The sequence below is a fragment of the Diadema antillarum genome, unplaced genomic scaffold, assembly GCF_040938485.1.
Source record: "Diadema antillarum isolate AM-2024a unplaced genomic scaffold, OU_Dant_1.0 scf00000182, whole genome shotgun sequence".
NCBI classification, from domain to species: Eukaryota; Metazoa; Echinodermata; class Echinoidea; order Diadematoida; family Diadematidae; genus Diadema; species Diadema antillarum.
The window spans coordinates 552,245-617,427 of NW_027271071.1; the positions used below are offsets into that span (position 1 = coordinate 552,245).

The 65,183-nt window shown below is 38.1% G+C and overlaps 1 protein-coding gene across 1 annotated transcript; it reads left to right on the plus strand.

The window, feature by feature from the left end:
- Window positions 1–10,370: 10,370 nt before the first annotated feature.
- Window positions 10,371–58,293, plus strand: LOC139723177 (potassium channel subfamily K member 2-like). Its single transcript, XM_071634435.1, has 3 exons — window positions 10,371–10,572; window positions 40,776–41,120; window positions 57,605–58,293. The coding sequence occupies exons 1-3, from the start codon at window positions 10,371–10,373 to the stop codon at window positions 57,871–57,873; spliced, it is 816 nt and encodes a 271-aa protein (XP_071490536.1). The 3' UTR covers window positions 57,874–58,293.
- The last annotated feature ends 6,890 nt before the right edge of the window (window positions 58,294–65,183 follow it).

Genomic DNA, 65,183 nt, shown 5'->3' on the forward strand with positions numbered 1-65,183 from the left:
ATACTAGTACAGTAGGCCCCTGTACCGCCCGAGCCAGCGAGTGGCCGGGGGGTGTTTCATCAACGATGTTCGTCGGAGGTTTTCACCGACAAATTTGCTATCAGCCAATCAGATGCAAGGATTTCAGTAGCTTTTAACAGTTGTCAGTGTAAATCACTGACAAAAAGTTTCATGAAATGGTCCCCAGGCCTGTCATCATACTCGTACACTGTAGTCCCCTCCGGCGGCCGTCCTTGCATCGCATTAGCATGCACCACACTGCACGCAGCGCATAAGCTAACACATACCGGTACAGCGTAGAATTTCTACTGCTTGATCATGCGATCGATGTGCACGCATCACAGATCAGTCATCTCTGCATACGCTGAAAATATGCTGGAAAATATTCACCCACCTGGATATACAGTATATCGTCATGGAATGCCCATCTTTTCTTTAATTTGTTCTCTGTCGAAATGTCGCGAACACAATCGGGAACGAACAGTGATCTCGAACTTATCCTGTCTCCGAAGCAACTTCTTCCAAGTAAGTACGTACAATGTACGTAGGCCTACTGCCTAGTGCTACTACCACTAGTAAGTCGCGCGTACACGTACTGCGCTGTGGAGTCACCCGCAAACTTCACCCACGCGGCCACGTCACGTCTCGCATGCCAGTAAGGGTCCTATTTCTGCAGATTTTTTTCATTTATTGTCGTGCGAACAACACATGGCAGCTTCGCAGCAACAACCAATAGTCGTATTAACTGCAATTTCTTAAGAATGGAGAAATTTCAAATCACATTAAAGCTGTAATTCAAGTCGAGAAAACCGGAAGTACACGTAGAATACAGTCGGTTGTGTGTGTAAATAGCATTAGCCACGTATCACGCGCGTACGAACGGAAGTGACTTTGCTACCGGACTATCCCATAATGCACCGTAAATGACACTTAAATCAACATCCGGGTACTTTTTACGTCATTGGCGATAGCGAGAATTGGGTTTGCGTTTTTAAACCTTTTACAAGCTTTTATTGAAGAGCCACACATCAGAGATGAAGGTTCTATTTCCAGGCAGCTGCCCTGGCTGTAAAATAGATTATAAATAAAAAACTAATTGATGATGATTTTCTTTTGTCTGACAAGTATTTTGACTTCTTCTTGTTCTTTGTTGTTGTTGTTGTTGTTGGAATGGCGTATCATATGTAACTTTCCTGGAGTGCCGACAAGTTTCCATGCTAGCTGTGTCACTTGCAGCTACAAATGACCAATAATGCATTGATAAATGGTAGCGGGACGATCACAGCGGGGATTTTTCCACCAGATTGATCTGCATGCGGCTAAAGATTTATTTATTCATGAAAAAAGATCCACATGTGGCTAAGAGAGAAGCATTTAAGCTTTTAACCTTTTCCCCTCTCCACCACCCCCCCCCCCCCCCCCCCCCCAGCTAACCGATGATAGGATTTAAAATGTCTGGTTCACATTTGTTGTTGTCTGTGAGTAGACCCCTATGTGGTGTTTTCAGTGTGTGTTTCGCAGAAGGTTTTTCCTCTTTAAATGGAAATGACCAAATTTCATATTCTCTTTCAAAATAGTAGCCACAAAATTATGCCCTCTACCAACCACACAACGGTATATATTTGATTGCAAATGTGTGGAAGTTTGAAAGGAAAGGCCCATATGTGTAAAAAGCCTTTGAATTTTCAGAAATTTAGAAGAAAAAAAAACTCTGTTATAATAGGATGCAAACTGTGTATGGCATTTCCAGCTTAGGATAATCTTTACAGAGAGACATCTCAAGTCATTTTCTGAAAGTTCTTTTCATTTTGTTATTTCATTTTTTTTGGGGGGGGGGTGGTGGTGGTGGATGGTAGTCATGATTGATGGAGAGCATTCCACTCTCCTGACAAAAGAGGATTATCAAGCAGAAATGGGTGATCAGCACCATGATTCCCCCATCAGAAATAAATCCACCATGTAGCTGGCCTTTCTGAGCTGTATAGAAAGTGTTTTTTCACTTTTTTTTTTTTTTAAAGAGGTTTTGCTAAACCTCTTAAATATTTGTAGGTAAGGTCCATACAATGGCGACATGGTTCCTCATCAAAAACATGGGCTGCAAACTGTCATGTGACCATTTTTTTTCCTCTGAGGACCCAAACTTTCTTTTCACCTGCAGTTAGTATACTGTTTTATAAAACAAATAATGCATGTTACTTAGTAGCAAATAATGCATATTGTTTGGTCAGACATTAATGAAATCATCCGCCTTTTGTAACTGAAGTTGCTTTATCACATGTTATATGTACAACCTGTAGGTGATCTTACTGTATCCAGTATATATATATATATACGTATGTGTGTGTATATATATATATATAATATATATATATAGTATATATATCCTACATCATCGTCATATCACAAGTTATGATGTTTACATTGAGTAAGAAACCCACTGCTACTATAATGGCTGTTTGTACATATTGTAGCCTACTTGGTTTCCGTGAGACTTTCATCACTTGGCAAATTTAAAGGTGTCGATGATCATTATCTTTTGCTCATATCTAGTGCATACAGTAGTTTCCAGTAGGTAGGCCCTATGAATGGAAATACAAAGTGCATCTGGATCTTTTTATGTCCATTATGATTATTTCTAAAGTTCATGCCACATCACACACCGTTTTCTTGCCTGTATATGCTGTAGATATACAGTCAAAATCTTTCATTCCAAGCTCTTAGCCTTAATTTTACAGGTGCCCCAGATTTTCCCTGATGTCAGAATCTCCAGAGAGCGATTATTATCATGGAATAGTATGTATAGTCTGTAATCTTACTTGACCTGGTTTTGCAATGAGAAATCTAGATGCATTTTGCCTACATTTCAATGCACGGGCTTCCTATCTTCATATTTCCATACATTGCAATTTCTACATCGTCTCCGGTAAAAATGAAAATTCCATTGAAAAAAAAAGTTTTTCTTTTTTTTTCTCCCCAAAGGAGCGCAACAAGAAGTGATAAATACAAGATGTCATGTAACTTGTGCTATCAATTTAATACAGTTAATGAAACGGTGTCTCAATAACAAGATGGCCAGGTTGTAGTATGAACATAACTTTGCACATCTTAGTTGATATCTTGTGTGTGCCTGCTTGGCTTAAAAAGAAGAAGAAGGGGAAAAAAAAGCAATGAACACTTTCCGCCTGCAGAAGGGTTCATTTGTGAGTATATAGTGCAATGCATTTTACGCTAATCATGTTTCTGCGAGCAAGCCCAAATCTTGTTTCCCCCGCACATGTTTCTCAATTTTGTGCAGCCGGTCATGATCAGAGCCATTTTTATGAAAGTTTGACTTGATTTTGAGTATGATTTGTAGAAGTAGTCTGAAAGTTTTGACCTTTAAAAAAAAAAAAAAAAAAAAACCTGCCTTTGAGGAGACTGCACTTAGCTTGACCTATGATGCTCTCATTTCTGCCTGGGAAGTATGTGATTGGTGCATAAATATGTCTGCATATTGCATGTTGTATTGACACATTTACAGTCAATGCATGTGTATGCAGACATACATACATAGATGAATATGTACATACATACTCCTTCATCCATGCATGGACCTACTACACATGGACTAGAAACGAAGGTCTTTCTTTGATCCCATCATCACTGCCGCCACCCGATTATGTGCATCTTAATGAGTACATTCAGGTGCTTGGATAATGACGATTGTGCAATCGTGCATCGTCACTGACAAAAGACCAATTTCCCTCATTGCGGTCTTATTTTGCTGATGCGTCTGTTCACACTCAACTGCCTTTGAATAAACACCGATGACAGGGAGCAGCAAACCCGAAAACATGAGTTTTCCTGTCACAAAATTTTAAATTACTGAAGTGGACACTTGTGGACAAGCATGTAACATGGCCTAATAATAGGACATACTTGCCATCTACGATTACTGCCCATGTTTACTCTGGAACAATGAGCGAAAAATGGGGAAAATTAGATTACAAATCACAACCAACCTGTCAAAATAATTGCTTTCTCTCGTAAAGTACTCGCATTTGCAAATGAAATTACCTGAGCGATAATTTCTCAATGTACACTACAACTGCACATGCATTTTTCTTGATTTAAGACAATTACTATCTTTAGTAGTTTTTAGATTTCTCAAAGCATCGTCTTGTTTTTATCCAGGCTGGTTGTCGGTGGTGATGATAAGATCAAAGCAGGAAAGCACGCTTAAAATGCTTTTGTGACGCTTTTGACAGAACCAGGTGCATGAACTAATTAATTAACAAGCGATGAATGTCCATTGTGTAGTACGTTGTAGGTCCATGTATGCTAGGACCTGTCCACATGAAACCGCAGTTAAAAGGAATGTGGTTTGCATTTAACAAGGAGACACAACTTCAGATTTTCCAAACATCTGTAGGGGAATTCCCCCCCCCCAAAAAAAAAATAAATAAATAAATAAAAAAATGATCATGCACAAACATGCAGTTATTGCCCACCTGTAGGTGTGGACAAAGTTTTGCAATATCCTTTTTGTTATTCAAGAGGTTTCTCCAAACGCAAAGTTTGGATTTGAACTCCATACGGATCTGAGACTCCCCACATGTGATTAACTACCTTTAAGAGATGGCCTATCCTCAGTTAAGCAACCAGTCATCAAGCCTGGGCCTCAGGGGAGATGTCTTCTAGCCGCAGATATCATTCATCTCCATTTCTTATTACGTTCCTACGAGCAGATAGGAGGCGCTGATCGCTCACAAGTCATCCATCCATTTAAACATGCGGAGGAATGCACACTTCAGGCGGATCATTTAACAGCTCTGAGTGCTGTTACACTACACTTGACTACCAATGCCTGAGGCCATACATGATAGCTGTGTAATGCTCAGATATCAACGATCCACATTGACATGTTATCCATCATTGTGAAAATCATAGCAACTTTACTCCTGGTATAAGAAATATTTGTCCGTGTACTCACAGACTGTGAGATATTTTGTTTTAATCAGGTGGATAAAGATATGATTTTTTTGGGAAAAAATCTGCATGTATGAAAACGATACAAGTTGATATGGTAGGCTACATCAAGGGCATCATGTAAAAAGCTTCATTTGCGTATGTTTGTTGTTGTTTGTTTCTTTTCTGGATCGAATCTCATGTAATCAGCAAAATGCAGAAAGAAAAGATAGAGATAAAGATGTATAGATGAAATGAAGTAGGATCCAATTACATTTACTTTTAATAAACAAAATACAGAGTTGTTCTTCCCTGGTATGGTACATTTTTTATGTTAACAGGTGTACAAACATAAACACAACAATACATTGTCAAACTGGCATCAGGGTAAAATTTAAAAAAAGACACTCAGCAGAACAGAACAATTTACACAATACACAACAGTGTCCTCCTTTAAGATGCCCATTCATGTGCCAGAATTATCATTTTTTGAATCACATGCTAAGAGTGATTTTATTTGCCACCATTCACACACGGTTCCCCCAAAAAGCTCACTTAGCTGCCAGGAAAGTACTGTAAATATCTGAACTGTGAATTGTTAAAACAATGACTTGAGCATGACCATGGGTGTCCTTACCCTGGACAAGTGCAGCAAAATGGATCTTGGGATTTTGAAAAAACATACATATTTCTTTTTTATTCATATGCTGTTTACACCCATTTATGTGAGGGGCATTATCATGGAAGCTTAAAGAAATTTCAAGATGGCCTAATACAAAATTGCATGGAATGTTTCCATTAGATATTTGTGTGTGTGTGTGTGTGTTTGCGCACAAAAAATAATTGATTTTTAGTGTCTTTTTTTTTCTCAAAAATCTGTATTTGAAAACCATTTTTTTTTTTTGGGGGGGGGTGGTGTGAAGAGTACCATAATGTCCACTTACTAGTTTAAAGAACATGATACGATGGAAATGGTCATCTAGGTATTTACTGGAAAATCATAGAGTTGATAGAGAACCAAATTTCATAAATTGGGTGCAGTTAACAAATTTCAAAGCACACAAAAATATTCACTCTGATCCCAACATGAATGCAATATACGTAGATATGCATATTCTCTGTCCATTGCTGTACTCCACGATCGTGGTGAATTTAACTGCTCTCGATATTGTCAGGAAGTCTCGATTCACAAGAATTTACACTTGCTAAATACACAGCATACACAGTATATTATGAAATTCCCGAGTAGCAACATGTTTGCTGGGAGTAGTTTGACTAGGCTTATTAAGACTTGAAATGAAATGCATCTATTGTTACAGTTTCAGGTGTGTGTACATAGCTTATTATGCAGCGTCATATTCATTGCTGTGCATATTTGCTTCTGAAACTGAGAGTGTTCAGAAAGTCTCATTCAGTGAAACTTGGCTGTGCTGAGTGGGAACGTGTACAGGAGTGTAGGTTGATTTGTGTGAGATCTATTATAACCCACTCTCTTGTGAAATGTTTGCAGGTCCAAGCAGAGAGCAGATTCAAAACTCTGGTATCAAGTGTTCTGATGTGACAAGCATGTTCTAATTGTAGTACCCTGTAGTCACGTTTTGTATCATACCCAATCCAGCTTCTTTTGATTGTGTTACTTCATACCACTATGGTGATTGACATGCTGGTACATCAAATCTTACAACCATTGTAAGGTAAACTTGCAAAATAGCAGGTGTACCTAAAGTGGCTCTCTTGCATCCTGTGGGTACTAATGTAATTAAAACATTCTGCATTCTCCCAAAATTAGATTGTCATTATCCATTTTTCAGCTCAAACATAAAAACATAATTTGCTGATTGGATGAAATATGCAATGAAAAAAATCAAATTGCCAAAGTTGCACCTCCAAGGTACAGGGCACTTACCTGGCACGTTGCTACATCAGTGATGATAAAGGTGGAGGTAACCATCACCTCTGTAATGAGGCTGACACCTAGTCGTCTCAGGTATCGCGTAACTCAATAAATTGAGTGCCTCCCCGTGTCGATTGATCAGTGTCTATAGTGTTAGGGGATAGCAGGTGTAGACGTGTCCTGGATTAGCAAGCCATTGAATGATGATTCAAACAGTTTTATATGTCAAACACCCATATTTGGATTTTAGAATGATTGCAGCAATCATGTTTGGCTCTGACAAAACAGTACTCTCTCAAATTAGAAGTACATGACCTCCTCCTTAGAATTTCTTATTTTAGCAGACCAATTATGCGTTTTCAAGTCATATTGAAGTTATTTCTTCTCCAGTCGGGAAAATTTAGGGGAATTACAATATGCACAAAATATTTATTCATTTAAGATAAATTCAAATCACATTCTTCCTAAAAGGCCAAGAAAGTACAATTGCAATGTGTGTCAGTGTGTGTGTGTGTGTGTGTGTTTGTGTGTTACACGTACTTGTAAAAGAGGAATCATGCAATGTAAGTCATCAAAATTTGACCAAGACTTATCTGCTGGCATCATTTTTGATTGGTTGGTTGATTTATTCTTCATAAAACTTTTCTTTTATTTGATTTATTTGTTCAATTTGTAATAGTTTATCCCCTCCTTTCTTCAGAATAACTGTTCCTTCAGAAATTTTCTTTCAAGTTCTGTGTTACAGCTGTGACCATGAATCAGAATGATTTCTAGTATTCATAGCCAGTAAAATTGTGCTAAAATTTCACCCGTAACAAGGAGTGAACACAAAGTTCTATGTTTCCACAATATTTCAGGTGTGTGAAAGAAATTGCATCTTTCTGGCATGGTTCAACAGCTGCCTCCCTCTTCCATGTGTTGGAAAAAAAAATTGAATACATACAATATTCAAATCAAATTAATGGTGTATTCCACTTTACTATTATGTGTTGGTTTTAGTTTAGAATGATAAGATGCAAGGATAGAAGTATTGCAGGTAACGAGGATACAGTTGCTTTGTTACAACTCTACGTTTATATGGTTTAACTGTAACAGTCACTTGATAAATCAGACCCTTTTATCTTGGGGCAACAGGAATATGACGAAGCAGTCAATGGAATAGAAATTCAGAGAACACTTTTACCTTCTCTGCTAATCCTATCGCCAATTATTAGCCAAAATTTGGCCCATGCTATGGTGATGCACAATGCCATGCTTAGACAAGATTTGATGGAATATTTGGCAGGCTTGTTCAGTCACAGCGGACGGGTGCAATTAACTCACTGTTTTCATTTTGACCTGACCTCGCTTTCCTCTTGAATGAACACGTTTCGCACGAAAACCGCTAGGAAAGTGTCGCAGCAAAACTGCCGTAACTTTACTATTTATTCATATTTTTTGATAATTCAAACGGTTATGAAAAGTAAAAACCTCATCTTAACCTACCATTATGTTAAATTTTTTAAATAACGACGAGAAAATAATCCAAAATGGGGCATAACTTCACTTTCAAAACGGAATATAATTGTCAGAAATCGTTGCTAAAATTTCACTTTTTGACTTCGTGAACAACAAAAAACTTTCAAGTATGTTACTAAGTATGTATTTCTTTCCGGAATTCTAAAATATCACATTCGAGAAGTCATGCGTCCGGATATGTCTGGAAATAATCGAAAGTGGTGCACTTTCTACCTTCGTTCCGAGCACGAAATTTCATAGTCATTCGCATACGGGAAGACAGGGTACAGTCCCACGTACCCACATCTTTGTCGCTCTAACGTCACCTGTACTTCAGTGCCGTACGGCACTGCTGCACTCTGATTGTAACTCGTACCGGGAATTCGTAGTTGTAATGTTACTTACTATAGTGCAGTAAAATCTGCGTTAAGTCCGAATAATCCAATGTCAAGAATTTGCAACTGCATAAATGGTATCATAGCTGAATATATATTCAAATTTTTGCTATATTCTTTTTAATAGGACAGTTCTGATAACGTAAGTGCTTGTCTTTGAGGTATAGCGAGGTCCCCAGCACACTGCTGTACATTGTACTTATCGACACACCGCGTTCCACTCTCATAGCATGCATGTGCAGTTTACTAGGCATCCGCAGCAGCCACCTCGCATCGCACAGTAGCAGTACGATGCAATGCATCGACCAATCAGCTCGCTGGATCGAAGCAGCATGGGAAAGTTCATTCATTGCGCAAGCGCAAATCAGTTTTTCTTAGAATATGACGTCATTATTCTGGTTTGCTGCTCCAAGATTTCTGACAAGATACCTCATTTATTTTCACTTGTAACTTCAAAAATAGGTCTTCGGCAAAGCGAACAGGGCTACATTTACGTCCGCACATGTCTTATGAATATGTATGTCAAGTTTCATGAATATTAAGTGGTGCGTCCAGATGTGTCTGGAAATAATCGGACGGTAGTTTTCCGAGACAGAGAAACATGAAATATTGAATAACTTTAAAAATCCTTTATCGTTTCTCGTGATTTTTCGTATGTAGATAGAAATCATGATTTTGCATTGATACTGAAAGTTTGAGCGATTTTGGTCAATGTATAGCGGAGATATGAGAAGATGAAATTTTGGTGAAAATGAGAACGCCCGATTCGCACTGCCTCGGTGACGGTTGAAAATTCAAAACGTTTCGTGGGTTTCGGGGGAGTTAATTATAGTCGTCCGCTGCGACTGTGTTGGGGAGTTTGTAGGCTTTGCAAACCAGAGACATGAAAAGATATGTTCTCTTTATCGACTATTGTATGAAAGAAGAGGTAGGTCACCCTCTAGTGGATTAGGCTGTCAGAGACTCCATCCCCAAACATCTCTTAAAGGGACTGTACGGCACTGGTAAAGGTGAGGATTCAGCTTGTAACATTTGAGAGATATTTAGAAACCACTCTATGAAATGTTAAAGAGCATGCAATTCTAAAGGGAATGAAATCATTATTTTATGAAAATTGGTTTTGAAATGACTGAGATATCCAAAAACAAGGTAAAACAAAGAGATAATAATAAAAGTCGTGGCCTGTCAATTTTATTAGGATCACTTTTTTTGATATCTCGGCCATTTCAAGACAATTTCCATCAAATAAATGTTGAATCCTTCTTGGGATTACATGCTCTTTCATATTTTGTAAGTCATTTCTCATTATCTCACCAAAAAATGTTATAAACCTGGCGTTAGGTCTCGACCAAAACTATACGATCCCTTTAAACTGGAGATTCTCCTTCCTGGACCACCCTTGCAAACTGGAGGCTCTGATTATGTGTAGCGTCCTTTGCATGGTGAGTTCCAGCTTTAGGGTTATAGACACTCTCTAGCTCTATCTTTGTCTAATTTTGAATATACATGAGAAAACTAAAGTAGGATTGAAGAAAGCTGAATTTTCAGCGGGAGAAAATGCATCTTCAGAGGAGAGCTATAACAGCTATAGCAGGAGAAATCCAATCTCAAGCGGGAGAGTGCGAGATTTTGCGAAAATGACGTCGAAGCGAGAGAGTTGGAGTCTGTGGGTTCTAGACGCTGCAACAGGAAATCCTGGCTGTGAAATCTACCACATGCCTACATCTTCAGAAAGGCTGTTTTACTCTCGTAACGAGATCTGGGGTATACAGCTGAACAGACAGACAAGCCAAGAATATAATGCATCCAGCACTCTCGAGGGGCAGTGGTGTGCAGAGGGTAATTGCCACTATCAGACGTTGATATCAGTGGAGCCCTGTGGGAGAGCAGTGGTGTCGCAAAAGAGGCTTGTACAGAGGCTAGAGTATTGGATTGTTGCATTATCATTGCACCTGTTAAGTGCTTGCATTATTAGAAAAAAAAATGAAGTTGTACCCTGCCTATATCTCCACATCAATGCACATTATCAAATAAGAGCATTTTATTTTGCCCCAAAGAAAGAGTTTTTTAGGTTTCTTCAGTACAAGTCATTATAGAATAGAGTACAATAAAGACCCAACTCTGGAAGTTTTTCTAAAAATCAGACATAATGTTATAAATTTCCAATTTTTCCATGTTTTTATGAAAAGATAATATTGGTCACATGTACATTCAGTACATGTGGAATAGATTTGATAGGCGAAGGCATTATTTACCTCACAAAAGCTACTGTCCTTTATGACACTGGTTGCAAAGAAATCTTCATGATTAAGCACTATTTCCTTTCATGAAAGGAATCAAAACAGAAGGGAAACAAATTGTACTGTTTGCAGTAAACCATGTTTAATGGAATGATGATTAAACAGTTGTTACATTTTTCAAAAAGGAGCATTCGATTGCTATGTCCTTGACTAACAAAAATTATAACGCCATTCATGCAGGAGCAATTAACATCCAGATACTTAATTTACAAAGTGATTGTGATTGATATTACTGTTTCACAAGAATCTACAAAACTTTACAAGTCTGTCACTTTCATGGCTTTTGTCTGATTCTTTTTGTACATTGTAATTTAGGCTGTTCTTGTAGTTTGATGGTTCTTTTTATGAGACTTTTGTTTGTCGTTGACTATATCACACTCAGAGACAATAACTCTGATATTATGTTGGCTCAAATTTTTCAAAGTGCAAGCATTAATAAATTTGACTTTATGTAGAGTCGGCACTGCCTAGTTAGGAAATAGCTGTGTCACATGGCAAGTATTTTGCTCTCATAGAAATCTATTTGTGTTTATGTATGTTTATAAGAGCAAATGTGCTAAGGGATACCAAATTTAGTTGAATTTATGCAAGGAATCAATGTGACTTTTTATGGATTTGTAGTATCTTGATAACTGGGTTGTGTTGCATGAACGGTGACATCAAACAGAAGTTTAAAAAAAAATCAAATGTAAGTCTCTGAAAATTTTATTCTCATTGGCAGATATCAGACTTATAATGTTTAATAGCATCCTGTTATGCAAAAGGGCCTTGAAAACATTTTAAGAGGAGAATGAACACAATGTAATGTACCAGTAAATGTTACATTACTAATATTTTATGGACAAAATAAAGTAAAGATTGATGTGAGGGAAGTCATGGTCACAATTCATAGCTGATTTATTGAATCCCATCTGATGTTACATGACTTTTAAACATTTGAATGGATTAAACTCTCATTCTGTTCTTTGTTTTCCCCATGTGCAATAAAGTGCAGTGACGGTGACATATACTTTTGATAGCATTCTTTGTAGGTTTATGGCAGGAATTTATTTCCATGTTCTTTTAAAACAGGACAGGTGAATCATAATCATAATGTTTAATATCACTATGCTCAATTCATTCATTTTTGGAATATCATTCGTGCTTGAAGCTTTGCATCTTAACAGTAAAGAAACTTTTTTGCAATGTATGCTCCTTCATAGATATCCTTTTTATTTTCCTTATAGCTGTACTTCATATTTACATGAGTGATACTGCATAACCTGATGCATATTCTTTTTTTTAACAAATACAATGTGGATTATGCCTAATTATTCTTGAATAAATCTCTTGATTTAAACAAAAATCACTTGTGGTTGGTCATTTTATATGTGATGACAAATTTTTGTTTCTGTTATTTGATTAAGTATTCATAAGTATTCATGAGTTAAAGGTCCTGTCTACATTTGGGAACAATGATTTAAAAAAAATTTTTCAAGATATGATATTTAATGCATATGTGTAGGTCTGTTGTACCACAAATCATCCTATCATATGAAATTTTTGCGATAAAGCCTAAAGTATAAGGAGATATCTATATTTTTCTCAATAAACCATAACTGTAGACGGTTTAGTCTGGAAACATCTTTATTATAACTATTGTTCACATTTTGTATATTTAACAATACTCAACATCAATTTTACTGATTCAAATTTTTACAGTGGTTGTTTCTATCCCCAACTCACATTTTAGAACTATTTTAAAGCACTAATGCTGGGTTTTTGTTTCATCTGCAAATGGTAAAGTATGCCTTTGATATTTCTTTTCAGGCTGTTTTTCATGCTTTTTTATTGTTGAATAAATTTCTTTAATTTCATGTTAATAGTAAAAGATATCATTTATTTTTTAATTACCATTAGGTGGGCCACTGCCATGATTTCAATTCAGATTAATACATTAAACTGATATTAGTTCTGTTTTTCCTTCCATGTTGTTGTTGCTGTGTCAAAGGTACAAATGTACATGCTTTTGTCAACTCATCGACTACAAGTAAGGAAGGAAGTAATTGTGCGTGCCTCACTTGTCATGCAATCTGCGGCTGTTCATTAATTTACAAAATCAAGATCAATTGTCATACATGGCCTGAAAAAAAAACTCCATTGTTGATAAAATAAATGTAAGAGAGTTGAAATGAATGTGCAAGGGCCAAGGTAGCAGAGATCAAGAGGGAAAGAGAATTGCTGTTGATAAATCAAATTTCATCTTCCGCTACTTCAAATCAGGCAGCACGGTCGACTTATTTATCACTCACACAATTCAGTGCCCTGAAATTTGTTTCTGGTCAAGATCAGAATGAAATTTCTCTTCTATCTCTGGCCAAGTGTTGCATTGTATGCAGACTTTCATTGGCAAACCGTATAACATCATTTTCCAGGGCCATGTAAATTAAATTCTAGCCATTTGGCATACAGTTTGCACAACACTGAAAGGCCACCTACTTGTATGGCATAGCAACCCTAGAAAAGATGAGTGACACCAAGCTCAGTGCCAGTGTAGCTGTGTCAAGGAGAAGGGATGGATACTAATGAAGGAAAAAGAACAAACTTTAATTATGATATTCCTTTATAAACTTTGAAATCAATTACAGTGATGCCACCATTTTCGTTTTTTTTTTTTTTGGTTGTTGTTTTTTGTGTTTTTTTCTTGGTATTGCAAGATGCTCCAGCTCAAGGACTGAAGTGCCACAGGTCTAATGTCATGCAAAAACGGCATAAAAAACTGTAATAATTACAACAATAGCCATGATGTCATATTATATATATAGTGCATGAGGCTGAATGCACTATAACAATATAAGCACCGACAAATTCTGAATTTGCCCCGAAGGTCAGTTATATTCAATGAGGCCGCAGGCCGAATTGAATATAACTGCCTGAGGGCAAATTCAGAATTTGGAGGTGCTTGGTACTTGTTATAGTACAATAAGATGTCATGCACTATGTGTTATATAAAATAGCATACATACCCAGGCGAACCATACCAAAGCCTAGATCACTTAAGATTCTACACATGCGTGCATGACCTGTCTAGACAATGCCAGTTTCTTTAAACCTGTGACCTGGGTTGACCAAAATCCTGAAAATCCTAATTCAACTATCGAGTCTAGGGTCTATATCTAGATCTAACATAGATCTAACAGTGCAAGTAACAGTACGATAGGTTAGGACCAACGTTAGATCGAACGTTACGAGTGACAGAGCTAGTTAACACTAAGTGACTAACGTTAGACCGAATAGGTCTAACGTTATGGATGTAACACGTTAGAGTGACGCCCTACTTACTGCACTGGGTCCAGGACCAGGACTACATGATGTATTGTAGGATTAGGGATCAACTGGATTTAAAACAAGGCTCGTTCCAGGCATTGTAGTCACCATTGCTGAAAATGTGGATGCCGAGAGTGTGTTGTAGAAGTTCAGAGCGTAGCGTGATCAAAGAGCGCTTAGCGTACATACTGTACGCTGCCCATCTACGGGGCACTTCCGCATAGAATGTACGGAGAAAGCAGCACAAATCTTGGGTTGACTTGCTTACTATCCGTCGGATTGAGTCCCTTTTCACAACAGTAGGAGTCTAAAATTCATAGGGCGTATTTGATGACATCCTTTGTTTTCTTTGTGTCCTTATCTATAGATCAGTCTCTGTAAAAGTAGTGAACCTGCAGTTGTTTTCAGCTTCCATCTTTAAATCTACCGCTGAAAATTTAGTCCCACACAGATAAGTTGCTGGCATAGCTAGCGAGAATCGAGAATAACGATAATATCGAGCAAAGCATATCGCGGTTGTGGCGCAATCGCATCAATAAAATGTGGGATTCAAGTACTCGATGATTAAAATGAGGGGGCAAAAAACCGATAGTGTATCGTTTGCAATCGTTATATTTTGCGTGCACTATAACTTTTGTCATGCACTGCCGGCCTGTATCATAAGTATGTATGCTATTTTATATGAAGGGTTACAAGACGCTAATTTTCAATTCTTCCAAGGCTTCTAACATTCATAGCAGTACACATTTTGGCTTTATATTTGTGAATTTGCAAGTTGAATGATATTTACTTCATTAATAAAAAAATAAAAAGATATTGCCCCACCCCCCCCCCCCCCATCTTCCCATAAGACAATGCAATTGATTATTTCTCAAGTACGTCATTGGAAATTGCCATCTGTGCCTCTTGAAAAAGGGATTATACAAATTCTACTATATCTGGTCTGTCACCGTGTGGTACTGTATCAAGAAATTAACCACTCACTAAATTGTCTTTCATATCTGTTATGCCAAATACTTGGCATCATATGCAAAATACAAGTTGACATATCATATACAATATAAAAGTCTTCGGCTTGTAAGTGTTCACTCAGTTCATTAGATTTCAGGTCATAGCAGTGGAAGAAGGGCTTTAGTGTCCTTGGAGCCTTAGAATCAGGGAATGGTGAAGGCAGGCTAATGCAAATATTACAGTCCTGTGGCTCTCCAGACCAAAGTTTGCCTATCCAATCTTTCCTGGCTTTTTCCCGTCCATATCGAGATGATTGTTATTTGTATGTCACTGTCTGAATCATGTTCGGCTACAAAAACATTTCGCAAACATCCTTCCCATGTTTGCCTTATCCCAGCCCCTTTACTGAAATATGACATCCATAAAAGATGCAGCCCTCTCCTGCGAGCCATCAATATTTCAACAAAATCTCTTCAGCATCAAGATGAACTGCTTTAAATCTAAATCATGCACTCTCAGACTTTAGTAACTGAAACGAAAACATGCCATGAATGTTTGTTTTTTTTTTGCTCTTTATTCTTGCAGGACATCTACAAGTCTAAACTGCAATGAGTACAATATGAATAATGTTCTCTGCCTATTTGCTTTAATAGTGAAACCACAATGTACGTGGTTAGGTTGACAATAAGAGTGCAGGATTAGGACCAAACTTTGAATTTTATTTTCAAAAAGTACAATGACAATCCATGTATGAGTGTATAGTTTAACAAAAAATTTAAGTCAAACAGACAGAATGGTAGTGATTTCATTAAAATTCAATAGAAGACCAAAAAACAACAACATGGGATTGAGATATTTTACACGTTACCACAAAACAGTGATTTTGGTTTCAACCACATCTATGTAAATAACAAAAGGCAATAATGCCATTGCTTCACAAGTTTCCCTTGAACCTAAAACAAATTTTGTTACATGTCTACTTAAAAAAGAAAAAAAAAAAGAAAAAATGTAATCATCAAGAGTACTCGTATTCTTTTAAAATCATTGCAGTATATTATTGAGAATCAGTAGGGATAACTATAATGGGCTGGGAGACTCGGATGTACCAGCTGACTTTAGGGCTTTTTACTCTTGTAAATTTTTGCTTAGCCCCGTACCAACCGTGGGGCTAAGGGGGGGCCTTAGCCCCACCGTTGGTACGGGACTATCCTTAGCCCACTTTCTGTTTACACTCGTTTTTGCCAAAGTGGGCTAGCCCCACCGATAGTCCGGTACTATCTGGCCCTTCAAAATAGCAGGGTTAGCACCGCAATTGCGGTGCCAAGCAAGTGAGTGTAAACAGAACGAAAAAATAATCCTGGGCTAAGCGACGGAGATGAAGTCCGACCCTCACTGACCAATCAGAAACGAGGTAATCAAGTGCTGCCGGTGCGTGCGTGTACGTGTACAGTACACAGCGTAATCATGAATATTCATGTGGTTTGGAAAGTCCGGGGCTAAGAAATACGAGTGTAAAAAGGTCAGTTTTCTCCTTAGCCCCGGACAAGAGATAGTACGGGACTAATTGGCCAGTGTAAAAAGCTGAAAAAATTGGTACGGGACTAACGATAGTCCTGGGTCAGAGAAAGTCCGGGGTTAAGAAACACAAGTGTAAAAAGGGCTTTTCTATGCTAAAACATGACTTCTCGGACACCTTTATTGGGATGTTGTAAGATAATAACATCAAATTTGGGCAGTTGTTTTGCAGCCATGCCACTGATTTGCAAAAAGAAACAGACAAACAAAAACAAAATAAATCAATGAAAAACCTCCACCATTCTTTTGGTTTGATTGAAATTTAATCATCAATCAAATCATTTAAGCATGTGCTGGAATTGCATATTCAAGTGCAGTGATTTGGAAGTGAATGCCTCTGACCTGGTATTTCATCTGAATTAGGGATGAACCCTAGGAAGCTTTGAGACCAAGAACCAAGAACTATACCAGTACCTTGCTTGAAGAACCTCAATCTGGATGCCATTGGCACTCTGCAACGTGACCTTTAATTTGAGTTTACTCGTTAACTTTGATGCTTGTGTGTCCCCCTGAGTCATACATGAATATGGTACCAGCAAGTAACATTAAAGTAATCATGACATGCAGAAATGAAGCCTGCAGATGCCTTGCAGCATCTAGAGGGAAAAGATACATCACTACAAGGTTTATACCCTGACTGATATTCAGCTTGGTGGAGGCACATCACAGTTTGCCCGTGGCCTTCTGCACTGGCGCTAGCTCTCCCAGTTTTCACAAGAGTTCACCGCCAGACTTGAGTCTAATATCAGTGTGTGTATTAGCAAGCAGTCTCCAGTTGTAGCAAGGAATGTTCCACAGATTGCCTTTCTCTTTATGTAGCAGCTTCTGTTTGTTTGTGTTTGTTTGTTTGTCTGTTTGTTTATTTGTCCGTTTGTATGTATGTATGTTTGTTTGTTTGTTTGTTTGTTTGTTTGTTTTTAATTGAAGGGAAAGGGAGAGAGCTGAGGGCTTGAATATTGACAGGTTGGCAATGTTATATTGGAATACTACACGTCAACCTTAATCACAAACTACCGGCAGGATGTAATAAAGTGAAAACACAGACAATTCTATGTAATATAAATATATATGTTATTAAATACTGCTCTTGAGTGCTCCCAAGTTTCAAAATGTTGAACTTTTGCCCTTCCTGAATCTGCTCAAAATTGTCACTGATTCAAGATTGCAAATATGTCTCAAAGTTCCAACTTAAGAGTAATTTAGCATGAAGATTTTTCTTTTAAGGATTTGGCAGGGTGTCAGGGTGTAAAATTGCCACGGTGACAAGCTATCAGCAGTCCTGTGTATCTCTTCTCATAGACATGCTTAAAAAGATTGTTAACTTTGACGACTTTCACTTTAAAAAATGAGAAGTCATTCAATATACATGTAGATGGAGAGATCTTCACAAAGTGTGTGCCACTGAGAGTTTGAAGGATGCAGATGTTGGGAGAAAGCAAGTCATTTATTTCTGAGTTCTGATTAACCAAATTGAGTTCATGTTTCAGTCATGTCAAAGACTTATGTGCTACTTCAGGAATGAAGTCCATGTTTGTAAGTAAGGTCACAAAAAGTTCATGTCTGCATGCTATATGTCCTGATTTCAAATGAGGAAGACTATTACCTCATTTAAAAGAAAAGTGGACCAGCAAGAAGTTTTAGGAACAAAACAACTTCTTGTCTGTAACTTGTCATAACTTTGTCTACTGTCCTCTGGTGAACCCCAGGTTTCAAAAAATTTGAACTTGTCTGCGACCCCATTTTTCTTCAATTTTTCACTAATTCTTATAAATTTGTAGAAGTTTATATTAAAAGAAGTGTAGCAAGAAGATTTTTTCCTTTAAGGGTACTGGTGAAGTATCAGGGTGTAAAACTGTCATGGTGAAAAGCTATTAGCAGTCTTGCGTTCCCCTTCTCACAAACATGCTAAAAAGATGATGAACAAAACTTTTAAGATTTTCACTTTCAGAGCTGAGAAGTCATTTAATATAGATGGAAAGATCTCCACTATTTAAAGTCTCTGCCGCTGAGAGCATGAAGGATGTTGTGAAAGGGAGAAGTCATTATTTCTGAGTTGTTATCAACATGCTTCCGTTCATGTTTCAGTCGCGTCGAAGACTCCTTTGCCACTCCAGAAATGAAAACCATGTTCGCAAGTAAGGAGCTCTGCAGTTTATGGGGTGAGGCTCTGGGGTATTTAAAGTATCAGGAGACTGTAGGTTGAAAAAAAAAAAATCTGTCCAGTGTGATTAAAGGTGCCTGGATGATGTGTTTTATTCACAATGTCTATCTTGACTCAGATGTGTTCAAAAAGTACCTGGATATGCTTATATAATGGTGACAGTGAGGTCATCTGGGTCTCATTTCATAGTAGAGTGTTAGGGTATCGATTCTTGCTGAAGAGGAGCTTGCTGTAGCAGCATCCAATCAGGACACTGGATTCTTGTCATTGTTACGACATTTGCCATTGCAATTGTGTATGAAATGGATCCCTCAAAGAGCAGTGTTTACATTGAAGAGGCTACCTTTGTTGTAAATGAGGTAGAAGGGTGTTGTTGTTGTTGTTTTGTTGTTGTTGTTGTCGTTAGCATTAGTAGTACTATCAATGTCATCACCACAAGTGAACTCATTTCATCTCATAATGATGCCGTACAAGAGGGAAAAAAAATGACAGAATTCAATATATTCATCTTTGTGGCAGAGTGCCTTATATCCTCACATTGATCCTCTTTTGTGAATGACATGGATAGCTGTCTTCCTCTTACATATATTTCCACCTATGAATGAACAAACATTTTTCCTCTCATTGTGTTCTTTATGCTATGTTCTAGATTTTAGAGAACAGTGTAAGGCAAATTCAGTGACTACAGTGACTGAAAGATTCATATAGCCTTCAAAGGATGTAAAACGAAATCTATGGAAATGATTCATCTTGTGCTGTGCAGTCTTCGTGTTCCTTGTTTAAGATACACAGAGAGTTCTTTCTGAACATAATTTGGCAAACGTGAGGGATTTCTAAAGGCAGCCGATACCACAAAGTCACATTTTAAAAAGACCAAAAAAAAAGGATGATGGAAATCAAATCCATGATAAGCAGTATCAATGCTCCTAAATATATGAATCCAGACCAATCAATCTCAAATGCAGACACAGAACTGACTGTCGCAGGCCTGTCTGATGTGACGTGCACAGAATATCCTTATTACTATCAAAGTTTTTGCAAAAATATGCTCATGAGCAGCAGCCACTGCAGTAAACTGAAAATGCGTCAGCAGTCTTGTTTTTCTGCACAGGATGTTTCCCCACTAATGGAGTTTGCACCCAGTCCTACATTTTATGAACTACAAATCTATCATCCTAAAACAGTGGGAAACTCGGCAGGTTCATAAAATGACTGACAAATTGCATAAAAAGTGCATCATAAAATGGAGACAGTGAAAATAGGCTAGGAGGGTATTTGCATTAGCTGCTAATGCAGTGTGACATCAGTTTAGGGTGTCTAGTCTTTATTATGGCTGCCGTCAGCGTATGACAAATATCATAAATCCAGCAGACCTCACCTTTATTTCACCTTTGTCTTTATTTTCAAGCACTCACCATTTTTATCGATTTCATGGATATACAGTGCATGGCCCTCATTTAAACGGGGAGGGACATAGACAAGTTCCCTTCCCGTTCACGTGAGCATCCCACGTAAATGGTGGCCTGTATTGTACCCCCACAAATATTAAAGTCGTCTGTCGCAGTTACAGATACACATAGCAACAGAAAGAAATTCCTGTCATGCTTGCTGGAAGGGTGACTAACCTCGGCCCCCCAGTAATGAAGCGTAATATTACTGCCAGCAGTATGGCGCCCTGTCGCATAGTCCCACAAACTGCTTCCTGGTGCTAGTGGACAGCAAATGTTAAAGATTGCACTTTCAGCAGTCTTATTCGTGGAAAATTATAGGAAATGACTGCAGTATGGTCTAAAACTGACAGTTCCACAATTATTTTTCAGGATTTAGTCATCATTTTAAGCAGCAATGAGGATCAGTTGCAATGTGTAAGCCTACATCATCGTACATAATCAGAGCTACCAAGTCTCACTCATTCTGCATGAGACTCAAGCATTTAGGGGCCGTCTCACGATCTCACGCATGGCACCCATTTTTCTCACGCATCGGGGGAAGTCTGCAACTTCGGCCTATAATACGGAGCATAGCTCAAAATACTAAAGGACAAGTTCACCTTCATAGACATGTGGGTTGAGTGAATGCAGCAATATTAGTAGAACACATCAGTGAGAGTTTGAGAAAAATCGGACAATCCGTTCAAAAGTTATGAATTTTTGAAGTTTCTGATCAGTCACGGCTGGATGAAAAGACTAAGTAAGCTTGTGATGTCACATGAGTACAACGTTATAAAGAAAGAACAAAGAAAATTCAACATATTTCCATTTTTCTCGCATAACAAAAGAACACTCGACTTCTCTCTTTCAGAAGGCAGGGGGAATAATATTACCCTTAACAAACTTCAGTAGCAAGTCGAAGAAATGTGCACTTTATTCAAAAAGTAAAGTTTTGTGAAATTATGTTTTTATTTTCCTTATATCGTTGTATGCATGTGACATCATACACTGTAGTAGTCTTGTCATCCAGCAGTGACTGCACAGATGCTTAAAATATTCATAACTTTTGAACGGATAGTCCGACTTTCCTCAAACTTTCACTGATGTGTTCTACTAATATTGCTGCATTCTCTCAATCCTAATGTATATGAAGGTGGACTTGTCCTTAAAGTGATAGTTGCAATTGAAGGTATATTTTCCTTTTGTCTTTCAAAATAAGTAAATATAGTCACTTAAGTATGCACCTGATTGCACCATTAAGAGCTAAAAATTGAAAAAGCTCCCTACCGTGGGAGGCCACAGGGGAGAAAACTCCTCCCACACCCTCGCTCGCGCACACATTCGCGCGCCGAGATGCTGAGTCATGAAAATCTCACTTATAAAATATTTTTGAACTTGGCATCCCTGCATAATTTGGGTTGCTGGCACAACCAATCCACAACATGCCACTCTGACAAAAGAAATTCTCACTTAAACCGTTCCATACTGAATTTTGAAATGCCCATAGACTTAACACACAGGCCACCGGTTCCCGTACAGAACGGGTTTAGCTGTTCCATATTAATGGGTGAACACTGTACCTTGTCAAATGCAAGGCCCATATGGTGATAGCAAGTACCCATGGTAACTATATCTACCTGCAGATGTGGTTGAAGGTTGTATAACTCCAGCTTGTGGAAAATCACATAGAGAGAGTACAGCGAGAGGCTAGTGTCTGTAATTCCATATCTGGGCAGGGAAGGAAGTTCTAAGGTTATATCCATGGAACTGTTTACATACATACACACATGTAGGGCCTGGTCACTGACCATTGTGTGGTCAACATGGCTTACCAGGTACTTGAAACCTTCTGGCACCGATGACCTTATTCGTATAGGTCAGAATACTCAACAACTTCTTAGTGAATGCCTACAGTCCCATTTCAATGACTGAACTCTTGCATTTTATGCTCTATGAGATCATTACGAGGATTTGCAAAGAAGAGAGGGAGTATAATCTAAAGCCATAGTATCAGCCAAAGATTTTACATTCATTGTTAAATGCTGCTAGTACATGTGTAGTACTCATCCACAGTAAGGGGCACATCTGCTTGGAGAACAGCTAAAAGAAGGTAAAAATCTGGGTTCGAAGTCTATAATCCAAGTTGTTTTCATTGTTGTTTCATGTAGCAGCACACCATATTGTGGTGAATTTGCTAACTCAGTAGCACATCTACCTCCCAGTCCATATGACCCAGGTTCAATTCCCAAGTCTATCTGAATGTTGTTGCGTTAATACTGTCCCCTCTACTAAGAGACAAAAATGCTCTGTCCCTCGGATAAGACATAAAAAGGAGGTTCCGTGTGTGAGAGAGTCACAACCCATGCATGTAAATGATCCCGCTTCATTCATTCATCGCTAAGAGCAGGCTGCATAACCCTGTGAAGTGGTCCTACCTCACACCCAACTGGACTCCATGAAAGACCAGCTAGTACAGCTGATGGGCTATCCAGCCATCTTCTCAGATGGAAAAATTATAACAAAACAGCAACAAACAAACAAAGGTATGAACAGTATGAGAGCACACCTGTACATTCACAGACTGCCTTGATGAGAGCTTTTCATTGTCAAAATCAGACATGAAGTAAAAAAAAAAGTTTTACAGTTCTAAAGGTTAACATGTCCTGCAGTCATATTTGTTGTTTTTGTTTTTGCACTAGAAAGAAAAAATTATATTTCTGGTTCATATGCCTCGTAGGTTAGTCATCTGAATTTAGTATTCATTCTCTTTCTTTTCATTGTATGAGAGACGGTGTTCTCAGAGACAAAGTGATGACTATAAAGTTGTGATCTTTAAACTGTGGTGATAGTTTCATGTCCCATCTATTTCTTAGCTTTGATTTTTAAGCTTTGGGTTGATTTGTATACATTGTACCTCACTCTAATCCCTGTTTTGACAAAACATAAAATATTCTAGTGCTAAGGCTGCTGTATAAAGTATGAAGTTAATATTCATATTCTGTAGGTTCTGACAATACTCAATTGGCTACCAGTGGCTACCATGAATATGTTGTAGAAATATCTACAAATTCCCCTCTTTATCATCTTCATGAACACATTGGCACTATATCCTTGTGATAGACAAGTATGGGCATCGTAATATACTCTTTTATCAAGGTAAAACAGATCATATGGCAGTACAATCAGACTGCCCGGAGGGTCAATGGTACTTTAGAAATCATCCACAGGGATCTGAGTAGAAGGTCTCTGCATGGACAGATTTTCTATAATATATATTCATTGAAGATATAAAAGTAACAAATCTGTAGTTGATGTGCCACAATGTACCAGGCAATTTGAGTGTATACTACAGTTTGTGAAAGTATATTTGCACCAATATTTTCAAAGAGATCTCTATATCTATAATTAGTAATTTAGTGAGTATTAATTACCAAACTACCAAACTTGAATTAGTTTGCATTGATCTCAAATGAAGATGGAGGCAAATTATACCAATGTGGCAATAGCATCAGAAATATATGATCTCCCTCAGAAGATATTTGAAACAAGGTATGACAATTTCCACTAAAAGAAAAAGAAATATCCAAATTGAATGCTTTTACCTGCAACATGGAAAGGCACTCTGACCTTAGATTAGGACTGTGAATTATGTTATATACCACAGAATATTGAATTTGTATAAATTTGCGAAGACAGCTTGATAAAGGTTTACTTCATTGCAGAGAACATGAAAATAACAAATACATGGGGTTCCCTGAAGATTACCTGAAGAGGAAATTCTATTGCAGTGCAGATTTATGTCTGTGTGTGCTCATGAAGATTCTATTACCCAACATTTTTTTTGGTACTGATTTTCAACGCAAACTCTCAACTTCTTGAACTTCAGCTTCTTCTGGTGATTATGTTATAAACTCACATGAATGTTGTGTCACAGTGGCAGTCAGTGTTTATACTAAATGTAATCAAAATTTGTATGTTGTAAGCATGGTTATGACAAAAGCAGTTCAGAATTCATTTGTTTGAAAAAATACGTTGATGAATGCTTGTTTGTTATCTATGATATGAGTCACTTTTTCCATGGGCTAAATGTCAAGGAAATTAAAAAAAAAAGAACCAACAGACACAAAAGAATCAGACTTACAATAAACCTTCAAAAGTTTTCAACAGAGTCAAATGCAGATAGGAGAAAAGGGGGATCAATCGTGGAAGAGTTTTGTTTCTTCACGGTCTATCAGAGAGCCGCCATATCTGCTTGCCAGACTTGGTTTGGCGTTGTATAGCTGCGCTTTTATCAGCATTCAGAAATCCATTTAATTTCGTTCCAATTCGGAGGCACCCTCTTATTGGAGGCTGAGATGTGGATGTTAAATTGCCAGCTGCGTTTATTATCCATGTCTCGGCATTCATGGGGAGTACAGCCTGAGGATTCGCTGAAATGACACTTACAGTATCAAAGACGCTATATCAATTGATTTGAAATGAATCCGTGCGGCTTTGCTTCCAGTTAGAGAGACAGAAGCCGGGGCACCCGAATCATAGCCTTTTTTTTCATGTCTATTAAACTACGTGAAGAAATTGTGAGATTACTTTATTTGGTTTATTGTGAGTATGTTCTACTCCTAGTGTAACTAGCCACAAACTTTTCAATCAGAAGGAAACAAATTTGAATAATAGTTTTGAAACATTTCATTTTCTGCAATTTGTTGTAACAACCTGAAATTACGTTGAATAGAAAAGATCTGAATATTTTTATCCTCAAATTTTTCTTGATGTGTTTACCTCATTGAATCTGTGATACAAGTTTGAAAGGTGGACAGTTTAACATTATTAGAGCAGATTCATTATGGTCTTTCCATAACTTCATAGAGTCATTAAAGTCATTTATAGAGTATCAATGGTTAGTTATGGTTGTTAATAGATTTTGACAGAACAAATGAAGATAAAGAGCACATAATAGGTAGTGTGGATGGTTGATATGGAGGTTGGGTGCCACAAAGTATGCAGCAAACAAATATGATGCCAAAACAGCCGTCTGTTTTCAACTGATGTCAATAGCACATATTCCCAAGCACATTATCAGATATCTGTATTTGATCATTCATACAGAAATCAGAATCATAGAATATCACTATGAGTTTGCATTCATGTGTTTAATGCAATTAGCTGACTCGAACGATGCTGCGTTATGCAATGTCTATCAATGATCCCTTGGTTCAACACTCTCATCCTCTATTTATACAAATGATTTTGGCATCTACTAAAGATTATATTGATATCAACATTTGAAAAATTATCTGTAAAAAAGTAGAATTGAACCTCGCATTACTACCATAGTAGGTTCCTTCACATCGTAAATAAGCTGAAAAGTCATTTACCATCATTATCCCACCCGCCTCGGGAGGGTGAAGTGTGGCGGAAATCTGTACGGAGTGTTTGTACTGGCGACAAATTCATTCAATTTCAGGAAATTGTTGGGAGGAACGGAGGAAACAGCAGCCATTAGGGTTGATTAGGCAGGAAACCCCAGGGACGTTCCCAGTAGAGGTTGCATAATCAAATCCTAGACATGCAAATCTCCTCATCAAAGTAGCATCTTGGTGATTACTGTGTGCCATGGGGGAGAAAAAAGGTTGTGTTGATATTTATAAAGGAGGGAAGTGGTCACTCTCGTGTGTGACACAATATAGCGCAATTCTATCATGAGTAATGACAGTGATTTCGGCTCGTTTATTCAGAATGTGTTGCATAGTCAGGTCGTTTCAAGCTAATGAGGATATGAATGAGAATAAGTTTGCTGTGTTTGTGACATCCGTATAGAGTTCCAAGTCTCTTGTGAAAGTAATTATTTGCGTAACAAGAGAGATTAATCCATGGATTAATTGAAGTAATGACATCGGGCGGCATCATTAACTGTCTCCTAGCCTGGTTTCAGTGCTCCCAGTCGTGCATTCAAATTGATAAGGGGTTGATTAATGAAACCCCCATAGAAGATGCTCGTATAAGCATATGTGGGGGGAAAAAAGGCATAAAGGAGAAAGAATCCTACTTTGCAAAGCTGAATTGCACCTAAAATATTCATACTCCTTCATCTGTATATATGCGGGGCTCAACAATAACTTCTTCTTCTTCTTTTTTGTCCGATGGCCCATTTGGGCCACCAAAATCTTAAAACCATTTGGGCCACCAAAATCTTAAAAGAAAAAGATTGTTGTCACACCACCTAAATTTACAAAAGGATTATCTTTTGGTGGCCTGATTGAGCAGCTAAAATCAAAACTTTGTTTTTTGTATATGTATGCTTACATTTTCAGGCTGCTATATTTCTTTTTCAGATTACCAAAACTTCAAATTTATAGATCTTAGTGGCCCAAATGGGTCATCAGAGAATAAACTTGCTGTCAAGCCCTGGCTGCCTTCAGCTGCAGTGGTTTTAACAGAATTAGATGAATGAAAAAGATAAAGGAAGTTACAGAATTGTTTGGTTTAGTATTAATCAACAAAATAATGATATCAAATATATGCAATGTTTACAAGGTCATGATGTTGATGCCTCAGAAACCTTCCAATGGTTGGTATATGCAAATATTTAAAGATCACTCATTTATCATTAATCCAACAACTGTTACCCCTGCCTCCTTTACAAAGTCAACATTGCTTATTATTGGCAATCCCAGAGTTCATGAATTAAAGCATAAAAATTATTCTTCTTTAATTCATGCAATAAAATTGATTAAGGAGTATAATAGAAATGCATTTGAAAGAAAATTGGAGACATGTGAGGCTGTGGTATCTTCAACTCATCTTGTTTTTTTTAATATGTTACAATGACACATGCAAAGATGTTTCTTTTTGAACAATATGCAAAACCTTAAAAATTCCATTTACTTATCTTCTATCTGATTTTAATAAAACATCTACCCCTTTTTTTTTGGGGGGGGGGTGGGGGAGTAGATTTTCTCGTCTTTGTCTTTGTCAGCTTGAACCCAGGGTGGCATTTCAATTCGAGGTGCTTCCCTTTCAGGTTCTCCAACAAGGCTGATCAATTAATAAGGCTCTGGTACAGCAATGTCTAGACCTGACCCCACAGAGCAATTTTGATTAGGAACCCCATATTTCACGCTAACTACGAAAAAACCCCAACAACATTGAATAGTGCAGCGAGAGTAGATACATGTTTTAAGCTAAGACTTATTGGAATGAATATTTTCCTCCGACTGAGTGTTACTGAGAGGCAGTGGCGGATCCGGGCACGCCCCTACTCTCTATTTTGTGTTAAAACAAAAGAAATAAAAAGAAAAATGGGGGTGCATGCGCCCCCCTATAATTTTGTAAAGGCGCCTCCCCTTTACAAAATTCCTGGATCCGCCGGGGGGGGGGGGGGTCATCCCAACATTGTGGAAGAGTGCCAGACAACATTCTCGTCCCAGATTACTCTGTTGATGTTTTCTCATGATCACGGGAGAATGTGAAATGAGGTACGGGGAGACTTGGATGGTACATTAGGCATGATGAGGTCACATATTTAGTTGGGATTTGGTCTATCCACCTCTCTGAAGACCATCAGAATGGCTTTGTAATTGGTTCTGAGAGTTACCAGCTATTTCTCTAGTACTGTGATGATTGGGGTCGTGGTGATACTTATGCATTTTGTCAGTCTAGATACCAGGCTGAAGGAAGAAAGTAAGAATTCTGAAATTTGTAGGCATCATGGGTTATCTTGGAGATCAGATGTGGTTGTAAACTTGCATTTAAGGTATCCTGACACCATCATCCGTTATCCAAGCATGATGAATAAGCCGTGTCCTCATTTAATCTATCAAACTTGATTTACATTGTCTCGCGTTTGGAGGGGTGATAGGCTGCGTTTCTCTCGCCGGGATGAAACGCATCATGTTTCTCCTTAAACTTCATCCATCAAATCCCCCAGATGGGGATTTTATTGATTTTACCAACACCTCGCTCCCTTTGGATCGGGGCTGGCCCTGCCGCATCCGATTCCCCGGCAACCAAACTGAGGAGAAAATGAGGGAGGCAATGAGACATGACAGGATGAGATGAAGTCCTTGCCAGACTGGAAAGGGCAGGATCCTGTAAGAAAAGGATTCCTACAGCAAGTTGGATGTACTTTTATTCGGTCTTGAGGTATGAAAAAAGTGGCATCTCGATCCAGTTCTTATTACAAATGATGCCCCCCCCAAAAAAAAAACAAAAACAAAAACAAAAACAAAAACAAAAACACAACAACAAACAAACAAACAAACAAACAAACAACAACAGCAAACACAGAGAAAAGCAAAGTGTTAAAGCAGAAGTTTCTGCAAGCACATGTCTTTTGATTTTGAGTAACTCTCCACACTATTAACAGACTCCTACAATTCTTCACTCTTCTTTTTTTTTTTTTTGGGGGGGGGAGGAGGGTTGCATCTCATCATTAACTTTACCTACATCCTCGTTTAATGCATCCATAGATGATTATCAAGATGCGTAAAGGAAACTTAATCGGACTTTTTAAATCAGGGAAAGGTGTGAGGACTCCTGACACAGTGGACTTTTTCTGGTCATGGACATAAATTTTCACACCTGCATTTTAATGTGCCAGATTTGTCACTGCAATCGCTGGTCCTCTAAGAGTGTAATGATGTGGTGTGAAAAGCTATGCATGATTCATGGACACATTGTCGAGTTGAGGAGGCAGCTATACTGTAAAACGAGAAATGTTCGCGTGCATTTTTTTTGAGCGCCGAGATTCGCGAAATTAAAATGCACACGAAATTTCTTATTTACACTAAATGCATTGAACGCAAGAGGCAATTCGCGAAAATTTCTTGCCACGAAAAAGGCCATCGGCCCCAATTCGCGAAAATTTCGTGCCGCGAATATATCATGTTTTACAGAACCTCGCCGCGGGGGATACACCTTCGCCAATGTACTGTGAGTCTGGAAAGTTCGATGTACTTCTGTTTGGCCGAGATCCAATTCTGTCGCAAATAATCCAGTTTCATGTCCCTACCTATCTCTGTGTTGAAGCTGTATGAATCAAAGCCAAAAATATAGGACAGTGACTGTAAAATGATATCAACTCTTTTGTCACCATTAACACTGCGAAGGATATAACTAGTAAGTCAAGAAGTGATGTGTAGCTGGTTTGGAAACCCTCACAAAGTAATTCTTGGCAATGTGCATCATCAGTATGGAGGCAGGAGGGCATCAACACTATTAAAACGAAGGAGAAAATGAGTTCTTTTGGCTGATGGTGTATGAGTCAGTGCTAAAAAGGGACATGTGCACTTCAAGCTCTATCTATTACAAAACTTTCCATGTGCAGCCATGGATGTGGTATAATGTTATTGCGTGAAACTTCCTCATGGCACTGAGGGGATTTCTGATGTGTTCTGTAAATGAGTATTTCTGACATGTCATACATGTACTTCCTTTATTTCATTTATTTTTCTGGGGCAATGGGTTAGAGGGATATCTGTGTCATATCTAGGCCTTCCAAAGATCTTGTGACACATTGAAAGTGGAGTGAGGCCTCCAACACTCTATTGGGCTTTATATCAAAGTCGTGGATATCAGTGACTTATAAAAGTTGTATACTTCATGGTGGAGTTTATTACCAATTTTGAAGAGAGTGGTCAGCAAAGTTCAAACAATGAGAATTACTCATGTGGAAAGTTTTGCTCTTTCTGTTCATGTTTATGCTTTTCTCTCTCTTAAGTAGGTGGTATGTCATTGCATGTACAAGATTACTCATTTCATATCTTCAGTAGATAAGACTTTTCAGTTCTTAATTGTTGTTTTTCAATGATAAAGGATGAGAAATAATTTCCATTTATACCATTCGTGAATTGTACAAAAGGTAAGGATATTGACCCCCTATGTGCAAATCATGGGGGGGGGGGGGGAATCAGGAATAGGTAAGATTGAAATTGTCTTCAATTGTGATGTCTCATCTATGAAATGTTTCAAACATAGACAATCAATATAGGGTATTGTTGGATGTAGGATATAACCCCTGATATTTCCCAGTTGCCAGATGAAATCTTCTCAAAATCCAAGAGCTTGCAAAATAGTACTTTTGCCCCCTGATATGAGACAGCAGTGAGCTTCGGTTCATGTGAGGTTGAAGTGGCCCCCTCCTATCACTGCCACAAGAGAATCCCATTCAAGGCTCTGATATTGCGAGTTCAGCTGAGGTCTCTAGCGGTCATATACCCAGATAAAATCTTGTACCCCTGGAATATAAGGCAGTCATGGACCGTTGCACTGCAGTACATCAAGGGTGACAGAATGACTATTAGCTATGTTTTTATGAAGTAACTTTCACACAGCGTGGAAGATCCATTATCCACGTGTTATCTGTTCATTAATGTGGATTGTATTTTTAGCACAAGGTGAAAATAGTTTGGCTTTCAGAGGCACTTATATCTGAAGTCCTCATTAATTGTGCAGCTGGAGCAATTGTTTTCTCAGCAAATTTTGCACCAGCTTGCAGATCATTTTGATATTGTTATAGATGTTATTATTGTAGTCACTGTGAATAAAGATTATGTAGTGAATTTTACTATCATTGCTATTGTCATCATTATGATCTACATTCAAATAAATGATGTGGAAATCAGGTAAGTACCATACATATCAGTCGTACAAATGTACGTACATGCACACACGCACTCTTTTATGAAAGAGGCATAATTCAGAAGCAGTAAAGCATTTAAGTAGCCAACAATTAAATCAATCGGCATTTTCAGTGATGTCGCACGAAATATGAGGCAGCCCTATAGCATGCTTGGCAGTGTGTATTCTAGAGGCAAGTGCAAACTTCAGATTTTACATTTTGTTGAAATTTTTGATGAAAAGTAACTGAGGACTGTTTTTAGAGCCATCTACATCTTCCTCCGAGCAGGGGGAAGAAAAGGGGGAAGGAGGAGGAGGAGGAGGATGAGGAGGAGGGGGAAGAGGAGGAGGAGGTTAGAGGGCCTTTTGGAGTGCAAAGATGTGATGAATGTCTCGAGACAGCAACGCTGACTTTCCAGCTGCACTCCGCCGCTTTGCATGACCTATTTCCTCCAGGCTTCTAGTACATCATGTGAATGGGCGCCACTGTGTGTACACTGTAAAAAAGGCAACGCACAGTGCAGGGTGCAATGTACGGGGATATTGTTGACATTGTCCACTTTGTTACTTCACTCGTCCTCCAGGAAGTCCTGCGGGAATTTTGCTGCAGTTGTTGCCATCGTCTCTTCATTTAAATTGGCACCTTTGAATGTGAATACACAAAGCTGATATTGGAGACAGATTGGATGGTTCTGTTCAAACACCTTAGATGAGTAAAAAAAAATCACAAAGAAATGCCTACATATTTGCAAATTTTAGAGAGAAGCTAAATTGTGTTGCCAATTTGAGGAAAAAAGAATGTTGTAAATTAAACAATAGAGATTTTTTTTTCAGTTCATGCAATATAACTTGCAGTAGCAAGTCAGCAATACAGGGTTTGAATGAAGAGAATTTTTGCTAACATATCAACCACTAGAGATGAACTGTGACATTTATAATGATGAAAATAAGTTGGACCAAACTTCACAAAGTGGTGTCTTGGACTAACGGGCTAGGAAATTATGAAAATAAATGCATGTTTTAAAGGCTTGAAGTATTTTTTCGACAGGAAAGAAACTCTGGAAATTTTGCTGGTTTTGCACAGTCAACATAAAGTATACACAACTGAGATGGATGTAGGGTATCATTGAATATGGCAGTGTTTACAGTGGAATTACTGCTTCCTATTCAAATTCTAGAAATCCTTGAAAGATTTTCTCTGTGAGGGTAATAAGTGAAGGGTGCAGAAGAAAGATGTAAGCATACATGCATTGATCGATACTCTGTGTCGTATACTTTTGTGACAGAAAGAAAGAAAGAAGTTATGTGTTTCAGGATGGTGAACACAGGTTCATTGCGTATTGCTTTTGCATGTACACAGAACTGACACCCCCCGCCCCCACAGACACACACACACACCCACATACATCTTTGACATACATGCATCAACTGAAAAGATTCAGCTGTGTCATTGTTACATAACCATACAGAAAATGTGTGTCTGCGATGTTGAGATGTGTTTAGACCATCTTGTTTGGACTATTTGATATGAGAGGATGTCTCAACGAATGTATTTGACCGATGGGAGATGATAAGGTCTTCTGACACAACATGGCTTGACCACTGCTGACACTGTATAGCTTGACCACTGCTGATGTCAATTCATATCAGAAATAGGGACAGCTAGCACTATGCTTGCCTGAGATGGGTATGCAAGTAGAGTATGTTATCTTGTGAATCTCTGTTTTCTCCTAAGGCTTATATTTCTCTCTGTTCGAGATTACCAGACAGATAACGTGAAGTTACAGACTTGGAGGGAGAGAGGGGGAGGGTGAAAATTATGCCTTGAGTAACAGAAATTCACTCACAATACATCTGCAGATTGTGTTACACAACTGACATGCAATCATAGGCCAGTAGACTGAGCTGTAATTTCTAGAGGACCATGTGATACCTTATTTATGAAGTCCATCAAATCCGTGGAGTAGATGGAACAGCCTTTACTGAACAAAATATGAAGTATAAGCCTGTGAGCATTCCAGACACCCATAGAAACTGACGGCACTTGTATGGATAATTCAACTGCACATCAAGAGTGATTTTATTTTATGATGTTGTCTGAGACATATGTTCATATTAGTGTTATATGAAAAAAGCATGAATACTTGTGAGCATTAATTTTCGCAGTAGTTTGCAATCGTGTGAAATGCCTGAAGATTTCCACACCACTGGAGGAAGGGAATATGTTTCCAAAACTACACACATTCAGAGAGAGGTCATGAAATGTGTTGGCTAGTCATGGTCAGTAATAGGAAAAGTTTTTAAAGGAAACCAGAACCCAAAGAGAAATGTGGATTGAGTGAAAGCAGCAACATTCAGTAGAACACATCAGTGAAAGTTTGAGGAAAATTAGACAACCTATGCAAAAGTTATGAATTTTTAAAGTTTTGGCATTGGAACTGCTGGATTAGGAGACTACTAGAGGTTATGACATCATGTGTAGACAACCATATAAAGAAAAAAAGGGAATTCCACAAAAATGCATTTTTCATGAAAATTACACAGTCCATCAACTTGATACTGACATAATATGTCAGTATCAAGTTGATGGACTGTGTAATTTTCATGAAAAATGCATTTTTGTGGAATATGCTTTCACTTTTCTAGCATGATGAAAGAGCACATGACTAACCAATCTCAGAAAGCAGGGGGAATAATTACTACCCTTCACATATTATGTGAAGGGTAGTAATTATTCCCCCTGCTTTCTGAGATTGGTTAGTCATGTGCTCTTTCATCATGCTAGAAAAGTGAAAGCATGTTGAATTTTCTTTATATTTTCTGTATAATTTAATGTCCACACATGATGTCATAAACTCAAGTAGTCTCCACATCCAGCAGTTCCAACGCCAAAACTTTCAAAATTCATTACTTTTGCATCAATTGTACAATTTTCCTTAAACTTTCACAGTTGTGTTCTACTTATAATGTTGCTGCTTTTACTCAATCCACATCGCTCTTTGGGTTTGCGTTCCCTTTAAACTTTCACTGATGTGTTCTACTAATGTTGCTGCTTTCACTCACAACACATTTCTCTTTGGGTTTTTGTTTCCTTTACCCATAAATAGGAAGGGTAAAAAGGTAGCACTCGACAGCAAGAGATGCAAAGAAAAGGGCAGTGGAGGTGGAGGCCATGTCTGTCTCCCTCTGCATAATCTGCCATTCCATGCGTGTAATCCAAGCCTGTCGGATCGATTGTACCTGAATTGTACCTGAGCGGCCCCAAACAGTCTGCATCTCACCTGCACATCCTGTCAAGTTACATCATAATGAGAAAAATTTTCCCCCCGCTTTTGTCTCTTAATTTTCTTCGGCAGAGTTATGCTCATTTCCTCGATCACCACGTCCATTTTATCTCCAGATGACATTTGTTCTAGGTGACTGGGTGCATGCATGTGAATCATGTTTGACGTAGGAGAAAGCTGGCTGTGCGCATGGATGAGGGCATGAGGTACACATGGGTGGAGGAATGGGTATTCATGGGTGGATTGAGGGGGTGTGCATGGGTGGAGGAAGGGGGTAGAAATGAGTGGAGGGAGGGGGTATGCATGGGTGAATGGGTCAATAGGGTCTTGCATGGGGTTAAGGAAGGGGCATACTTCATATAGAAAGTAAAAATGATGAGAATTTCTTGATTGTTTAGTTACTGGAAAGGAAGTGCCTTCTGTAATCAAACAGCTTGTCATGACATTTTATTTTAAATCATCCTTTTTTCATGTTTTAGATTTTTGGGAATATACTTTACTAGTCAGTGGAAATTGATATTTGAGTCGTTGCTATGTTACTGTTGCTTTGACATTTCAGTAGTAGAGATATCGATGGAGGATATTATTCCTTTTTTTTTTCAGTGGGGAGAAAGTTTGAATTCTGTTTTAGAAGAATGCATCATCTCATGCATTAGCAATTTATGCTGATCTACTCCAGAAAGCAAGCTTTTTGCGGCAGCTCTTTGCACACTGTTAAAGGTTCTCCTCTCAGCAATCCAATCTTCCCCCATCTACATGAAGTGGTACATTTTCTATTATCTTTAGTGCAATAGACTTCTACCGCCATAAATTGATGCTGACAAGCATGACTGTACGTTTCATGGCAATTGTCACGTTGCTGTTGTACGCCACTTCTCCACCAGACTATGAAATGGCTGATGTTGCCATGGCAACACCCTAATAAGGTCCTCCAAGAGGCTTAACTCAATTTGGTGGATTTGCAGTTGTGTGGGTGCTTGGCCAGCAAGCAGATAGAGAGATAAAGTTTCAGCCTCCAGTCAACATGACGATATGATTGTTATATTGACCACACGGTAAGGAAATCTGCCCTCTATAGATATTTTTGAGTCAATTTCCATGAGATTGAAGTAATTTCCTCCCAACATTATTAGTTGATACAGTGTTGCCCCAAAGATATGAGAGTGTTTTGTACTTCAGCCTCGAGAAATGACAAAAAAAAAGAAACATTAAACCCTGCACATGGTTTGATTACAGTATGCATTTTTCTCTTATGTGTCTTTGCCCCAATCCTTTGTTTTCAAGTTAGGTATCAAGTTGTGACATCATTCAGTAGTTGGTCATATACTGTGAAACACAATATTTACGCGGCATGATATTTTCGCGAATTGGAGTTAACGGCCTTTTACGTTGCATGAAATTTTTGCGAGTTGCCTTTAACATTCAATGCGTATAGTGTAGACAAGACCTTTCACATGAATTTTAATTTTGCGAATCTTGGCTCTCGTGAAATTCACGAAATAAAAATGTTTGCGAACATTCCTCGTTTTACAATATTACTTGTTTAAAAAAAAAATTGATTAGGCTGATTGGAGAAGCAAACAATATCACAAACCAAAAAATGTATAAAACATGTTCTTTCTGCTTGCTGTGTGTTTTTGAATTTTTTTTTATCAGCAGTTGTTCATGGACATTAGTTATTTGAGCTGTTTGTGATTCCAAGGGAACATGAAATATACAGTGTCTATAAGTTCTATTTTATCATAATATGTCCAAAATTAATAAGCATCTTCACTCATTTCAACTCTATGGAGCGTGAATGACGGCATTGGTTCATGTCCTTGTGAGCACCAATTAGCTTAATGACATGCCATGACCTTGTTAAATATACATATTTCAGTACATGGCCAAAGTGCATGCTACACCAGTTATATAGCACTTTGGTTTGTCATGCCTGAGAGATTCTACAGACTCTTTGCAGCATTTCTATACCCCAAAAGTCAAGTGCTTTCCTTTGAACTAGCTGATTTCTATCTGAAAAAGGGAAGAAAAATAACTCCAAATCTTTAAAAACTGTTTTGAATGATTCTTTGACTTGCAAAATCTGTTGTACATGTTTTGAGTGGCATACATCAGAGAGGGGCTTATCATTATTACCTTCGCTACGATTCTCTGTACTTTTTTTCCCCTTCTTCTGTGTGACCTGACCTTACATTTTATAATTTGTATGCATCTCATATTGTGTATCTGTCACTGTGCAGTTTGAGTCTTCCAGCATTCTAACATTTTCTCAGTTGATTATGTTCACATCATAATAAGTAGTCCTTAAAGGGAATGCAAACCCAAAGAGTAATGTGGATTGAGTAAAATCATTAACAGTTTTAGAACACATCAGTGAAAGTTTGAGGAAAATCAGACAATCGATGCAAAAGTTATGATTTTTTAAAGTTTTGGTGTTGGAACCGCTGGATGAGGAGACTACTAGAGGTTATGACGTATGAGTGGACAGCAACATAAAGGAAATATAAAAGGAATTCCACAAAAATTTACTTTTCTAGCAAAATGAAAGAGTCCTTGACTAACCGCTTTCAGAAAGCAGGGGGAATAATTGCTACCCTTAACATATGTCAGTATCAAGTTGATGGAATGTGTAATTTTCATGAAAAATTAATTTTTATTGAATTCCCTTTATATTTTCCTTATATTGTAGTCCACTCATACGTCATAACCTCTAGTAGTCTCCTTACCCAGCAGTTCCAACACCAAAACTTTAAAAATTCATAACTTTTGCATCGATTGCCCGATTTTCCTCAAACTTTCACTGATGTGTTCTACTAATGTTACTGCTTTCACTCAATCCACATTGCTCTTTGGGTTTGCGTTCCCTTTAAAGGGATCGTATAGTTTTTGTTGAGACCTAATTTCAGGTTTCTAACATTTTTTGGTGAGATAGTGAGAAACCTCTTATGAAATATGAAAGAGCATGTAATTCCATGAGGAATTCAATGTTTATTTGATGAAAATTGGTTTTGAAATGGCTGAGATATCCAAAACAGAGCGATTCTAATAAGTGTGGGACCCACACTTTATTATGATCGCTTTGTTTTACTTTGTTTTTGGATGTTTCAGTCCTTCCAAACTCGATTTTCATCAAATAAACTTTGAATTCCTCTTAAAATGGTTAGCTCTGTACTACTTCATAAGTGTTTTCTTGGTATCTCGCAAAAAGTTAAAAGCCCAATTCTCATCTCCACCAATACTGTACCATCCCTTTAACTTTTATAGACACGTCTGAAGCATACCATTGCTTAGTCTTCACCTAGCCCTATCTAGCAACAGCTTGAGCATGCTTGATTTAATTGTACTATTTAAATAATGGTTTGAATATCAAAGGTCAAATGGAAGCTTATACGATGGTAAGCATTCTTAGTTTCAATATGGTAACAGCTTGTCCGTTGTCATGTAGCTATGATAATCTCTGTACCCATGAAGCATTCATAGAAATGGTGTCACAAGGCAAGAAGCCAATTAATCATTCCTTTGCAAAAAAAAAAGAAGAAAAAACAACAAAACAAAAGCAAAAAACAAAATAAACAAAACAGAACAAAACAACAAAACAAAAGCAAAAAACAAAATAAACAGAACAAAACAAAACAAACAAAACTGATTTTTGTTTAGTCTTTCATATGTAGTCCCCTATATCAATGGCTTGTTAGTTTTGCATGTGTGTGTGTGTGTGTGTGTGTGTGTGTTTAAATGGCTATAGCATCGTTTGATATCGGATAATTCATCCTATTTTCTTTCTCCTGTTTGAGTTCTGCCTTAAAATGAATTCAGTGGTTATTCTTGTTTCATGGAATATGTTTCATACATGTAAGAACATTTATGACAAATGTGATGTATAAGATATGTATTTTTTTTAAATGTTATATATTCAAAAGAAATGGAATTAATAGAAAGATCACAGAAAAAAAAGAGAGAGAATGATAAGGGTGTTAAGTTGCCACTAAACCAATAGTGTTCAAGATTACTTAACGCCCTTCTCATTCTCAACAGACAAATATCAGGTGCTTGACAAAGACATAAATCATGTTCACACAGCATCAGATTCTATCATTTCACATGAATGAAGCTCATTGTGATGGCAAATATATCATCCAACGCTGCTTGGTCTTGGAAATTATTTCTGTCAGGTGATCATGGCTGCAAATCCACTTGGGATCGCTAAAGCCTAAACATATCTATACCACTGTGATATCTAACAAACTCTGTTCTTTGAAAGCTTCAGGCATACAGACTGCAATTATTATCTGAATGGCATTAAACCTTGTTAGTTAGCACCGACAGAATTTCTCGTAAATGTCCACCCCGACTGAAGGAAGCATTGATTGCGTGGCAACCAATTCTGAAAGGAAACTTGTACTGTTGTCTACACCAATGAATAGATTAAACATGTATTTTGAGAATGTGACATTGCATTAAAGCAAGGAATAATTGACTAGTTTATTATCAATAACATATCCATATCAACCAATTGTAACAAAAACAATTCTTTTGTTGGGGTAGGGACTGGGGATTTTTAAGAGCTTGTTTTTACCAATTTTAGAGAGTGTGTCTTCTCCTTTATTCCTTTCTAACTTTTTTTTTTCTGAAAGGGCATTCACAAACTATCCACCTACATGCAGCATTGTCCAGATATGCCCATCTGTAGTGTGTGTAGCATGGTGCCATCAAGGTATCTTATACCCCTTTCATATTGGCTCTCTTGGATGTCACGCCAGACTCGAGTCTGGGAAGAACACGGCGTGACTGGCCTCCCAAATCCTTATGTAAACATGAGGTACAGCCCGTATGCCCTTTCATATTGATCTCAAACACGGCATGAACTCGGCACACATTTCCATAAGACCCCGCTCGTGGCAAGTTCCCGCGGTTACTTGTGGCCAGCTTCCCGCGCCTTTTTTCATGGCCATGCAATGGCCTGCGATACATGCACGATCATTGTACGCTGACAAAGCACACGCGTGTAGTTGTATACACACTAGCGCGTGCTCGCTGTGGTTAATATCTGGGATTTCCGGTCCCGGTTATGCCGTGTCCATTCATATTGACAGCGTCTAGCGCGAACTTCACGTCGTGTTCATCCACTGTTCGTGCTGTGTTCACGCCGAGTCGAGCTTTCATATTGACAGTGGTCTGGGATGAACACGGCACTTCCTCCGGAGGACGTGCCATGTTTTTGGCCAGTATGAAAGGGGTATTACTAGCACAAGTGCTGCTGGTGATGTTGTTGTTATAGTTGTTCATTTTCTCCTAGTTTAACAAAATTTGTGTGGGATGACCTTGTCGGTTTTCACGTCACTGGTATACTTGCCCTGCAGGTGATTATACTTTCAGCTCCAATGTCAATGTGTGCATGCTCCCACCAGCATTAGCACTGGTAATGTGCTGGTGTTCTTTTCTATTCGTAGCATAAATGGATGAAGTGCTTTCAAGTGAAAAGAAACAGATATAGAGAGACAACAAAGTTTACATTTATTTCTGGCATAGTAGAAAAGATGAATATCATCCATCCATGTCCTCCCCCACAAGTCTACTTATCTAGTTTATCTTTCCATCTATCTATTTATCCAACCATCCATCTCTCTGTCCATCTATCTATTCATCTTTCTACCTGTCTATTCACTCGTCAATCTATCTATCTATCCATCTATCTATCCATATATCTGTCCTGCTATCTATCCTCTATCTGTCTTCTATCTATCTATCTATCCATCTCTCTATCTATCTATCTATTTATCTATCTATCTATCTATCTATCTATCTTTCTATCAACCTGCATGTCTGTCCTACCTCTATGGCTAGTTATCTGGGCATCTCTCTTTCTATCTCTCTATCTTTTCATCTATCTAAGCTCAATGTCTGTCCTGTCTATAAAGCTATCAGGCTAATTATCTATCTGTCCATGTAAATTTATATCAATATATCTTTATATCTTAATGACATACATTGTACTGTAATTTAGATAATGAATTTAAGATCTTGTGTGAAACGCTCTTTGTATCCTTCAACAACATATTTTCCTAATTTCATTTTCTCCTGTTGGCCTGTAGCCACGTGTTTGAATTGGGTCATGGTAAAAAGTTTCACATGATTGGATCTCAAGCAGGTGCGTGCCAGGGGCGGGAATGCAGCCATGGAAGTGAAATGAGTGTATACTGTTGATGCAGTTTAAAATGATGTAATATGAAAACACTTTCCTATAAAAATGACTGTTGTTTGTGCATTTGTGTGTGTGTGTGTGTGTGTGTGGGTGTGTGTATGTGAGGGGGCATGTAGAGCTATCTGCATATAGTGGACACCTCAATAAAACAGCCTTCAAAGATGTACTGTTGTTATTCATGATTATAAGTCTTCAATAATTTCTCTTTCCTTGCAGGCTATGGCAATATTTCCCCCATCACCAGAGGAGGCCAGTCGTTTGCCATCGTGTACGCCATCGTGGGCATCCCACTCTGTGGTCTGGTCCTGGCCCAGTTGGGCACTCGACTGAATGCCCGGACCCAGAAGCTGGAGGACCGCTTCACCCAGGCCCTGGAGCGACACGACAAGCCGGCCTGGTTGGCCAAGCTAGCCAACATCCTAGTCCTCGTACTCATCCTCCTCTTCTTCCTCATCATACCAGCTGTGATCTTCATGGTGATAGAGGGGTGGGGCTACCAGGAGGCCTGGTACTACTGCTTCGTCACCTTGACAACCATTGGATTCGGAGATTACGTTGTCGGTAGGTGTCCTGAGTAATTGCATTCTCAGTCTCAGTGTGTTTCTTTCCTTTTTTTCTCCCTCTTTTTTCTGATATTGTTAGTACATTTATTTTCCAGGATTATGAAAATAAGTAAATTAAAGCATCTACTTGGTGAAGATTAAGATATGAATATCTATACGGTAATTTGTGTTGATACAAGATTTGTGATCTGCATAATTTTGCAACAAACTGCTGCAGAATTGCATAATTTGATAAAAATGCACATGCCCCTTGTTCTCTAGCACAATATAGAGTTTAGAGTGTTTCCATGGAGGATTTTATGCCTCATTTCTAGGATTGATGACTTGATTGGGTGTCTAATACCCCATTCATACCAAGCCAAAAGTGGGTTTTGAAGCCTCCTGTAGCAGCCTCAAGCAGCCTTGCATTTAGTATAAACAGACAAAAGGAGATCAGATCAGATCAGATCAGGTCAGGTTCTGAAACCACCTACAGGGGGTGGTTTCTGCTGCAGTATAAATGCTAGGGGGTTGGAGAAGCCGCTTTTTAGCTGACCCGGAAGTTATCACTGAAGGTCATCACCCGCTAATGTAAACAACCCAGCCGTTGCGACCAATCCCCGCTGAAGAAAGCTGCGTGGTAACTTGCACACTTTCGCACAAAAGCCTGCGCTGTGTATCAGAGGGGAGGAGCTGGTTGGGCCTGCTAGGGCCTGCTACGGTCTGCTTTTGGCTAGCAGTATAAACAGACGAGAGGCTGCTTTTTCAGAGCGGGCTTTCGAACCTCGAGGAGGCTCTGAAACCCGCCCGCAGTATAAACGGGGTATGAAACACTGGTCTAACAATGGAATTATGACATCATGAAGTGGGAATCGTAATGGGTTCAAACTAGACAAGCAGGACCAGTGGACAGAGACCATACGGCTCCACACGAGAACTGGAACAGCATACAAGTGCATGCAATTGTAAAACCCTTGAAATTAGTGCTGTATCCAGTGTTAAAGATCAAACAGGATGAAAATCATTAGATTTTCATGTTATTCAAGTAATCCCATTTTCCCTCATTTTCAGCGCATTGTGGGATTGTTGAATTGCATCCACACACAGAATGCAGCATTCTTTCAAAAAACAATAATCTGTTGTTATTACTGCAGAAGGGAGAAACATCTGTTAACCTTTTTTAAATGTGGATGACTGTAATACATCTAAAGGCACTTTGGTCTTGCTGCATGGTTCTTACTTTTCTCTTAACACTTCTACACTTCTGTACTTCACTTAATTATAAAACTGTATACAAAGGATACACATGGGCTTACACTTAAAACTGTAACTTGTTCAGAAATCAATATCTCTATAAAGAGAAAGGAAAAAACAACAACAGTACATTTTATAAACACATTAAAAAAGTATTAATCAGCATAGGCTACTGTATTACCTCTAGAAGCACTTTGGGTGGATCATCCCCTCTAAATCATTCTGTCGTCATTTTGTTGTTTTGCTTGTTGTTCTGCAATACTGCTACTGTTACAGCTTTGCTGTGAAAACCAATACTGTATGTGATGGGGCAAAATTAATATGTTGGTTCATTGTGCTGGCAGACTACATGATTCATTGTTCGGTAATCAATCTGAAGCTGCGTTTGAATATACATACATTAAAGGGATGTTACAGTATTGGTGGAGATGAGAATTGGGCTTTTAACTTTTTGTGAGATACCAAGAAACCACTTATGATATACTACAGAGCATACCAGTTTTAGAGGAATTCAAATTTGTTTGATGAAAATCGGGTTTGGAGTGACTGAAACCTCAAAAAAAAAAAAAAAATTAAAACAAAGCGATCGTAATAAAGTGTGGGTCCCACACTTTATTAGAATCGCTCTTTTTTGGATATCTCAGCCATTTCAAAACCAATTTTCATCAAATAAACGTTGAATTCCTCATGGAATTACATGCTCTTTCATATTTCATAAGAGGTTTCTCATTATCTCACCAAAAAATGTTAGAAACCTGAAATTAGGTCTCACCCTAAACTATACGATCTCTTTAATGTAGTTTCCATGAATGGTATGATTTTTTTACATATTTTGTTTGAACATCAAAAGAGAAATTCGTCCAATTTAGCCGATATATTTGATAAAAATGTTAGCTGTCGTCCTGATTGTATTTTGTTGAAGTGGCATTTCTGTTGATAAGAGACCTGATTAAAAGTAGTAGGTAGTGGTACTTTAATCATACAATGAACCGTGCTTTGAGTGGATGAAATGAAAAGTAAGGCCTGCGCAAGCATTTGCTTGATAAGCAGACAGACATTGGAAACATTTAACATCGTTGAGTCAATGCCCTTTCCCTTCCCTGCCTCCTGGTATCATTTCACCTTGTAGACAAGCTCTTCCATCATCGATAGCTCATTTCCATGGCGACCATTTGCAGAGATGTTGTGGATTTGTAGACATGCCCCGCCCCCTTACCCATCCCCGGGGCGAGTCAAATGTCTGTGTGAGCTCAGCAGTGTGTATAATGATTCAAATTGGGCCGTGTTAGCTCTTATCCTGGACTGGAAGCGGGTGAGGGGAGAGCAGCAAAGTGCCCGGGAGCAGAATTGTTTCCTACCGATCCATCACCACTCCACTCTCAATATTGACATATCCCAGTTTGTGCTCTCTCTCTTTTTATCCCACGATTAACGAAGTGCTAACTTTGCCGCAACATCCACTTACCAGCTGTGATTTTTAGCACCTACTTAAGTACAATATAATACAGACTGCTTTTTTTTTTGTGTATGTTTTATTTGTGGGAGAACACACCAAGTAGAGCTGGTAGTAATGAATTGGAAGGCGTCTGATCTGTTACTGTTACTTAGTGGTAGGATTGGCATGGAAAATAGTTTTAATGGGCTTGAATGAGGTATTGTTTTATTCACTAACACATGTTATTAAACAAAAAAGGATAGTATGTTTAATCAGGATTCATTTGAACTCAGGTTTTTTTTTTGGGGGGGGGTATATTTGTAGAGCTTATAGCTGAAGCATGTTGATGCTTTACAAAACACTTTTTACAGGTAGAAAAGATTCATAAGCTATTTCCAGAAGAACTGAACATTTTTGAAATTATGTCATCTTTATGAGAATATATCTAGAACGAAAAGTAAATTCTATTCTAGAATAGTAGGCCTATATTGTAAAATGCATATCTCTAGAGAACGAGGGTCATGTTGTATATTTATCCTCAGAATTCAGGAATAAAGATGAAGATTTAAAGCGAATTCAAACTAACTTCGCTCCTTTGCACCAATCATCAGAGCACTATGAGCATTGGGCTATTTGTCTTCGACTGTTCTGGACGTCCATAATGCAGTTACTGCTGATGTGCCCATACTGGTCCCTAGTTGTCAGGTCATATTTTTTTGCTCTTCAAGTACATGACCAGCGTTGATTGAAGATTGAAGAGGGAGTATTTTTAGACGGTCAACAAACCTAGACAACAAAATGAGTGATAGCATATGTAGGAGAGGCAGGGGAGGAGGAGACTGAACTGTCACTCCCTTGACAGTCTTCATACCCTTTTAAGTGATTGGATGTGGCCGACAGGTGTATGAAGCAAGGCAAATAGTATGAGTGGGAGGGGAAGAGACTTGATTAAGTTTGCTGTGGTCAGTTCATTGAGTTAGAGGAAGCGACATCGAAGGAAACACTCCCGCTGGTGAGGCGGTACAAACAAACAAATTTGATACATGTTTCTCAGAGGCATTTACAACTCAGAACTCTCTCTCTCTGTTATCAAACTATGGCAGTGAGAAATTGACAGACCATTTGGCATATTTGGATTTCTCCCAACTGACATCTTAATGATTTGGAAACACACAGGACATGTTTTCCAAGATGCATTGCAAGAACCCTGGCGTCCTTTTTCACCATGTGATTGCTTAACATGCTACATTTAATACTTGCTGACACAGAAACCTCTTCTTTAGAACATTATGTGTTGTTGTTTGGTAAAATAGAACTGCATTAAAATGTAATTGCGTTGCTCTCTTTCCCTTTCATCAGTGAAAATAAAAATGTAGATAATTGCACATAGCAAATGAAGAGTTTAGAAGATTCATGTTTTGACAGGTTTTAGATAAATAAGTTGATGAGAGATTGAATAGGTCACCATGGCAACAGTCTTATATTGGAAATCTAGAGTTGTCTGTTTGGCTGTAGGCCGTCTGCAGTCTGTCATCCTGTAAATCATCCTCCAACCCTGATTGGTCCTTCCAGTACAATAAGGCAGTCTCAAATAACATCCGATAGTGACGTTGTGATTCATGCATCAAAGATTGTGTTTCATGTTTGCCGTACACAAACATGATCGCTTTTCCCCGTATCTATTACTCCCGTATGCTCACCAATCTGTTTCTCCCTAATCCATTGGATCTACTCCGTAAATTTGCTTCCTAGGTGTCATTTACATTTCAACAACATGAGCTACATTTTCAGAACATGTCTTCTATTTCTTTCTGTTTCTCCCTAACTCCCTCCTTCATTTCCTGTCCTTTTCTTTCGCTCTTTTTAATATCTTTTCCCTCCTCCCTCAGTCATCTTATGACATGTATCTCCAACTCCGCCCTTCACCTCATGTGTTTGAGAGATAGATACAAGCCAATTTCCAAGTTTTTTTGTACCTCAAAAAGAAATGTAATATAACTGAGATATCAGAGGCTCTATAATATATTCGTTGTCAGTATGTTGTGGCTACCCAGCGCCCTGTCAATCAGAAATATCATCCCGCCTGTCGTATTTGCTCATGGTATTCATACATTTTGCCTTTGTGTAAACATTTCTCATCACAGTCCAATCTCTACCATGTCTTCCCCAAGATTACATCTTTCCAATGTAAGGGCTTGCTAGCCATGATGTTTTCATTCCATCTACCTGTAATTGTCAAATCAGTCAAATGAAAAGAAAACATTGCTTCATCTTAGTTCATGCCTCGTGAACATTAGAAAGTAAGCACAGGGAAACTCTTGTTAGCGCTGTAGTCTAGAATGAAATAAATGTGCACATCAAATCAAAATCAGTATAACATGGTGTCGCCACTGTACTCAACTGTCAAGAAGCAGAGAAATTTCAATTGGGATGAAATATTAAAAAAAAAACATGAAGTATGCAAAAATGTGAGTTTGTTAAAAATCTGATTTCCTCTCTGATATTAAACAAGTGGAGATTTTTCATCACAACCACAAAACTAAGGTGGATCTGTAGTTAAACATAATCCATCAATATTTTTGTTGCATGTAGTGACTTTTGAAGCACTGTTTAGTTGAAATACCTGTAGGATAATAGCTCTTTATTTTTTTTTTCCGTGCTGAAATAAAGGGCATGTGCTGTACTAATCTTAAATTGAAATGCATCTCATTAAGAAATGTTTTTTATGCAATATTTTATTTTCTGAAACAGTGTTTGTTGCCACATGCAGTTTTAGATAGATAGATAGATAGACAGATAGCTACAGCTGTAGATAGATAGATAGATAGATAGATAGATAGACAGATAGAAAGATATACAGGTAGATAGATACGTACATATATACATAGACAGAGACATAGATAGAGAGATAGATAGATAGTTGATAGACAGATAGATAGATAGATAGATAGATAGATAGATAGATAGATAGATAGATAGACAGATAGATAGATAGATAGATAAATAGATAGATATTGGTCTAGTTGGTCAAAACAAGAATGGTACATTCTGGCAAGAATTATTACATGGCAAGTTCTTCCATTTGCTACACTTGATGAGTTTTATTATATAAAGGTCTTTGCTCAGCACAGTACACACACACACACACACACACACACACACACACGCACACACACATGCACAAACACACGCACACACGCACACAAACAACACCAAGCTCACCAACACTTCATCATCTTGTATCGACTGACTGGTGTACACTTCATCATCTGTTGAGTAGATGTAATTCCAGCGCGATACACCATGATTGTGAGTCAGGTGTTTGAACAGGCGAGATTCAATTTGTTCCGCCACCTCCTGATGTTTGAGCACGGCACAAAGAGAGTGGAGAAAGCAAGTCATCAAAAAGGAATGTGAAGATGACCGCTGACCGCTCTTATGCAATCCTTTGTTGGGTGGAAGTGGTCAATACGTCAGCTTTTTCCATTTTCCACCAATTTTCATCTGCAAGTAGCATTAGTAAAATGTCATAGTGTGAGCTTAGTAACAGACCTATATACAATAATGTTAATGCCTTTTTGTTGTCGTTGGCTTTTTATTGTATTTCATTTCAATAAACATATCACAATTCTTTTGTTGGATCGAAGTGGCCAATATGGCAACTTCTCCCTTTATTTTCCACCAATTTTCATCTGCAAGTAGCATTAATAAAATATGATTGTGTGAGCCTAGTAACAGATCTAAGTACAAATATAAATCCCTCTATGCTGTTTTTTTTGTTAGTGTGTTTCATAGCAATGAACACATCATACTGTATTTTACTTGTGGGGTATCTTTTCTTGAACATGCATAGCTCCCTATAGGAGTGATGTGATTGGTGTTTGTTGAGTTACGAACCTTTTCTTGGTGAGACTGGGGTGTGGGTAAATTCTTCATGGTTGAGTCAGCTGTGCTAACACCACACTTTCCACTTTGATCAGCAAATACATATTGGTGAATGAAAGTCTAAAAGTCAAAGCCCATTTGAATGACAAACATTAGTAAGTGATGAATCAGACGCATTACACTTGGCCAAATTGGAAGGCACTTCTTACCCGATATGTCATTGGCATGCAATATTTGGTCATGTAACTGCACATCAAGACTGTAATGTATTACTGGGCAATGAATGACATAAAATGACATGCTAATATAATTCAGCATTACTCAACATGTTTGTTTTTTTTTGTCAAAATATATCCTTTCATTTGAATAATGTTGTTTAGATAAGTATTTTCTATTTATATTTCAATCTCCCTCCAACGTTTAGACCTAAAATATTTCGCAACTGTACTTCAGAAAATATAGAATGTTTGTGTTTTTCTTCTTCTTCTTTTCTTCTGTTTGAGGAGGGAATAAGTATAATTTTTTAATGTGAAAGGCTATGTATGCAGTATGTTCATATGTGTGAAAAAGATGAAAAACTTCACAAATTTCACTATGAAGTTCAAAATCAGGGATGACTGCTCCTGGGATTCTCGACATCTGCCGCGAACATAGAGATCTTGAATTTCAGATCCGCCAGATGCGAAGATCCACCAGATATGAAAAACCCCGCATGGTCTGCTCTCTCTCTCTCTCTATTTCTCAGAAGGGCCTGAGGATATCTTGGAAGAAACACGCTGAAGATGAGAGAGAAAATGATTGCTTATTGTAACAGACACGTACAGCAGATGTTTCCACACCCTGTGCTCGGGCGTGGACGAGAATTGGAACGGCGTCAACACTGATCAGCTTAACCTATTGAGTCCCAGAGGCAGAATTCACATTTTTGTGGTAGTTTCCACACTGCAGTCTCTTTGATATCATGCAGTGTATTTTTCATTAACTTGGATGGTAGAGTAAAGATGCTCTCTCTTGAGTCCTTTGCTATGTGTGACATGTTTTCCCTGCATTGCAGAATTAGGTTTGACTAATATTCATAAGCTGATTGCAATACTGGTAATTCATTCTAGAAAGTTGCTGTTTTTGGCAAATTGTTTGGAGGGTTTTTTTATTTTGTGCAGATTGAAGGCATAATTTACCGTTTACAGATGAAACAAAAACCCCGCATTAGTGCTTCAAAATAGTTTTAAAATGTGAGTTAAGGATTGAAACAACCAATATACAAATTTGAATCAGTATAATCGATGTTAAGTGTTGTTGAATATACAAAATGTGAACAATGGTTATGATAAAAATGTTTCTAGACTAAACCGTCTACAGTTATGGTTTATGGAGAAAAAAAGTGACATCTCCTTATATTTTAGGTTGTATTGCAAAAATTTTACATTGTAGGATGTTTTGTGATACAACTGACCTATACATATGCATCAAATGTGATATCTTATTTTTTGAATCACTGCTCCCAAAGGTAATCTGGACCTTTAAATGAAAGTAATCAAGCCATGTGTTTGTAATATCTGCAGATATGAAGCAAAGTCACAGATGTCAATGATATAATAATGACAAGATGATAATTTCTGCAACATCAGTTCTCCAGGACTTGTTGGATATGAGGCAGTAGCGTTTTTTTTTCTTTCTTTCTTTCTTTCTTTCTTTGCTGTTTTGGAATCTGGAAAGCACAGGTTGCCATGGTAACTGTCATCTTAAACTTCTTGCTACTATGATGAGTGTTGGTAGTATACTGTAGAATCACTGTGTAACAGTATTTTCCCCTTTAATGTGTCTGATGTGTCTGCCAGTAGCCCCAGGAGAAAAGAGAGAGGGGGAATAGATAGGGGAAATACCCCATCATTTGACTGCTAATTAAATGGCATGACATATTTGCAAAGTGGTCAGTCAGTGTAAGTGGCCATGAGTCTGATCTCTCGTCCGCCCACCCAACCCGACCCCACCCCACCCTGCCCAGTAGAGAATGGCAACTGAGAGCCGCTGCCTTCACGGCGAGAGCTCCTGTTTGCTCAGCCTGTTAATGTCAAGTGAAATCTTATTCATGGGTTTGTGCCAAACTTGACATTAATCTGGCATCTCGAGTGACAGTGAGAATCGATATTTTCTCTCAATTCTCTGTTTACTTGTATTACATACTAGTCACTTTAGGGTGTACTATGGGAAGAAGAAATAAAAGATCATAAATTTGATTATACCTACTTAGTACTCATGTTCTACAATAAATGTTTCAAATGAGATCAGATGCTGATGTTTATGATACTTGCTTAGCAAAGTATTTCTACTGGAAGTGCCATGTATATGGGAGAGTCCGCATGCTAATATGAAAATAGAGACGTCTGTTTACCCAACATGATGGAGGAATTTTGTGGATGCGGAGAAAATTGAGTGGGGTTGTGTGTTGCGCCGGGCAATAGATCAATTTGCAATGCTGAACAGTTTATCAAGTTGTGGTCGATACCGCCAGCACAATGCAAATTACCTTTCTCAATTCTCACTATCCCCATGGCTAGTGATTACGCCCCATCCCCCCCCCCCCCCCACCGCCCACCATCAAATCAATAAGTCATACAGAAATGGGCCGTGGAGTTGAATGTAGCCAAATGATGTTGCATAGTTTTACCAGGTATATGCACTGGAGAAATGGTTTCAAAAGGCCGTATGTACCTACCCAGGATCTTTCCTTCACATTAGTACAGCTCATGAAGTAGAAAGGGACAAGAAAAAGGGAGCATGTGACTAGCTTTAACTGTAAGGTGAACTTGATGAGCCAAGATGGTAAGTTAATAAAGGATAAGATCGGGGTGTGAATGACGTAAGAAATGTTAGCATGCTCTGAGCACATTCGCTTTTCCATGTTGGCTGTCTGCCAAGACAGCTCGCATGAGAGGAAGCAGCAGACTCCATGAACATGTCATGGAAATGGGGACAGGAGTCATGTGTAAAAGTGACTTTGGCTGAGAGATATCGTCCCCTGAAACAGGTGTGTGACAGCGGTGTGTGACAGCCGCACATTAATTTGAGGGCTTGTTATATGACGAGAACAGTGAGAACGAGTATTGCTTGTGCAGTGCACATCACTCACCACCAAGAACGTGAAGAAGAGAGTCTTTAGAAGCCGCATGCAAAAACACATGAGTTATTACCTTTTGCATCACGATTGAAAAATCTATTTCATTTGCCACTGTTCCTAACAGCACACAGCAACAACAACAGCAATATGAAATTAAACGAAAATAAAATATAAAAAAAATCAAAAAGATTCCTTAGTGTCAAATGAAGTGTTTGATTTATTGATTTGATGGGGGGAGGGGAATAAATCACTAGGCATGGAGAAAGTGACAGAAGAGAAAGGCAATTTGCATTGCTTGCCTTGAAAAATTACTGGAGCACAACATTGAGACCCAAATGTGCGTATACCTAGTACGGTGAGTTGCATCGTGGAATTCAAAAAGAAATTGATTTTCTCTTCTCATGCCATTCACACACACCACACAGGGCCAATCATTGCAAGGGTTTATGAAAAAGATAATAATGATAATAATAATAATAATAATAATAATAATAATAATAATAATAATAATAATAATAAGCTGGACTGATTTTTGCATTGCGCTGCGTATTATGAGAGTTACGAATATTTTGTGTCCACTCACAATTTGAGAATTAAAACCTTTCACATCACATAGCAAAAACTGATTTTCTGAAACCATTAATTTTGTATGCATGTGATTGTGTATGAAGGCAGCTATTTAGTAAAAGTGAGAAATTAATTTGAAGCAGTCGAGCGTGTCTGTTATACCACATAGCCTTTATGATGGATTATAATTGCCTCCATGGTTTTGCTAAGCAACTTATTGACAAGGCTTTGTGACTGTCTGATCAATTATTCATTATTCATTGCGATCTATTCACAAATGAGTTTGTTTTTTGTAACTATGATGAGGAAATATCATTTTTGTGTGCCTGTGTCACATAATTAGGAATCTTACAAATTGGGGTTGGGCAGTGATACATTAAACAGTGTAAGAGAACATTGCACAGAAAATCAGCACAATTCATTGAGTACAAGCGTCATTTGATTTCATGATATAGTGCACGTTCTGTCAGAAGTCTCGATATTGACATCTGAATTCCTTGCACTTTATTTCCCGCAAGCCCATATATGATACTGTGTATGCCATATATTTCATGAGGTTTTTGTTTCTGCAGATTCTGCGAGTCAGGTGCTAAATCACAAATTTAACAAGATGCAAAAATATTAACTCTGAATCCAACACAAATGTGACTTGCACTCTTACATTTTTCCGTTCATTTACCGCACATAATCCACTATAACAAATTTAACCATTAGTGAAATAGCGGAAAAGTTTGAATTCATGAAAGAAATACTTAGACTTACTTGATATACATGGCGTATACAATATACTATGGTGATGATCTAAGCTACAGATAACCAGAGTGTCATCTTTTATCTCTAATCCCTATGTCATTTTAAAAAACAAGATTACTGTATTTTTCAATTATTGTAAGGAGTGTAAACTTTATATACCATTGATGAATCAGTCATATCGAGAGAACTACTGTAAAACGAGAAATTTTCGCGTGCATTTTAATTTTGCGAATTTCGCGAGCGCCAAAATTCGCAAAATTAAAATGCACGCGAAAGCTTTTGTCTACACTGCATGCATTGAATGCATGCAATAGCAATTCGCGAAAATTTCATGCCACGAAAAAGGCTTTCGGCTCCAATTCGCGAAAATTTCATGCCGCGAATATTTCATGTTTTACAGTATATGTGGTAGGCTATGTGCTGGTCCTGTTCATGCAAATACTGTAAACGTGGAAATTTTCGCGGTACATTAATTTTCGCAGATTTCGCGCTACGTTTGGCTAGCGCGAATTCAAAAACGCGCGAATATATCTTCGCAATTTTCTATGCACATTTTGAATGGCCTGGTGCGCTTCGTCGATGATACTGCTACGTAGTACAGACATGTTTACGCATATAGCAGTATCATCGCACGCACCGCACGCACCGAGCCCACGGCCGATTGGTGTGCTACATCCCCGCGACTACAGTACTAGTCCTACAGAACATGTATCGAGTAAAATACATGTACTACGTAGTTGAGCGCTTGTACTCGCACTCGCGCCGCTCGCTACGTCGCTTATCGTACGCTGGCATCGCTGGATGAAAACAGCGACTGTGTATTAACCCGCTGCCGAGCGCGAATTTAAGAACCCGCGAATATGTTTTCGAGCCGCTCAGCGCGAAAAATTAATCGCGCGAAAATATTGACATTTACAGTAACAGTTATATTGTTATTTTGATTTTTAAGACATGTGTCAAGTTCTGATCTCATGTATCCTTAATCATAGACCTTCCTTTGAGGGAATTGCAAGAGAACCAAGTAGAAGGTCTTGATGTGAGACTAGAGCCACACTGCCAGCTAGAAGCAAGCTCAGTAATTGGGGCCTAGGACTAGACATTTCCAAACTTTTTGACTTATGCCTTTATAATTGAATTGTCAAATTTTACTCCCAGCATTTGGTAGTGAAAATTACAATTAATCAGCAAGAGTTCTGTATTGAAGAAGCGTGTGCATGCCCTGGTATACATATTTCATTGATGACCACTTGGCAAGTTTAGCTGTTGATCAGAGCGATTAACTAAATTATTCAATGTGATTAATATTGAATATCCAGTATGAGTTTTTCACCCATTAGGCTTGCTCCCAGCTCATTAATAATTTTTACATTTGCAGATCTTAAAAGGCCCTGCAAAAGTTTGCTCAGCTTCAGCTGCCCAGCTTGTATTTTATTTTATTTTCGTGAGTGTCAATGCCAACAACAACAGACAGGCCTTGAAGAGGCTAATGCTTCCTCATAAATAAACCATAAATTAATCTTTTTATATGTGTCTGGTTGTCACATCATTGTTATAGGTATGATTTATGTCACTTACGTACTTCCTGCTCTGATGCATTTTCATATCTTTGATAAGTTGTCATCGAGATGTTTCTGATCACGCAAATCCACCCCCGCCTCGTGCCAAGTACCTCACGAGTTCCGACTGTTCCCTGCCATTTGATATTCAATTACCCTGTTTGGGCTGTACATCGTCATCTATATTGATCTTCAAAGAGTGTCTGCCTAGTGTTTCGATTCAAGGTCGACCTTGTGGTCTCTTTTCCTTCATCTCTGTGGCAATCCATGTTTACCCCCATGTTTACCTCATGTTTACCCCTCGTCACCTTTTTAAAGTGGAGTCTTTTCCTTGGGTTCTTTGCACTCCAAACATATTGAAGAGCGAGGCATATTTGCCGAGTCATCATCGGGAGAAGGCAGAACAAACTTTGAGGACTATCAAAGTTTAATGTCTTGCATGCAGAGTGGTTTGGGGTATGTTCAGCATATCTATCCCCGAGTCCTTCAGTTGCTAATGTCTAAATGGTCTGTCCATCACTCGACTGACATCGTGACCTTGATAGCTGTAGCTGGTAGCATGCAGGGCCATCGATCATCAAGATATTTGTGTTTTGCCACGCTGTCGCCGACAGCTACCTTGAATTTGCTCTTTCAATGCTTTGCTTTTCCTGTTAAGCACGTTATTAATATCACACTGAAATAACTACAAGGTCACCATGTATGAGAAAGAGTTTGGGAACTTGGCGTGTGTTCGTCACGCAGGGACACAACCACTTAAAATTGATATACATGTACCTTGATGTACATCAAAGGATATGTGCATTTAGCGACAACCTCACTAAATTTATTGCTTGGTTACTAAAATTAATGGTGAAACAAGTGAAAATGCAGGAAAACAAAACAATTCGTACATTTTGGATTGTTTCCCGCTGATTTCTATGAGGGAGGGGATCTATATTTATAAACATGTAAACATATCCTGTCATTCTGAGGATACTGCTTCAATATACAGTGCAATATAGGCATTTTCACATCAGCCCGATAAAAATCCAAGCTCGAGATATTTTTCGCAATCGCAAATTAGCGCGCTATTTCATTTCCTATTCACATCAGCCCGAAGAGAATTGGCCCAAAATTTTTTTGAGCTAATTCGACAGTAGCCTTTTGTCAAGGCTCTCTCGCTGTAATGGGCGAACGAAGCGAGCACAGCCGAGCGCGCCAGCACAAGGGCCTTTTGAGATCTGCTTTACACATTATTATTCATGAACGTGAACCCTTCTGAATACTCATTTTAACGCGTTCCGGTCAACCAATGGAATGACGCGCTCCCCGCATCCTCAGCCTTGGTGTTGTCATGCCTGTTCGCATGCATCACTGACCACCCGCAGAGGTCAGCCACAGAACTCTACACACTCTGTATGTAGAGTTCTGTGAGATCTGCGGCGTGCATTCGCTCTATTCAAATCGGGTTCGAGCAGACAGACACGCTGATTGGTCGACTTTTGCTCCCGAAATCGGGAGCAAAAGTCGGTAATTCAAAGGGCTAACAAAAGGATGCGAAGCAGATCTCAAAAGGCCCTTGCGCAACCCTACTCAGCTGGGCTCTCTTCACCATACAGCGAGAGGGCCTTGACAAAAGGCCAATTCAACAGCTGAGCATGAGCAAACAGTGCACTGTCGGGTATACCAGTAGAGCACGCGCTTTTGGGTCACACACGCTAGGCATGATAGGATGCGCATTGCGCTAATTTCTTGAGGCGATTTCACATTATCAAATAGCGCGCTAGTTCGCAAATTATCCCGCTATTTCGGAAATTTCCCGAGTTGGACTCGAGAAATTTGCTCTATCAGAGCGATAAAATTAGCACGCTTATTTGTATTCACATTATCAAACAGCGCGCTATTTCGTGATCGGGTTAATTTCCCAAGTCAGAAAATAGCGCGCTACAATATGTATTTCGAAACATCGGGCTGATGTGAAAACGCCTTATGTTTCTTGATCTGCAGATTTGTCCTTTATTTGTATGTGTAGCATGAACTAGTATACTGTCCAAAACAAAAGTGACATCAAGTTATGGATGTGCTTGTTTATCCTTTTGCCCAAACTATTACGCTCCATTGCCTGATCGTCCATCACCATGACGATGTAAAAACCACCTGCCCGTATCTGCTTCATTCATCAAACAAAATCTCAATAACTTGAGCCGTCAGTGATATCACCCTGTGTGTATTAAGCCAGACCCCAGGTGGTGAAGCATTGTCTATGGGTGTCTTGATTGATTGATTGTATACGGTCTGTTCATCTTCGGAATGGGAGACTTGAAATTGCATTCTCTCCCTCCCCCTCATTCTCTCTCTGTCCTTGTCTCTTCCCTTCTCTCCTTCTGTCTTTCTCAGTTCCCCTCCTCCTTTTTTATTCTTTTCTCCTTTTCCCCAGCCGCCTCCACAAATTTGCTCTTTGCTCTTATAAAAGCAGTGTAACGGAACTTCAAAAATAATAGAATAGAAACAATACTTGTAAACATATTTCTTGAATATAATTTTGAATCTTGAATGCAATAAATGGAATATGAATGTCCAAAGTAATCACATACATGGCATTCTTTCTTCATATTTATTTGTGATCTTGCTCAGTTTTGTGCATTACAGTTTCCAAAAGAAATAATTGTACTTTAGGATGGGTACTTACGTATATCGATTTTCTCCCCGGATGTTAGAAGTGTTCATGTTTCTGGGGCTGTGTGTAATCATTCAGGCTGCAATTACTTAATGCAGAATGTTGCATTATGCATCATAGTGCTCTTAAAGTAGAGGGGTTAAACCAATTAATAAGCCAGTCATCAAACGCAGTAGGGCTCTCGATGAAATGAACATTTTCATTACGGAGATGACATTGAAGAATAAAAAACAAAGCTTTCCACAATGCTTTCTGTCTGTGGCCTTATCAGAATGATAGTTTGTGTATCATATTCATCGCTTCATGATCACAAAGAGCGATACTGCCTTTTACATATCATCCTATTAAATCAACTTGTACTGGATATTTTAGTACAGCGGGGGTGTCGGGCATAAATATTCAACCTTGAGTGACACTCCTTAAAACAACAAAACAACACAACAACAACAGCATTGAGGGGACCCATGTTGCAGGACTATCACCAAACGTATGTGATATTCTGTTACTCTGTGCGACAGACTCGAGGCAGTGCAATGCGATGTTGAAACAAACCAACAGATGGAGCTGTTTAAAATTTATTTTGTACATGCTCAAGCATTTCAACACATTTGTCTCAGCCTCCTCTCCTTCTGCCCCCCCCCCCCCCCCCCCCAATGCTGTAATAAATTGCTGTGGGGAGGAACACTACGTACATCAATGGGAACCTATCAAGGTACTGCCCCATCATCAGTATATGGGATATTAAAGGGATGGTATAGTTTTGGTTGAAATGGAAAGTTCGGTTTGAACTTTTTATGAGATAGTTAGAAACCACTTATATAAATTTGGAATAGCTTACAATCTCACAGGAATTCAGAGTTTATTTGATTAAAATCAGTTTTGAAATGACCAAGATATAAAAAAAAAGCAAAGTAAAACGAAGTGGTCCTAATTATACTAGGATCTCTTTGTTTCTGGATATCTCATCCATTTCAAAACTTTTTTTTGTGTGTGTGTGTGTGTGTGTGAAATAAACTTTTAATTCCTCTTAGAATTGCATGCCCATATACATTTCATGTAAGAAGTTTCCCATTATCTCATAAAAAGTTCAAACCTGAATTCCTGTCTCAATTAAAAGCATACAATCCCTTTAAAATCCTACATTTTAGAAAGATAAGCAAAAGTGAGCAAAGAAACAAGTCTTCCCTGCCATTGTTCAGTCATGAACATTACGCTGAGGAATTGTTATGTGAAGAATAAATCTCAACATTGATGTTGATCCTTCTCTGTCACTCAGGAACCAATCCGGACATCCGCTACACCTGGGTCTACAAGTGGCTCGTGTACGTCTGGATCTTCTTCGGTCTCGTCAACATGGCCACCATCATCACGAAGATAACGGACTGGATGTCGGAGAAGGCTGAGAACAGCAAGATAGGAGGGAGGCCGTCCAATAAGGAAGGCGAGCCGGCGCTGGCCTTAGAGTCTAGAAGCGATGACCGGACGAAGGAGGAAAAAGGTGGCGAGGATGTAGAGATGACCAAAGTTAATGGTGCGGAGATTTAAACAGAGGTGTGGGGAGAAAGCTTCCTTTCTTCTCAAACGCAACATTCGATTTACTTGTATCTGTAATGCTACCCTGATAATGGCTTGCTTAATCATGCAGAAAGCATTCCTTATGTTCTATCCCAATATCTCTACATGTTTCTTGAAATGCATCTTGTAGTTGTTTTCCTCTTTTTTTTTTCTATTTAGTAGAGACACATGTAGTGCTATTTAAGGGAAGAAGTATATGCGTCATGAAGTTTGAGCACATGTAGAGTTTTCTTCGTAAGTTAAACTGCAATACTGTGAGAAGGAAAAGGCTGAGATTTCTGCAGAAGTCAAATGAGGCTGGAGTTTTAAGAGTCCTGATAACTTATTACATCTTTAGTGAAAACAGATGTGCAGAATATTGTCATGCTTTCGTCTCTTCCCTCGTCCAAAGATGAGAGAAATGAGGCTAGAATTTTAAGAGTCCTGATAACTTATTACACCATATGTCGTAAGTGATAACAAATGTGCAAAATTTCTCCACACTCTCATCTCTTCCCCCGTCCAAAGATGAGAGAAATGAGGCTGATATCCCAGCTGAACTCTCAACTCTACTGTAAAGACATAATATTTACATATATATTTCTGTAGAATTCCCCTCCTGTAGATGTACAGTTATTGCTTGTGGTCACTTTGTTTTGCTCTGTATTGATGATTATAGCATAAGGTAAATGTAGCAAAGAAGGGCAATGGGAAGGAATAAGACCACATGGAAAGCTTTCCCCATTTAGTTTTTGAGATTTCCAAGAATGCAAGCGTTCTATGATTAGACAAAGGTCATGATGATGCTCTTGCGGCAAAATCCAGGTGAAACAAGGGTTTGTTGATGCTTTGGGGCAGTGGATGAAGGAAAGAGCGCCACCTACAGTCTACATATAGGATAGTGATATTACGATGCCAGTAAGAAATCTTGTGCAAGTTCAGTAGTAGGGGACACTGTAAATCAATGATACGCTGGTATCTGACAGCTTAAGAAGTTATGAATGTCATGTATGTTTTTTATGGCTTTTTATGATATAGCATATTATTGCGAGATGTGAGGGAAACTTGTAAAACACTTGTTGATGGTCTCCTTAAAGCTTGAAATTTGTTAGGAGCAGTACTGCACTGCTACTAACAAATCTGTGATGGCTGCTTAAAGGTAGTACATGTATGTATGAAAAGCATGAAACATTCTGTGTTACTTTATTTTTCCAATATGTTAGCCCATTCCATAATGAATTCTAAAATCCCCATAGACTTAATACATAGACCACCAGGTTCCTGTAGGAAATGAGTTAATTTAGCTTCTGTAATGACAGCCTTGAAGGAGTATATTTATAAGCATTTTTTTAATGTCAACTAGCATTTATTTTATGTATTTCAGCAATCCATATTTCCAGTATACATGATTGATTTGAGTGTATTTTTGTCAGAGGTCAATGTCTTGTGAGTTTTGCAAACTTCATAGTACTGCAACAATAAAGATTTATATGTTAATGCTCCTTTATAAATTATATGTTTTGTAAAAAAAAAATATAGTTTTGTACCGGTATTCAAGTTATGATACTTACGTGAAGGTGAGATATTTGTGGTGGTGAAGTATAGCAGGATAGTATGATTGATGTCATGTGAATGCAATTTGTACCGGAGTTTTGATTAGAGAATGCATTAGATGTGGAATGTTTTGAATTGTAGGTATTTTCACTCATTTCACACTTTGATTCACTCATCACTAAACAGGGTCGATTTTTTTCTTTGTATTTCAAGAGGAAAAACCTCATTGCCTGTTGCAAAAGTGGTAGAATGTAATGGGAATAGCAATTATTTGTTTATGTTGTCACACCATATTCCTATCATGTTTATGATTGTGTCTATGTTTGCAAAGTTTGTCAAATTCTATGATGCCAGCAGAGCTAATCTGCTTTACGATACAACTTCCTGAGGTTTTTATGTCTTATAGTCTTCTCTAATCTTCTGCAGGGTCGATTATTCCTTTACGCTTCCACTGTTCTCAAAATTTTGCCATATCAAACTTGCTTTCACCTGCATAGTCTGTTGGTCATTCATTTCCTGATTGCAAATAATCCCTTTGCGTGATATTAGCTATGATAAGAAAAATTATGAAGACAACAGATGTGTATTGTCACACACATGAATTCAAATGTAAGTGAAAGATTTTTGACCAAGCTGTGCTTTTGTTTATTGCATGCTTTTTATGGAAGGGAAAGATGTATCTCTTCCAAATATACACCTATGCATTTTTACTCCACATGACTTTCCCACTTACCGTGAAGAATGAGATGCCTTGACTAGAAGAACGTGTTCAAGTTTGGTATTTGTGCCAAAACAAAGAAACAAACATGTGTGTGTGTTTTAAAGGGAATATGTTATAGGTTGGCATGTACTCTTTACATGCTACTTACTAAATCAAAAGAAAGAGGCTTAAATGTGTGTTTGAAGTGCCTTCTCATTGCTAGTAAAAAAAAAAAACCTGAGAGTTATGCAACTGTTTTGCTACTGACTTCCCAAAGTGAATTGTATTTAAAGCAAGTATTTAGCTGTGAATATAGTGATATGTTTCTGCAGCAGTTCTTCTTTCTGCTCTTTCTGCTCATAGAGTCTGTCTGATGTGGAGCAAATTGTAAGATAGTCTTAGTCTCTCATCAAGTGATTAATCATGTTTTAAAACTTGAAGGTGTCATGGCACCTTTATCATTGGAATGGAATAAAACATAATGTTGTGCAGGATATGATTAGATATACAGCATTTCTCAAGTACTACAGATAATTTCATGTGTGGTTTTATTTCAGCATGGTGAGCATCTGAACTTTTTACACTGTCATGTCATTTCTTCATATGCATTATTTAGAGTTGTTATGAAATGTCACCCATGTGTAGATATTGTAGCAATCAAAGTGTGTGCATTGTATATTTATGTGTACAAATCACGTAAAAGCCATCTTTGGTTTATAGGCATATTTTTCACATGTGTTTCTTGTATTAGTATGAAGTAAAATACTTGTACACGTAGTTTGTTTTTTTATGGCAGGGACTTTGTTTTGTAATGATGTGTAAGGTCTTAATGTCATACTATTATTACAATCTTGAAGAAACTGTGTCGATGATTTGAAACCAGTAACATTGAAAAAAAATGTGAATACAAATATTGTGTGCTGGACCTATTAACTCTCAGTTATACAACCAAGTGGCCTTCTTATATACCCAGAGAATATCAATATCTATTATTAACTTCACTAGAAAGCACTCGGAGAGGGCAGACCTCCGCCAAGCAACTAATTTTCACCCATACACACATGCTGAAAATCGTCCAATTTCCCAATATAGAAGCCTTTTGTTACGTCATCAGCTTCCAGCTTCATGGCGCCTCGCTCGAGCAGAGCATGGGCAATAGAGTGCGTAGCAAACCTCAAATATGTGCAACTTGAATTCCCAAGTTCATTGACCCTATCTGCAAAATGATTTTAAAAAAGCCTTCGAAAATCTGTAAAAATTCCCGGATTGTGACCAAAATGTAATCCTCTGTTTCTTGTGTCATTATCAACGTTTCCTGCAAGTTTCATTAAAATCCGTCCACAAATTTTTGAGTTATTTTGCTCACAGACAAACAAACAAAGTAACTAACAAACAAACAAACAAATGCTGATGAAAACATAACCTCCTTCCTAGGCGGAGGTAATTATTTTGCTGGTTATAAACCAGACTTCTCTCAAAATCTTCTTTTCTCATACTTCAGAACATTGCAAATTGTCTTAATACATGTATTAGCCTCCTACTGGAAACAAAAAGAGACAGTCTCAGGTTGTTTTGTATATCAAATATGCAGTTGTCATAACTGTCATTCAACTTTGGCGATATAGTGTTCAGAGTATAAATAATTATATTTGTACGAGGTATTCCTTTATTTGTATGTGTACTCCCTATGTTGAGGGTTGCTGTGCTACCAATGCTGATCGTTGTACAGACATTCCGATGTCTTAAATACTCTATAATACCTTAAATTACACAAGCATTACATTTCTGCAGATTGAACTTGTAAGACAATGACACTAGTGATTACATTTATGATTGGGAATCATGAAGGATTTGATCCTGTAATAGAATTAGAGCCTGTTGTCTTTTTCAAGAAGAAAAGTTACCCATTTCCCACCTTCGCACTGATATAGCTACATTGCAGTCATGTTATGGGAAGCAACACTTTGGCTTTTTGATTGATGGTGTAACTGTGATACATCTTGAATTTCATAGTCTTAGTGTGTCAGTTCAGCTGTTAATGTTATGATGCACAGTCAATTAGAGAAATTTGGGAAAATTATAACACAACAGCAAAATAATTTGTGAAAATTATAAAACTACTGCAAAATATATTTACAGTGTACCATATACAGCATTTTAACATTATGAAAGTTATAGCTTTTGTGGTAGTATTGTAGGTGTGTAATATTTAGCAGTCAGCAGCAAACACAGGGTCTTGCATTTCATGTTCTATGCCAAGCATTTTATGTCATTATGAGTAATTGATTATTTTTAACTACTGTCTGATTGAATGTGGAAGGTTTGTGCACTTAAAGTGACTATTATCTTGTGCAACTTGATATCAGTTGTAAGGTCATTTCCTTGTCTGCTGTGGTTGAATAAAGAAGTTTAGTTTGACAATACTGGCATAATCTGTTGTTTTTATATTATTTGTGTAAGGTAGAGTGTAAAGTGCTGCTTTTTAATTCATATCGCAGATTTATACTAAAATATATCTTTCTAAAAGTGGTTCTTTCTGCGAGGGTTCAATATTTGTGAATTTCACGAATCACTGTTTGGCTGCAAATTTATCAGCACATGAAAATATTGTCACCTGATTGTGATCACATTAAATTTGCTGAATGAACCAACAGGCATTAGTAGGCCTACACTTACGATAGCCTCGATGTTAAATCCTGAAAACGACACCTTGCGAAAATGTCTGTGACCTCATCATTAGCAAAAATTGTATAACAGCTTTTACAGTAGGCAACTTAATATTGACATCTTACACATTGGTATGACTGTACCAACAAGAAAACTGAAACAAAGACAAACTGATGAGACCAAACACAACAAACACAATCTCAAGGGAGGGGGGGGGGGGGGGGCATGGGATACAGTGAAAGGGGAAATCCAGTCCTAATATAATTTAGTCCGATTTTTTTTTTTTAAATAGTAAAATTTTATGAGTTCAATGATAAAAATCTGACTGAAATCGGATATAAAATAAGGAAGTTATGACATTTTGAAGTTTTGCTAATTTCTGCAAAACAGATCTTGTTCAGTGGATATGAATATGTGAGTGAGTGAGCGAACCATGTCATGCCCTCACAATTTTCCATTGATCGTATACAAACTAATGACAAAAATTCAATGTTGCTGTCATTGAAGTATGAAACATGATGTTATTCCTGGTTGAATATCTTCAGAATAGTGATCAGGTAGATATACCAAGATTGAGTCTTGGGCATAATTGTGTTTGAATGAAAAGCTGGAAATGTCACAATTTTATTTACAGACTTTATGGTAAGTTCATTCATTCATTCATTCATTTATTTTTCATTTCCAACAGAAACGCAAAAATATATTACAAAAATTGAATACATAGATTTCATCATAATACAAAATAAAGGATAAGTTTACAGAAAAATTGTAAGTATACGAAAATGTTGGAAATGGGGAGGAATGCTAAAAAGTTGGGCTTGTAGGGTGCATTCCCCCCACACTAAGAAACTAAGACAAAAAGACCTATAACTAACCTAACTAATCCAAAACAAAAACCCTGAACAAGTTGTGCACGAGCGAATGACATGCTCATTTTGCCGTTCACTGTTTAAGAACTGTTCTGAAAAATTTGCAAAAATTTGAAATGCCATAACTTTCTTATTTTTCACTTGATTTTGATCAAAAGTTTACCGTTGAACTTTTAATATTTTACTCTTTCTTATGAGACAAACTTACATTTGACTGGATTTCCCCTTTAACACACCTTTGTCCAACTAAACACTGAAAAAAATAGGAGGCTAATATGACAAACATAGAACATGAATTTTCTTCTTTGTGCATATCATGATAAGTAAGCAGGCCACATTCAAACAACACCATATCGTTTAGCCTATCTTGGTGGACATTTTCGGCTTCAGGTTTTTGAAAGTGTAAAATTCCTGTGCTGGGCATCACATAAACTTGATCTGAGTTCAGATTTTACAGAAGCTATGCATGCAACTATGCATACCAGCTGATACTAGTAACAGTGTACTGATTCTGAAGATAAAAATTCTAGTGAGAAAGTGCTGCATTGTGGTCTCAAACATCATTCAACAAATCACTGAATGAGAATTATCACCTATACTGAAATTATTGAACGAGAACTAAATGTATCACCTATACTGGTTGGAAGTAAAAAAAAAAAAAAAAGACATACCTTCTCTACAAATTATGTAATGGTCAGTACAAGTTAGATACTTACAAACATAATATATAGATACATCATACAAAGATTAATAAAGTCATAGCTATTAAGCTGGTGCTTCATTAAAATGTAAATATCTCATAGTGAAGACAAAAGAAATTTAAATGCCAGTCGAATTTAAAATGAAAGATAAAAATAATAAAGCCATTCGTGAGTGGTTGAAAGTTAGGTGGTTGTTCTGCCGGTGGCCGGCAGATGGCGCTCTTTCTCATCATGCACGCAGTTGACATTGTGTGCTTATCAGGTTCCACCCATAGAGCTGTCAGCTCTTTGGTTCCACCGTTACTATACTGACGATGTGTACTATACATGTACACTGCATTTTCCATTTCCAACTGTTTTCGTCTTCCATTGATGTATCCGACAGTTCTGCCTTGAAGTCTTACAGAGTACACAGTTCTCTTTTCTATCTGTCTTTTCTTTAGTTTTTTCATCGACATGTGAATTCACAAAATGTGTTTGTTATCCATGTTGTTGGTTTATAGTTATGTGTGTGTGCGTGTGTGTGATCCAGGCACGTGACAAAAACGGGTTCAAGTCACGAGTTCGACACCCACGAATCATACAGCTAAAAAGTCATAGAGCCCATGAGTCCTACTGTTCATGAATTATACAGCCTATGAATTCGACCCGACGCGAAAAAGGCCCACGAGACCGACACATCAAGCCCCGTGTTGTTATGTCGAACTCGAGAGATTGGGCTGTATAAATCATGGACCTTCTTTCAATGTCAAACTCGTGGGCTGTATGACTCGTGGGTGTGGGTCTTGTGAGACGATTCCACAAAATAAC

What these genes read in the sequence shown, in the direction of transcription:
- LOC139723177 (XM_071634435.1), top strand. Translation starts at nt 10,371, where the DNA reads ATGACGTCGAAGCGAGAGAGTTGGAGTCTGTGGGTTCTAGACGCTGCA. An exon ending in GGGGCAGTGGTGTGCAGAGG is followed by an intron (nt 10,573 to 40,775) that starts GTAATTGCCACT and finishes CTTTCCTTGCAG; the next exon opens with GCTATGGCAATATTTCCCCC. An exon ending in ATTCGGAGATTACGTTGTCG is followed by an intron (nt 41,121 to 57,604) that starts GTAGGTGTCCTG and finishes TCTGTCACTCAG; the next exon opens with GAACCAATCCGGACATCCGC.